Raw genomic sequence first — 72,089 nt, 5'->3', positions numbered from 1 at the left:
CCTCTCTTTCCTTCTCTTTTATTGCATCAGCTAGTTCAGGCGCTCCTTTTTTTGGCCTGATCTGTAGTTTTTCCGGTGTGCATAAGGGTGTTCTCACAGGAGATTCAGTGAAGTTCATGAACACCAAACATGGCACTGAACCCTACTGAAGTATATAGGAGGCAAATATAATTTTTTCTGATCATTTTGTAGTGCTACCCGTGTAGGAGCCGCTGGATAGAATGAGTCCTTGGCTTTGACCTTCCCATGAATCTCAGCCCCCCTGCCACACCAGGTTGAGTGTACAAATAGAAATTCAATTAAAGTAATACTTCGTACCGAATAGTAGTGCTATATCAAAGAAAACAGGCACCAAACCAGGTAGCAAGGGCAAACCTAAAAAATTGTCACCCAATATGGTTGGTAGCTAAGCAAGCATAGAATGGATTAACAATGGTAATAGGACAATATAGCATACAAAGTAATTAAAGGTAAGGACTAGGCAAAATATATTACATTTGGCATTCAGATCAGCATAAACAGCCGCAAGGGCACCTCAAGTGCTGCAGTGAGCAGTAGTATTGTGTAATCTACAGAGTGCTGGAACTATACTGCCAGAGCGCATTAATGGTGGCAGTGCTGAATCCTAGACACAGGTATGTATGCACTGTTCAAAAGAAAAGAAGAATGGTAGCAAAGTGAGTAGGGGAACAAAGGGGGCTTGCAGAGAAACTATTACGAGTGGGGCAGTCCTTAACGGTGTTCCTCTACCAGCTATCGCTGGGGCTCTTTAAGAGCGTCAGTGCACTTAACAGTCCCAGTTAACCTGCATGCAATAAAGGTACACTAATAGTATGGCATAGTCTTGGCACAGGTGCAAGGTAGATGTGGTTCAGATGTGGTATAGGCTTGGTATAGGTGCAGTGTATGTTTGCAATAAGTGCGTTATAGTGTGCGGTATGGATTGAACACACTTGGTGTCCTGCTCACAGTGGCTCAGTCCTTGCTAGCAGTAATAGATATGGACAAATAGCCCTTTCACCAGCCCTGGGATGCTGCGCTGACCTCTCACTGTAGAAGTGGTCCCACTTGGTCTCTTCCTGGAAGTTCCAAGGGATCAGCAATGGGAAGCAGAGGGTGAGTAGATGCTCCTGTCTCCCTGTGGCAGAAGTACAGGTGCTGTGATGTGGGTCATACTGCTCTTCCCCAGGCTGTCCTCACTCAAGTCTTAGGCTTGGGTCTCTCTCTGCTGGTATGGTCTCCTGTTGGCAGGAGAATATCCAGACAGAGGTGTCTTCTCTCTCTCGTTCCCTCGGTGCCAAAAGTAAGAATTTCCCCGGGCAGTTTAATGAAAATCCTCTCTCCACTCCTACCGCACAGTGCATATTAGGATCAGTAGTATAAGGAGTCTATTCATCCCATTATAAGGCTGCCATCTCAAACTACAACTCCCAGGATACTCAGCAATCTGTATAGAAGTCTATGGGCTTGCTTGGCTTTAAATCTCCCCCCGTTGACCAAAGGAGTATGGTGCAGCATAACATCAGTCTCTCAGTAGTGGGGGAGAAGAATAAAAAGCAAATTCTCCTCCATTTTGCTGTAGCCCAGCACTTGGCTACTATTTTTAAAGTGAATAGGAAAGCTATTGAAAAAAAAAAAGCATGGGCAGCTGGGCTCTGTCATATGGGCATGCAGAATGACATAAAATGTTCTAAAAAAAATACCGTTCAGGGTCTTTTCATGTGGCTTAAGGGCAACTTTCTGTACTAAATCCAGACATAAACGAAGTTTCAACATTGGGAAGGAAGGTTCCATGCAAAGCCTCCCCCCACCCCCTTGTAAGGCACCCTTGTCACAATTTTGAGGGGATAAGGGCTCCTTTTCCACCTCCAATGCCCCAAAAAAATGGGTGTATAATATATATAATAATATATATATATATTGCTACTTCGCATTTAACCACTTTACCGCTGCTCACTAGAGCTCTACTGCGGCAAAGTGGCTCGATAACGTCTGGCGACGTAGACCTATGTTGCCAGACATTCCCCTCTCTCGGCGGCGCATGCGCGCCGCCGGAGGCTTGCTCCTGCTGTATTCAGTCACAGCGGGAGTCGGGCCAGGGGAGGAGCGGCGGTGATCACCGCCGCTCTTCCCCGATCGTCTGGGAATCGAGTGTGGAGATCCGCCTGCTTGTGTAAACAAAGCGGGCGGATCTCCAAAGTGACAGACAGGGTCAGATTGCAGGGTTCAGCATAGCTGAACCTGCGATCTGTCCCTGTGTCACTCAGTCACCTTCCCCCACACATGTCAGTAAGCATCAGGCATACGTTAACCCCTCCCTCTCCAATAAAATTAACCCCTTCCCTGCCAGTGTCATTATAACAGTAACAGTGCATATTTATAGCACTGATTACTGTAGTAATGTCACTGGTACCCCCAAAAGTGTCAAAAATGTCAGTCAAGGGTCCGATCTGTCCGCCGCAATGTCGCAGTCCCACAAAAAAAATCGCAGATTGCCACCATTACTCGTTAAAAAAAAAAAAACACCATAAACGACATAAATCTTTCCCGTAGTTAGTAAACGCAATAACTTTTGCGCAGCTTGGAGATGAGAAGTTGACACCACCATAGAAACATAGAAACATAGAATGTGTCGGCAGATAAGAACCATTTGGCCCATCTAGTCTGCCCAATATATCTGAATCTGAATCCTATGAATAGTCCCTGGCCCTATCTTATATGAAGGATAGCCTTATGCCTATCCCATGCATGCTTAAACTCCTTCACTGTATTTGCAGCTACCACTTCTGCAGGAAGGTTATTCCATGCATCCACTACTCTCTCAGTAAAGTAATACTTCCTCATATTACTTTTAAACCTTTGCCCCTCTAATTTAAAACTGTGTCCTCTTGTGGTAGTTTTTCTTCTTTTAAATATGCTCTCCTCCTTTACCGAGTTGATTCCCTTTATGTATTTAAAAGTTTCTATCATATCCCCTCTGTCTCTTCTTTCTTCCAATCTATACATGTTAAGGTCCTTTTAACCTTTCCTAGTAAGTTTTTATACCACCAAAAAGAAAGCTCTGTTTGTGGGAAAAAAAGGACGCAAATTTCGTTTGGGTACGGCATCGCATGACCGCGCAATTGTCAGTTAAAGTCGGACAGTGCCGAATCGCAAAAAGTGGTCCAAACGTAAGACAGCAAAATCCTCCGGTGGTAAAGTGGTTAATGACAAAATTGTATTGGAGAATCTGTTTTATTCCTATAGTGCCACCACCTTTATCCTTTCATGTAAAGTAATAATAGGGGAAGTCCAAATTCTTTCAGGTTCTTTATATTACGGGGGGGGGGGGGGGGGGGAATTAAAGTGGAATCCATTATATTAACCCCTACCAGAGGAATAAGTACAGGGAACAATGATACCAATTACCCATACCCAAACAGTTAAATGTAAGTAAATTCACACACATTCAAATCTTTAATAGCATTACAAAAAATACATTTAAAAAGGGTAAAAATGTCCACTGGTGTAAATTAATCTCAGTCACCATGTCCAGTGGTGTAACTCCATTAATCACGGCATCCAGGGATGTAAACCCATTGTCAATCACCATGACCCAACACCGGCAGATGTGTACACATCACACTCCAATCGCTAATTGACAGATCCCGGGCACTATGGTAATGTAAACACAGTGCTGGGGATCCTGGTCAATGGCTTTTCCTTGGAATTACCGAATGTTTGTTTTCATCACAGCAGCCAGGGGTTTGGACGGGCAAATAACCACATTGGTTCTGCAGGTCTGTGAACTGCAACAGGCTGGGTTCGCCTCGAACCCATGTCTGACTCAAACCCACATCTCACCCCTACTATGACCATATAAATCCTCTTCATATAAGAATTTTTCTGGTTGGAGCAGTGAGGTCAGGAATTGTTGTTTATCATATGGAATTTCTTTCTATCTATACCTTTTCTGGAGACATCCCAAGTCTTGTTGACATTCAGTAGGGTCTGCAGACTGATAGCCTAGTCAGCAGACAATGTCACAGGAAAACGACCTTCTCCTGACTTTCCCCAGTCAGTGTTGGTATCTAATACCGTATGGTGGCCAATAGCTGCACTCTCTTTGGTGCAGGCCACACTGACCACTGTTAAACACAAGAAGGGTGAAGGTCAGAGGCTGAGATGCTGAAGTGAATGTTGAACACAACACCCCCTGCATTCCACCTCTGCCCCTCCGTCATGTATACATGAAAATGAGAGTAAACATTTCTCTACGTCTAGCCAAGACTAAACTTCACAACTTTCTGAGATGGGAGTGAGGGTTCTATTTCATTATAAGGCTAGGCTTTGCTGACTGCCAACTAAACTGCTTTAGCTCCCTAAGGTGCCTGCTCTAGCCTGCACCTTGTCCCTGCTTCCCTAATGTGCCTCTAGATTCTTACATATATCCTTTGCAAAGCCCAACCTTTTAAAGTCTATCCAAAGCCAAATGTTTTCTTTTTTTCTTTGTGGATAGGGTTGGGATTGGTTAGAACTCCTGCAAGTTTATTTTTACTTTTTATTTTTTCTGTGCTCCACTGGGGAAATGGATTTTACCTTCTGTCCTATATATTCGAAAAGAAGTGAAAGGAAAACTCTCCTCCATACCTAGTAGAAAAACCACTGCTAAATGTTTCACTTCATGCTGAAGCCGGAAATCCGGATTGCGTTAAAATAAACGTGCAAAAACACACGTTAAATACTGCAAAATGAAAAATTTAATCCTGCAATATTTAACATGCTTTTTCTCTTTTGTTCATTGACGGACACAGCTCTTGATCTTCTAAACCATTGGGTTATACTGCCCCAATGGGGCACTAGGACACTAGGCAGAGAAAAAGTCTGACTACGCCTTTGGGAAGTCCCAGAGGCTATACTCCCTCTCCCTGCTATAGGTACTCAGTTATTTTCTGCCCAGTGAGGAGTAAGGACCTAGTTCCTAGCAGGGATCTCTGGTCCTGGCAAATTTTTTCTTTTTAGATAGGTTTTTTTTTTCTCCTGTTTTTTTTTTTTTTTTATTCTGGGGGACGGGCTGGATAATCTAGATCCAGTGGTCACCAGCAAGCGCGCCCAGACCTCAGGTCCGCCTAGTTTAGCCGCAACATAGCCCCATCGGATGGGGGCTGGCATGCGAGTTAAATGCCTTGCGAGGTCACGTACAACCGGGTCTCAGCTTGGGTTGCAGCATTCCCTCCTGGCCGACAGCCCCCCTATTTCAATGGTGAGGGGTTCTGTCTGGAGCGGTGCCCGCCTGGTTCCTGGTATGGGTGAGTAGCTGCCCCCCTCTCCCCCTGGAGGGTTTTGGGGTGGACGTGTGCCCCTCCATGAAACGGTCGGACCCCCGGATTCCCCTCCTTCCCGTCAGGCACCCCCCTTCATCTGTCCCCCCATCCTACCCCCCTCCACTTATGCTGGGGCTGTGTGGGTGATCTGGTTCACCTCCTGGGGTGGAGGCAGGGCCCTATGCTGACGACAGGGGCGGGGGGTGCGCCGTCAGCGACCGGACGATCGGCTGTGTGGGGGGGGGGGGGCTGTACCTAGTGGGGGTTCCTGCCAGAGCCCCTGTCCTGCCTGGGCCTGTCCTTGAGGCCCAGGGATCTCTCCTGTGTCCCTGGGAGCCTAGTGGTGCCCCATGGGGCCGCCATTTTTCGTAGCCTTGTGCAGCAATTCATGCCAGCCACGTTTGTGTAGTCCGGTGGGCCATTTTGCAGTGGTCTGCTATAGAAAACAGTGGCAGCCACGTCTGTGAAGCCTTCTAGGTGGCGTTTTTGGAGGTGGGAACCCCTCCTCATCCCCTGGTACTGACTCCTGGATCCTTTTGTTTCCTGATCACCACTTATGCAGTGCAGATTCTCCTGGTGGCTGTAGTTCCTGGTTTCTGTGGGCTGGTAAGTCTGGTGGGGTCCTCTCCCTCTCTGCTGAGGATCAATTGGTGCTCTGTGACTGGCAACTGGGTGGTGCTGCCAGAGTGGTGGGGGTTGTCCCTCAGCAGTGTTTTACACTTTTTTATGGGGTCCCCCTGGTGACTTTCGGAGTCTTTGGAGCACATCTCCCCATCTGATCCCCTCTCTGGGGCTGCAGGGCCCTCCTGGTCCTATCTATCCATCGATGCACTGACAGCGGTCCTGGAGTCTTTTGTGTCCTGGTGGAGGTGGCTTTTGGGTGACGGGCTGGCATAAAGCGCCCCCCACCTTCCCCCTGTCTCATCTGTCTCATCAGATCCTGAATCTGATTTGGCCACAGCGGATGTGGGTCACCCTGCTGGGTCTGTAAACACGCTGGCACTGGTGGATGCACTGATTGTATCTGTGCTTGAGACTTAAAGTTGGAGGACGTAGCTGTGGCTGCAATGGAGGCGCAGGTTCCCTTTGGCACTCACAAGCCATCCAGAGCGGCAAAGATGTTCCCTTTCCCCTCCTATTTTGACAGAATTGTCACTCAAGAGTGGGGATGACCAAAGCATCCCCTTGGGGTCCCTAAGCGAGTTGCTAGGCGATACTTCTATGAGGAGTCCCTTTTAAGGAGTGGACTGCTCTACCGGTGGTGGACCCTCCGGTTTCCAGATTAAACAAAGCAACCAAGAATCTGGTTGAAGAATCGCCGACCTTTAAGGACCCAAGTGACAGGAAGGCGGATGGCCCGCAATTTGTACACCCTTGCTGGTTTGCCACTGAGGCCGATATTCGCCATTGCCCTTATGTCCCAGACTCTGAAAAAATGGGCAAAGCTTTTGCGCCGTGACTTGGAGGGGAAATAGATCCCCCCTGCCTTTGCTGAGCTGGTGGACCAGCTGGTCAAGGGGCTGCAGTTTATCTGTGATGCCTCTTTGGATGCGGCTTCCCTAGTGGCTTGGCTCTCTGCTTCAGCAGTGGTCTTTCGATGTGTCTTTGGCTCAAATGCTGGTCTGCGGACCAAACTTCTAAAAAGGCCTGACTGATCTTCCCTTTCAAGGAGATCACCTGTTTGGTGCTACCCTGGATGACCTCATTAAAGGTCTCACAGGGGGGACGAGTTCCTTTCATCCATAGGCTACTAAGGGCAAGGACCCTTGTTGTAGTCGTGAGTCCTCCTTCTCGGCTCATAAGACGTTTTTTCGTCCCTCAGGGTTGACTGACAAAGGATTGAAGACCTTTGGGGCCTCCTCTGGAGGATCCAAGTGAACTTGGTCTGGAAAAGTCAAGAACAGGCTTCTCCAGGAAGGTGCGCCCTCACCCGTATATGGGGTGGAGGGACGTCTTCCCTGGTTCCCGGACTCATGGACTTCCCTGGTACATGACAGGTGGGTCCACGAGGTCATGTGGTTCGGCTACAAGATCAAGTTTTGTTTTTTCTTCCATTGTGCAACTGTCCCCGGTCCACTTCCAGGCTCCGTTTGGGGAAGTGCAAGACCTTTTACTTCAAAGGGTGATTGTCCCGATTCTGACTTCGGAATGTTTTTCAGGGGTTTTTACTCAAACCTGTTTACAGTCCCCAGGAAGGAAGGCAAGGTGCATCGAATGCTAGACCTCAAGGTGCTGAACTGCTTTGTGTGGGTGCAGAAATCAGAATGGAGTCCAGTCGCATGGTGGTGGCTTCCCTGCATCAGGGGGATTTTCTTGACTCCATCTACATCAAGGACGCTTACCTTCACATTCCAATATGTGTCGGTCACCAGCACTTCCTCCGCTTTGCCGTGGGAAAGGAGCATTATCAGTTTGTGGCATTACCCTTTGGTCTCGCCTCAGCTCCTCGGGTCTTCACGAAAGTGTTGGTGTCAGGGTGCCAGGATACCAGACCACACGGGAATGCTGGTAAAATGAAGCAGTTTATTGGAGGAACAACAATAATAATAATCGCACAGCAAGAGTGAGGAGATGAGAGCAGGAACAAGCCGGGGTCAAGTCCAGGAGCGGGTAGTACTCCAAGCCGGGGTCGGATCCAGAAGTGGGTAGTCTGTCGAAGCCAGGCGAACTGCCGAAGCCGGGTCACCAGCCGATGCCAGGTCGAGAGCCAGGAGAGTAGTCAGCCAAGCCAGGTCATGCATGGAGGAACACAAGCAGCTAGCAGAGATGCACTTTGGAGCAAAAAACACCAGGGCAATGATTGCAACCCTGCAGGTGATAGATATAGTCAGATGTGTGACATCATCAATGTGTGATGCCCAGGCAGCAGGAAGTGATGATGCAATCAGTCTATAGGAGGCAGCAGTCTGCACATGTCCAAGATGGCTGCCAACAGGAGGGAAAGGTAAGACCTTGACAGTTGGCCCCAGTGCTAGCATTGTTACGCCAATGGGGGATCGCGGTACTGGGCTACTTAGACGACCTCCTTCTGCGAGCGGAGTCTCCTACTGCTGTGGTTGAAAACCTGGAAATCACCATATGAACTTTGAGGGAGTTTGGCTGGATTCTGAATTTTCAGAAGTCTGCTCTGGTTCTGTCCACAAAGCTGGACTATCTGGGTCTGACACTGGACTTGGCCTTAGCCATCAGGCATCAGTAACGCAGGTTTGGAAGGCAGCCACCTGGTCGTCGGTGCACACTTCCACAAAGTTCTATAAAGTGGATGTGTTGGCATCTGCAGATGCTTCCTTTGGCCGCAAGGTTTTTGCAGGCTGCTGTTTAGAGGACCTGATCCTCTTTGAGGGTGTATTGTTTTTTTCAGGTGAGCTCCAATTGTTCTGGTTGAGCTCCTGTTTACCTGGTTGGCTACTGTTTAGCCATGGCAATTTCTTTTTCGCTGTTTCCACCCATCATGTTTAACACTGCTTTGGGATGTCCCAATGGTTAAGAAGATCAGGAGCTGTGTCCGCCAATGAACGAAAGAGAAAATGGGATTTTTGATTTAACGTAAAATCCATTTCTCTTTTGATTTACTGTAAAATCCATTTCTCCCCTCTGTGGAGTTGTAATTCTTCTGACACTGCTTGCAACAAAACTGAGTACCTTTAGCAGAGAGAGGGCGTATACCTCCTGGGACTGCCCATAGGTGTAGTCAGACTTTTTTTTCTGCCTAGTGTCCTACTACTGTAGGGGGCAGGATAACCCAATGGTTAAGAAGATAAGGAACTGTGTGCGTCAATGAACATCAGAGAAATTGATTTTACGGTAAGCCAAAAATCCCAATTTTTTGGTGATTTGCATGTTCATGAGCTATTTTATTTCAAATATTCATGCATTGTTTAACTCTTTTGGAATTGACCCCTTTGCCAACCTAATGCTCATCCAAACTTCACAAGTAAATGGTAATTTGCAGACCAGTTAACCCCTTAATGCCACCTCCTAGTTACCCTTTAAGTGGGCTTTAATTCATTGAAGGCAATGCAACTTTTGTATGACCTCTGTAATTGGCTCCCACATTGGTCACATGATCAGGAGCTTGTTCTGCTGGCTTCCGATCAAAAGCAGTGGCCCTGTGACTGAGTGCTGTCAATGACAGCTCAGTCAGTGTGCTGGAGGCATCCAGTTCTTAATACACAACCTCAGGCTGCCATGAACCTATATCATACCTCCTAACCGTCCCTGATTCGCTGGGACAGTCCCGGAAAATGGTCTGTGTCCCGTGCTACAATTTCACTAACTTGCAGAAGAGGGAAGCATGGGGAAGAGGAGGGGGGGGGGGTGGATGGAGCTGGGTTGGGTGTTTGGGATGTATGGAACTGGACTGGGTGTTTGGGATAGATGGAGCTGGGGTGGGTGTTTGGGGTGGATGGAGCTGGGATGGGTGTTTGAGATGGATGGAACTGGGGTGGGTGTTTGGGGTGGATGGAGCTGGGATGGGTATGGGGGATGGATGGAGCTGGGATAGGTGTGGGGGATGGATGAAGCTGGGATGGGTGTGGGGGATGGATGGAGCTGGGATGTACATTACACACTCCTGTCCCCTGCATTCTGTACATTACACACTCCTGCACCCTGCATTCTATACATTACATTCTCCTGTCCCCTGCATTCTGTACATTACACACTCCTGTCCCCTGCATTCTATACATTACATACTCCTGCCCCCTGGATCCTGTACTTTACGCACGCCTGACCTCGGCATTCTATACATTAGACACTCCTGCCCCTGGCATTCTATACATTACACACTCCTGCCCCCTGCATTCTGTAAATGACATACTCCTGACCCCTGCATTCTGTAAATGACATACTCCTGACCCCTGCATTCTGTACATTACACACTCCTGTCCCCTGCATTCTGTACATTATATACTCCTGCACTATATACACAATACTGTACATTGTACACTTCTCACCAAAGTCTTTATTGTCTCATCAGTTACTGGTTGTTATGCAGTTCCTCACTATTTTAATGAAGTTCTACTTTAAGGTAGGCTCAGACAAAGCAATCAAAGCATATTTTATGGGTACAAGGAAACCTGGGTTTTGATTAACCACATCTCTTAAGGCCCTCCCACTGCTAAGTGATATGCCACGGCCACAATTTACTGCGGCGCACAATGCGGGCTGCAGGTCTTGTCCCTCTTCCAGTGTCCCTCATTCCAGAGTTTAAATATTGGGAGGTATGCCTATATGTACAGAGCTCAGGCATTAAAGCCCGCTTTTCTTGCTGTTGCATATGTGTTATATGGTCTGTTAAAATGTGCTTCAGAAAAACAAAGCCTATCTTTACTCTATACAATCCCTAACTGTGCACTTTGCCGTAGAGCGGTTGTAAACGCTTAAATTTACACAGTGAAGTGACAAGCCTCAGGTGATGCACAGAGATTAAACAAACCCTCCTACATAAATTGTATCTGTTTATCTGCAGTCTTGACTTCTCTCTATCTGTTTAAAGTGCAGAAATTATTAAACTTCTCCGAGCTATCAGAAAAAAAGGGGTGGGGAGCTGAAGTTATACTCTTCAGAGCTCAGTAAGGAGAGCCCTGAGAGCTCATTGGAGGAAAGGGACTCACCCCCTTCACACAGCACACAGGAACAGAGCTGAGGCTGTCAATCAGCTGGAAATCAGTCCCCTGTCACCATTTTTCTCTTGGTGTCAGGATAACTTGTTAGAAGTGACTTATGCTGATAGCAGAGGAACAAAGCAGCAGACAGAAATTACACTTAGCTCTGGATTGAGACAAGCACACACTATAGAGGGATATGCTTTATTCATATTTCATGTCCATGGTTTACAACTACCTTAAGTGAAGACTGCAGCTAATATGCACATGAGCTTTTTTCTTAAACAATTTTGTGTCTGTGTCTGCCCACACTGGAAAAGAATGGGAACCAAGCTGTGTCTATGCCCACATCCACTACGTTGCATTTCCAAGACAGGAAATGAAGGGGGAAAGTTTGCAGCAGGTCACAGACAGAAATATACAACTTAATAGAGGTTCTAATCTTCCCTACCCTATCCAAAAATAACAAAAAAAGTTTTGGCTTTACATACACTTTAATACTTGCATTTTTTAATTGTTATATATGTGTGGACTTTGAATTGAATTGACCTGATCTGAAGTTCTCCTATTACTCGATAGAATGGGTAGGGACAATATTTATGTCCCCTTTTTTTAGATGGCATTTTTATCCTCCCGCCTCACCACAATCATCAGTGTTGTAAAGAAAGGCATCGGAAAATGTCATTGTGTCAGCAAGGCTTTCCTCCCACGCTGACATATGGTCACCCTTTAAATACATGACACACGCACCTTGAAAATATCTATATATTGTGTGAATGAGGCATTCAGACTCCAGGACATTCATAGGTGATTACTAAAATAAACAGGGGCAAATGAGATGTAGCTTCACAGGGACAAGGATTGGGATATCTGTATATTACAGATTTACATATACACTGTATATACAGTATACACATACGTGTATATGTGTGTGTGTGTATATGTATATATACACAATATCTCACAAAAGTAAGTACACCCCTCACATTTATGTAAATATTTTAATATATCTTTTCATGTGACAACACTGAAGAAATGACACTTTGCTACAATGTAAAGTAGAGAGTGTACAGCTTGTGTAACAGTGTAAATTTGCTGTCCCCTCAAAATATCTCAACGTACAGCATTAATGTCTAAACCACTGGTAACATATGTGAGTAAACCCCTAAGTGGAAATGTCCAAATTGGGCCCAAAGTGTCAAAATTTTGTGTGGCCACAATTATTTTCCAGCACTGCCTTAACCCTCTTGGGCAGGGAGTTCCCCAGAGCTTCACAGGTTGCCACTGAAGTCCTCTTCCACTCCTCCATGATGACATCACAGAGCTGGTGGATGTTAGAGACCTTGCGCTCCTCCACCTTCCATTTGAGGATACCCCACAGATGCTCAATAGGGTCTTGGTGTGGAAACAAGCTTGGCCAGTCCATCACCTTTCCCCTCGGCTTCTTTAGCAGAGCAGTGGTCATCTTGGAGGTGTGTTTGGGCTCGTTATGTTGGAATACTGCCCTGCAGCCCAATCTCCGAAGAGAGGGGATCATGCTCAAATTCAGTATGTCACAGACTACATTTTGGCATTCATGGTTCCCTCAATGAACTGTAGCTCCCCAGTGCCGGTAGAACTCATACAGCTCCAGACCATGACACTCACACCACCATGCTTGACTGTAGGCAGGACACACTTGTCTTTGTACTCCTCACCTGGTTTCCGCCACACACGCTTGACACCATCTGAACCAAATAAGTTTATCTTGGTCTCATCAGACCACAGGACATGGTTCCAGTAATCCATGTCCTTAGTCTGCTTGTCTTCAGCAAACTGTTTGCAGGCTTTCTTGTGCATCATCTTTAGAAGAGGCTTCCTTCTGGGACGACAGCCATGCAGACCAATTTGTGCAGTGTGCAGCGTATGGCAGAGGCGTAACTAGAACCTTCAGGGCCCCGATGCAAGAAACCATGAAGGGCCCCCCAGACCCCTGGCCGGGGCCCTTCCCTTCAAGCCCGGGGCTCTTCCCACTAATCCTGGGGCTCTTTAATCTCATTGCATGGCCTTTTATTATGGTCCCGCATCAGGATCCTTTCACAAGTTCTGCAGTGGGCCCCCTTCCTGCAATCTTGGGGCCTCCCCACAGTGGTGAAATGCCAGGGCCCGGTCGCAAGTGTGACCTTTGAGATCCTAGAAGTTCACCCACTGGTTTGCTACTGGGCCCCCTGGAGCATGGGGCCCGGTAGCGATTGCAACCCCTGCAACCCCTGTAGTTACGCCCCTGGCGTATGGTCTGAGCACTGACAGGCTCACCCCCCACCCCTTCAACCTCTGCAGCAATGCTGACAGCACTTATACATCTATTTCCCAAAGACAGCCTCTGGATATGATGCTGAGCACATGCACTCAACCCCTTTGGTCGACCATGGCGAGGCTTATTCTGAGTGGAACCTGTCCTGTTACACCACTGTATGGTCTTCACCACCGGGCTGCAGCTCAGTTTCAGGGTCTTGGCAATCTTCTTATAGTTTAGGCCATGTTTATGTAGAGCAACAATTATTTTTTTCAGATCCTCTGAGAGTTTTTTGCTTTAAGGTGACATGTTGAACTTCCAGTGACCAGTATAAGAGAATGAGAGCGATAACACCAAGTGTAACACACCTGCTCCCCATTCACACCTGAGACCTTTTAACACTAACGAGTCACATGAGACCGGGGAGGGAAACTGGCTAATTGGACGCAATTTGGACATTTCCACTTTTGTGTACTCACTTTTGTTGCCAGTGGTTTACACATTAATGGCTGTGTGTTGAGTTATTTTGAGGAGACAGCAAATTTACACTGTTATACAAGCTGTACACTCACTACTTTACATTGTAGCAATGTGTAATTTCTTCAGCATTGACACATGAAAAGCTATAATAAAATATTTACAAAAATGTCAGGGGTGTACTCACTTTTGTGAGGTACTATGTGTGTGTATATATGTGTGTGTGTGTGTGTGTGTATATATATATATATATATATATATATATATATATATATATTGTGAGGGGTTAGCTCGGTAGCTGGGTTCGTTACACAGAGAGACAGCCGAGGAGTGGTTGAAAACAACAGTCTATGGTTTATTCTTCCAATTTTCTTCAAACAAGTACAAGCATCCAAAACAGCATAAATCAAAACAAACATAAAATAAACCCTGGCCACTTGGGGCATCTACCTTCACACACAGGAACCTACCTATGGTGTCTGTCCCAACCTACTGCTGGGCAGACACTGCTGGTCATACAGCAGAAAACCAATAGTCTTCGTTTTCTTTTCACACAGAAAAAATCCAACACTTCACCTTCAGAAGTCTTTCAGCTCACTGCTCTCCTTAACGCACACAGCTTCAGGAGGCATTCAGCTCACTGCTCTCCTTAACGCACACAGCTTCAGGAGGCATTCAGCTCACTGCTCTCCTTAACGCACACAGCTTCAGGAGGCTTTCAGCTCATTGCTCTCCTTAACGCACACAGCTTCAGGAGGCATTCAGCTCACTGCTCTCCTTAACGAACACAGCTTCAGGAGGCAGCGATCAGTAGTCATCCTCTGGATAACTTATAGAGGCCTTAATTGCCTCATCCTGAATAGCTGAAGCTTTTTCAACATCCTTACACCTTTCTGGCTACCTCTGCTGCCGACACCCTATAGTAATTGGTGAATTGTCTAAACAAGGCAGAAATGTATCTCCCGTGTGTGACAACACCCACAGATTTACCTGACTTCCTGTCAATATATATATATATACACATTGCTCAAAAAAATTAAAGGAAAACTTTAAAAACACATCAATGGTGAAAGAATCTCATGCTGGATATGTATACTGATATGGACTGGGTAATGTGATAGGAACAAAAGGATAGCACATCGTTTGCTGGAAATGAAAGGACGAAAATCAAAGTGAAAAAATGATGCAGCAGGCTAGTCCATTTTGCTAAAATTTCATTGCAGCAACTCAAAATGGCACTTAGTAGTTTGTATGGCTCCCATGTGCTTGTATGCATGCCTGACAACGTCGGGACATGCTCCTAATGAGACCTGGGTTATTTCCTCCCAGATCTGGAGCAGGGCATCACTGAGCTCCTGAACAGACTGAGGTGCAACCTGGCAGCATCGGATGGACCGAAACCTAATGCCGCAGGGGTGTTCTATTGGATTTTGGTCAGGCGAGCGTGGGGGCCATTCAATGGTATCAATTCCTTCATCCTCCAGGAATTGGCTGCATACTCTCGCCACATAAGGCAGGCATTTGCTGCAGATTTGTCGGCTGCAACATCCATGATGCCAATCTCCTATTCCACCACATCCCAAAGGTGTTTTATAGGATTGGGATCTGGTGGTTGTGGAGGCAATTGGAGTACAGTGACCTCATTATCCTGTTAAAGAAACCAGTGGTGAGATGATTTGAGCTTTGCAACATGGAGCATTATCCTGCTGGAAGTAGCCATCAGAAGATGGGTGCACTGTAGTCATAAAGGGATGGACATGGTCAGCAACAATGATCAGGTAGGCCATGGCATTTAACGATACTCAATTGGTACTAAGGGGCCCAAAGTTTGCCAAGAAATTATCCCCTACACCATTACACCACAAGCCTGATGTAGCCTGGTTGTTTGAGTTACTGTTGCCTTTCTGTCATCTTGAACCAGTCTGTCCATTCTCCTCTGACTTTTGACATCAACAAGACATTTTCCTCCACAAAACTGCCACTCACTGGACATTTTCTCTTTTTCTGACCATTCTCTGTAAACCCTATATATATATATATATATATATATATATATATATATATATATATAATACAGGTATGAGACAGGTATATAGTGCCAGGAACAGCTAGGCATCAATATACATGTATACAGTGCCAGGGGGTAGCAGAGTACAGGGAAAAAAATGCTCCACATGTTGTCCACACATGACACTTTTTTTTGGCACTCACCGCTCTTCTCCGAGTCCTGACCACCTCACCGACACCGCAGCAGGTAACTTGACTCTGGACTGAGACTGGAGAGGTGCTTCGGATGGTGGATCTGCTGTGCTGCTGCACCTGCGGAGTGTCTTGTCTTGAAATCTGGATTGCCGCCCGTTGCAGTTTAGCAGGCAAGGCCAGCCCTCTCTTCTGCATCGGCCCCACGTTGGAAGATGGATGGAGGGAGGAGCCGGAGGTGGGTGGGGCTGGGCAGCTGGGGCCAGTAATCGGCGTGGAGGACGAGGAAGATCCTCCTCCGCTGACCGCAGCGCTTTGCATGATGGGTCTTCCTCTCTGCCCTGGAGACCGTGATGTCACTGGTTGCTAGACGCTAAGAGGCTGGTGATCTAGCAACCAGGTCTCCAGGGCAGGGCAGTCGCCGGCCGCGGCCAGTAAGTGACAGTGTGAGTGCCTCCGATTTTCAATGCAATGCATACCGACTGACCCAAGAAACTGAGCGGCCTTTTCTGAGGGGGATCAGATCGTCCCGGGGGGAAATTGCCACCCTGCCCCCCGGCCCAGCCCGCCCCTGGACAGATGAGACCAAGATCAACTTGTACCAGAGTGATGGGAAGAGAAGAGTATGGAGAAGGAAAGGAACTGTTCATGATCCAAAGCATACCACCTCATCAGTGAAGCATGGTGGTGGTAGTGTCATGGTGTGGGCATGTATGGCTGCCAATGGAACTGGTTCTCTTGTATTTATTGATGATGTGACTGCTGACAAAAGAAGCAGGATGAATTCTGAAGTGTTTTGGGTAATATTATCTGCTCATATTCAGCCAAATGCTTCAGAACTCATTGGACGGCGCTTCACAGTGCAGATGGACAATGACCCGAAGCATACTGAGAAAGCAACCTAAGAGTTTTTTAAGGGAAAGAAGTGGAATGTTATGCAATGGCCAAGTCAATCGCCTGACCTGAATCCGACTGAGCATGCATTTCACTTGCTGAAGACAAAACTGAAGGGAAAATGCCCCAAGAACAAGCAGGAACTGAAGACAGTTGCAGTAGAGGCCTGGCAGAGCATCACCAGGGATGAAACCCAGCGTCTGGTGATGTCTATGCCTCCCAGACTTCAGGCTGTAATTGACTGCAAAGGATTTGCAACCAAGTACAGTGAAAGTAGCGCAGTGCCAAATAGCAAAAAATGGCCTGGTCATGAAGGGGTTAAAATCTTCCGGAGCTGAAGTGGTTAAAGAAGCTTTTTTGCAATCTGTAGCCTCAGCATACCCGACCACCTTCTTCCATCAGTACAAGATCCAGCTGAGGGTTGCATGGTGAGATATTACATCCTCCTATTTTATTTTCGTTGCCATAGAACGCATCTGTACTTCAACTTATCACATAAACAAACCTATTTCAAAAGCAAACAAAAAGACTTGTGGTTTCACGGGAAGCCATATTGCTCAGCGGAAAACATTTTATTGCTCAAGCTAGCAATGGGTTATTGTGATTGTAAAATTATGATGGATAGATCATTAAAACGAATTAGACTTCATTCCAATTCCAGGTTCCTTTCCTCGTAAACTCAGATCATGAAAACATTTCCCACACGTTAAAAAGTTTGTCCCAGAGATTGCTGAGTCAGTTGCTCGGCCAGCTGCAGGTACCTCCCAGTGGAGTGCGAGCCCACGGCAAACATATCACCTCTTTCTGAAATTCTGGGCATACCAAGCCATGGTTCTGACTGCCATTTCTCATGCTGGCTTGGAAGGCAGAGGTAGGCCAGCCCTAGACTTTGACATGCCTGCTTTCATAACAAACCAGCAACCGCTTAAGTTACACAATTTGCACAACACAATGGCATATGGGAGCTAGCAAGTGCTCCTCTTCCTTCCATAATCTCCAGTGTCTAAAGCAAAGATCTGACAACTTACATATATTTACCAAAAGCATTTTTATTGCCTTTAAAGTAAAGCTATTGTGTATTTTTGGTACTTCTAAGCCAGGGGTCCCCAAAATGTCTAAATAAAGGACCAGTTTACTGCCCTTCAGACTTTATGGGGGTCAGACTGTGGCAATTGAGAGTAGAAAAGGTTTGGACGTCAGCGGTTAAAAAAAAACAATGCCCCATCTTTGGTGTCAATGGGAGGAGTCGTGCCTCATCATTGGTGTCGGTGAGTGGAATTGTGCCTCATCATTGGTGTCAGTGAGAGAAATTGTGTCCTATCATTGGGGTTATTGGGCCAAATTATTGGCGTCATTGGGAAAAATTGTGCCCCATCATTACTGTCATTAGGAGGAACTGTGTTCCATCAATGGTGTCATTGGGTGCCATTGTTGGTGTCATTGGGAGGTATTCAGTCCCATCATTTGGCCCCATTGTTAGTGTTATTGGGAGGAATTGTGCCCTATTTATAATTGGTGTCCTTGACCCTAAATGCTGGTTTCATTGGGAGTAACACTGTCCCATCATTGGTGTCATTGGGCCAGCCATATTGTTAGTGTTATTGGGAGAAATTGTGCCCTATAATTGGTCTCATTATCCCTCATTGTTTGTTTCATTGGAAGGAATTGCGTCCCATTATTGGTGTCATTGGGCCTCATTGTTGGTGTAATTGGGTGGAAGTCTACCCCATCATTGGTGTAATTGGGAGGAATCGTGCCCCATCTGTGGTGTCAGTGGGAATTGTGCCCCATCTTTGGTGTCAGTGGGAGGAGTCGTGCCACATTTTTGGTGTTAGTGGGAGGAGTTGTGCCCCATCATTAGTGTCAGTGAGGGGAATTATGCCCCATTGTTGGTTTCAGTGCATTAATAGTGCCCCAAGGGCTGGATAAATACAAGCAAAGGGCCGCAGTTTGGAGACCAATGTTCTAAGCTATTGTAACATTTATTTTATATGCATTGTGTTTAATATTTCAACAGCCATGTGGCTTTATGTAAATCAGACAATCCATTTTACAACTCCAGTTTAAAATAGTAATAAACTCTCAGCATTTTTTAGCTCAGCACTTTTGAGCACAATGAAATAAACCAGGTAAACTATTTGTTAAAATTCTTACTCCACCACTTGCAATTTCCAACCTTCAATGCTGCTGGTTCCTGCTTTCCCAAATGTACTTCCCCAAATGTTGGGTCTTAACAGTGTACAGTGCAGTCTGGAGTCAGTTTGTTAGCTTAGAGAAGGGAGGGTAGAGGTGGAGGGAAGAGCAGGAGATTGCCTCGCAATAATAGTCTATGGGGCTCTATCGATACACATACTGTAAGATCCTGCATGCATGGGTGACTCCATAGGACACAGCAAGTAAAGAAGCCACCCTGAAACCCTAGGTATGATTAGCGACCTGCGTGCCCCCTCCGCTACAGCCTATCCGACAACTGCTTTAACCAATTAAACACCAGCCGCATTGTATTTACTGCGGCAAAGTGGTCCTATTGGGTGAAATGATGTACCTTTACATTGTTTCATTCAATAGCTACTAGATATTGCCATTGCGCCACGATTGGCTAATGGAGCTGTCAATCAATGTGTCTGGCTGACCTATCGGCTTTCCACCAATACAAAGAATCTAACAAGAAATATAAAAACAAAATCAGGACGGCTAAAAATAACTTTGAAAGACACATAGCAGAGGAGAGTTATAAAAAACCCTAAAAAATAATTTAAATAAGAAATTCTTTAAATTTATTAATAGCAAAAAAGTGAGATCAGAGCACGTTGCACACATAATTAACGATGATGGGAGGATGGTTACTGAGGACAAAGAGAAGGCAACTGTACTAAATACTTTCGTCTCCTTCGTTTTTACACACAGAAAGGAGGGGCATACTGACCATGACTGTATGGTTAGCAGCACATCACAGTACTTGCCACTGTGGCAAACAGAGGGTGAAATCAAGGAAAGACTTGATAACATTAACACCAATAAATCACCAGGACCGGATGGCTTGCACCCGAGAGTACTCAAAGAACTCAGTAGGGTTATAACTTATATTGAGACTGTTGATCCTAATTTTTGCAGACAGTATATTGACATGAACTGTACTAGGTGATTGGAGGAAAGCCAATGTGATACCAATATTCAAAAAGGGGCAGAGGCATATTCTGGGAAACTATAGGCCGGTCAGCCTGACATCAATAGTATGTAAATTATTGGGAGGGATGATAAGGGACTAAATCCCAGAACTTGCTAACGACAACAGTATCCTCAGCAGTAATCAGCACTGGTTTACAAAAGGACGTTCTTGCCAAACCAACCTGTTAACATTTCACGAGGAGGTGAGCTGTGAGCTAGATAGGGTGAGACCTGTGGATGTGGTGTATCTGGATTTTGCTAAGGCATTCGACACAGTTCCCCACAAACACTTAATCTACAAACTAAGGCAGTTATCGACCACAGGGTTTGTTCTTGGTTAGAAAACTGGTTACATGGGCGTGTCCAAAGGGTGGTGATAAATAACACAAACTCAGACTGGTTTGGAGTGGTAAGTGGGATTCCCCCAAGGCTCAGTTCTGGGACCAATTTTGTTCAATTTATTAATTAATAACATAGAGGACGGGATCATTAGCTCAATCTCAGTTTTCGTGGATGACACAAAAATAGGCAGGGTAATAACTTCTCATTAAGATATAGAAATCTTACAGAATGACCTGAACAAAATAACAGAGTGGGCAACTATATGGCATATCAGGTTTAATGTAGAGAAATGTAAGGTATTGCACAAACAAATGCAAAATATGCTCTAGGGGGGGGGGGACCTCTGGGAGAATCCAGGATGGAGAAAGATCTGGGGGTTCTAGTAGATAGATTAAGCAATAGCATTCAATGTCAAGGTGCAGCTGCAAAGCCGGCAGAATATTAGCATGCATAAGGAAGGGAATATATTCCAGATATAAGGCTATAATCCTGCCACTTTATAAAACCCTGGTCTGGCCACATCTGGAGTATTCTGTCCTGTTCTGGTCGCCAATCCTCAGAAGGGATGTGCTGGAACTGGAGAGAGTCCAAAGAAGAGCTACTAAACTCATAAAGGGATTGGAGGGCCTTAACCACTTAAGCCCCGGAGGATTTGGCTGCTAAAGGACCAGGGGTTTTTTTGCGATTTTTTACTGCGTGACTTTAACGGACAATTGCGCGGTCGTGCGACGCTGTACCTAAACGAATTTGACGTCCTTTTTTTCCCACAAACAGAGCTTTCTTTTGGTGGTATTTGATCACCTGTGCGATTTTTTGATCACGCGCTATAAACAAAATAAGAGCGTAAATTTTGCAAAAATAACAATATTTTTCACATTTTTTTTATATGAAATTCCCCAAAAAAAAAAGTAAAAATCAAAATTTTTTAACATTTTTCGGCCAATTTGTTTTATGCTACCTATGTTTGGTAAAAAAAAAAATCGCAAAAAGCGTATTTTGATTGGTTTGCGCAAAAGTTATCGCGTTTACTAACAAAGGGAAAGATTTTTGTCATTTTTGGTGTTTTTTTTAACGCGTAATGGCGGCGATCTGCGATTTTTTTTTCGGTACTGCGACATTGCGGCGGACAGATCGGACCCTTGACTGACATTTTTGACACTTTTGGGGGTACCAGTGACATTACTGCAGTAATCAGTGCTATACATATGCACTGTTACTGCAAAAATGACACTGGCAGGGAAGGGGTTAACTTTATTGGACAGGGAGGGGTTAAGTGTGTCCTAGGGGCGTGATTCTAACTGTGCAGGGACATTCCTATTGGTGTAAAAGCAAAGATCAACCGTTCTACATAGTAGAACGGACAGATCTTCACTTTTACACAGGGAGAACTGACAGGCAGCTTGTTTACACAAGCCGCTCTGTCTTTCTCCCTTCACAGGAGCGATCGCAGTGTGACTGGTGGACATCGAGTCCGCCGGTCACACGCACTGACTTGTCTGTGAACGAGCCGCGGCGGGCGCGCGCCTCGGCGGGCGCGCGCCCGCCCGCGATAGGCTCGCAAGTCAGTGACAGGCGAGTGACGTACCGATACGTCACTCTGCCTGGCCGGGGCTGACCGCCGCAGTATATAGTCGTGCGGCGGTCGGCAACCGGTTAATTATGAGGAGCGTTTGCAAGTGCTTAATTTATTCTCCCTGGTGAGGAGACGCCTGAGAGGGGACAAGATAGCGATTTACAAATACCGCAACGGTGATCCCAGCATAGGAAAAAACTATTTAGTCTCAAGGAGTGTAAGAGACCACATGGCCACACAATAAGATTAGAGGAGAGGCAGTTTAACCTTAACCTGCATAAGGGTTTTTTTTTTTTTTACTGTAAGGGCGGAAAAAAAAAAGACCAATGTATTTTTGGGTTCAGTGTTGCACGACCGTGCAATTGTCAGTTAAAGTAACACAGTGCCGTATCACAAAAAATGGCCTGGTCACCAAGGGGGTAAAACCTTCCGGTCCGGAAGTGGCTAAAGGAGACTGCTGATTCATAGCTGCAGTTTGTCTCGGCTGTGAACACTTTTGAGACCACCAACTGCAAGAAAAATGCAGGGGAAGGGGGTATGTGTCAGGCTCGCCATTCGTCTTGCTGTTGCTCGTCTCAGGGAAGCGTTCACAGAGACCAGCTACATCTAGGAATCAACCCTCTCCTTCAAAGTAGTTGTCAGATCAGTTGCGGCAGAAGGGGAGAGGAGCAGTTCTGTACCCATTACTATGGTTAGAAAAACTTAGAAACATAGGACAAAGTACTACATTTACTTTGTCCCATGGGGGACAGAACTGTAAATTCAAAAAGAAAATGATAAATATTTAACCACTTCAGCTCCGGAAGGTTTACCACCCCCCCCCCCCCTTCATGACCAGGCCATTTTTTGCGATACGGCACTGTGTTATTTAACTAAAAATTGCGCGCACGTGCAATGCTGTTCACAAAATTTATGTCCTTTTTTCCCCCACAAATATCGCTTTCTTTTGGTGATATTTGATCACCTCTGCAGTTTTTATTTGTTGCGCTATAAACATAAAAAAGCACCAACAGTTTAAAAAATATATACATTATACACACACAGTGCATATATTATATATATATATATATATATATATATATATATATATATATATATATATATATATATATATATATATATATATATATATATATATACACACACACACACACACACACACACACACAGAGTACATACATATATACACACATACATACTGTACATATACATACACACATATATATATATATATATATATATACATATACACATACATACACACACACTTTTTACTTTCTGCTATAAAACACAGTCCCCCCAGAAAACACTGGGGGACCAGTGACACTAATGCAGGGATCAATGCTTAAAAAAAAACGCACTGTCACTGTACTAATGACACTGACAGGGAAGGGGTTAACATCAGGGGCGATCAAAGGGTTAAACTTAAATGTGTCCTTAGGGAGTGCTTTCTAACTGTGTGTGGGATGCTTTAACTGTGGGAAGACAGAGATCAGTGTTCCTGCTTAGCAGAAACACAGGATCTCTATCTTCCCTTGTCACAGAACGGCGATCTGCCTTGTTTAGAGGCCTCTCTCTGGAACAATCGGCGGGTCCTGCTGGCTGGCTCCCACTGTGTCCAATCACAACGGGAGCTGGTCGCCGGCAGCACGCATGCGCGCCGCAGACCCAGGAAAGCGAAATCACGTACCTGTGCATGATTTCACGCAGAAGAGTCACTAGCCCGCAGTATATGTACATTGGGTGGTTGGCAATTAGTAGAACTATAGTGAAAACTTTTTTTTTTCTTCTTTTCATTTTGGATAACGGGAGGGTTATAACCCATCAGATCTTTTTTTCCCGCCATCTGTGTCCCATTGCCGAAATTTCCCTTCATTTCCTGTTCCATAGCCAAACAGGAAGTTAGGGGAAATCCCTGCAAATTAAGGGAATTTTTTTTTTTGGGACCCCAGGTCACCAAACTAGTGTCCCCATTGGAAGATTTTCACTCTATTATTTTCCTGGGGACAACCCAAAATTAGTTTCTTTAAAATTTCAATAATAATTGAGAAATAAAGAGTGGTAATCTCCTTAACGGGGACACAGACAGCAATAAAAAAAATGACAGTGGTTCTAATCCCTCTCCACTCTATCCAAAACCGAAAAAACATTTTTTTGCCTTTTATATATGCTTTAAGTCATGGTCCTATGAGTATGTAGCAGATAATGTCCTTCTAGATTGTAAGCTCTAACGAGCAGGGCCCTCTAGTTCCTCCTGTTTTGACATGTATTGTAACTGTATTGTCTTCCCTCACATTGTAAAGCGCTGTGCAAACTGTTGGCACTATATACAGTAAATCTTGTATAATAATAATGTCCACTGCAGTTTGAACTTTATCTGAATACTGTTTCTAGTACAGTGATCAAAGCCTCACTGCAAAAAAGAATACCCAATCACATGCAAGGGAAAAAAAAAAAAAAAAAGAATATTTTTTGCACATTGGATAATGAAATTTAGCAGAGCTCTCCATTATACAGTATATTGGTGAATAAAACGAATGAATTGTGCGCTAAATTTATGAATTGATAAAATTCAATAAACATAGAAATGAATAGTCTCTTGCACGTGTCAATGTATGTGCGAACTATAAGTGATCCTGTGAACAAGTCCGTGTTGATATAATAATCAATCCGACACACGTGAGAAAAAAAACACAAGTCTCTCAGAAAAAGTGAAACAAATGAAACTTCAAAACTTGAAAAAGATGTTCCGTGCCAAATGAACGTGCCACTGTGTACAGGTGGAGCTCCATTCCCAGTTGACGACTCCTTAAGTGGAAACACGTCGGAGGGAGCTAGTTGCGACATCCCATGTCACGGACCGTTCTGCAGGCGGCCGTGCATGTTTTATTTTTGAGCTTGTTTTGCAAATGTTTGGTTTTTATTCATGGAAGTAGCTGCCTTTTTTTTTTAATTAAAAAAGTATTGAAGGTAATACGCTATTAGTCCCCTTTTTTTATATTGGGTACCTGCTTCGTGGAATTTGCTCCTTACATTATTGGAACCTCATCATTGCAAAGCAGATCAGCTTCCAGGTTTCCTCGCGGGATTTCCTGTCTGACAGCAGTCCATGCTCATGTCTCCCTGATTTCTGGTAAGCATCCATCTTTACCATAAAATGTCATCATTTCAACACCGTAGAATGCCCACCATTTGAATGCCTTCCTAGAAGTTCTCTGCGGTAAGGGGCCACCTTGACAAAAAGAAGTATTTTATATGTGAAATACGATCACCTGTACACAGTGGCACGTTCATTTGGCACGGAACATCTTTTTCAAGCTTTGAAGTTTCATTCGTTTCACTTTTTCTGAGAGACTTGTGTTTTTTTTCTCACTTGTGTCGGATTGATTATTATATCAACACGGACTTGTTCACAGGATCACTTATAGTTCGCACATACATTGACATGTGCAAGAGACTATTCATTTCTATGTTTATTGAATTTTATCAATTCATAAAGTTAGCGCACTACTCATTCGATTTATTCACCATTATTTGTATTTCTCTAGTGCCGCTTTCCTTTTTTTCACTCATAATTTGCGCACCTTTCACTTTCACCGTTGTCTCCATTATATATGAAACTCCAGAGCAACTGCACTTGCAAAAGAGTACAGTCTATTTCCCTTTAGTAAATCAACCTCCATTGTGAGGAACAATCTTGTACCTCTGACTGTAAAACACTAGGTCCAGAGAGCTCTGTATTTTCTCAGACATTTTAAACTCAAAATTTAAGCGGAAATACTAAATTGGCTCTCAGTCAAAAAAAAACCCATGGTCACAAATGTGATAGGATTGCAGTGCATCATGGCCTTCCAAATAGTCACAAGAAACTTGTACAACCAGTGAAGCCTACAATACAGCAGAAGCATGCATCCTCTGGGATGGGTCTCCTTTCCGCATCGTGTTGTGGAATTTGATAATATTCTGAGAATGACAGGGGAGCGGAAGGCTCGTTTATAGACTATGTAGGGCTCAACATGCCACAACCTCACTTTGTGATGGAAAATGGATTTCTTTAGGAGGCGAATCTTTTGGCATATTTGCACTGTGATCCAGTGCATCAAAATCTAGCCACGTTTCTGTGCAGCAAAAATATTTCTGGTCTAATATGAACGAGGAGATACTTGCATGCGCACGGGAGCCCTCCATTTAGTCAAGGAGCTCTGAAGTTACAGCACGATACGCCAGACTTTCAGAGCGCATGCACTGCTGAGGTAAGCGACTGCATGCAGGTTTACGAAATATTCATTTTACCTACAGGCAAGCCTTAATTTAGGCTTAGCTGTGGGGAAAAAAAAAAAAAAAAAAAAAAATCACCAAGCGGAGTAAACAACTGCTTTACGCTAGAAAAGACATATTAAGCCTTTTATCAAAACTTAAAATTTAAGTGCGTACATCATTTTTTGTAATTTTTCATACAGCATGGTATGGTTAGTAGCCCTGTCAGACTTTGCTGTCTATGCCAGCCTTTCAACCAGGGTGCCTTGGCAAAATGTGTAAAAATTGATCCAAAATTGTATACAAGCCAATAGATTGTTGAAGCCTGCCTTTTAGTTACACAAAGCTACAGGTTCTCATTGTGCACCATTATGACCTTCCAGTTGCCAGCATCCTACCAACCAATGGCCCTCCCCGCCATCGCTGGGGGGGTCACATTAGCTAAGTGATGGAGGAAACTGAGGGAGAAGAGAAACCTTGGAACACTAGTCAGTACCAGTGTGCATAAGTATTGGATTTGGAAGAATAAACCCACCTCTAACCTTGGGTGTCTGACATGTGGATGTTGATGTATTATGTAAAACTATTAGAATCGTTTACATTTTAGAATGGGGTTCCTTGAAGCTGTCCATAATTTGAGGGTGCCTTGAGATTGTCCATAAATTTTAAAGGGTGCCTTGACTGAAAAAAAAAGGTTGGGAAACACTGGTCTATGGTATTGAAGTAGTTACCCCAAATAGTGTCCCTATTGGAAGATTCTCCCCCCCTTTTAGTTTTTTTTATTCCAAATAATTTCTTGTGATCATGGTCACCAGGGCCAGTAGTGAAAGTCCATCTTCCAGTTGGGACAGGTAGCTAAAGAAACCCGACAGAAGGTTCTATCCCAACTTCTCGCAACCTTTTGAAGGAACCCTTGAAATAAACTTTCAGATTTTAGGGAACCCTTGACAAAAAGGACCATAGCTTCAGCTTGCCGCTCACAATACATTAGCCTGGTGCTCAGTGTGAAGAATTCTCATTGGTGGTCAGTGAGATGAATGCGACCCTTACAGAACGCTAAAGAGACCATTGGTGTCACTGCTTACATATTCGAGAGGCAGCAATTGTCCATTGCTTAAATCAGCATTGCAACCTCTGGAGAAACCCTAGTTGGGAAAAAAAAAAAAAAAAAGCTAATCCAACCCTTTCGTGCTAAAATGTTTTAGAATTAAAAAAAAAAGGTAAAAAAAATAAATAAATAAAAAAAAAAACTCTTCACAAAAATTTTGTATAGCGTGTTGTAAATGGGAACCTGTGACCTGCATTTGTTCTGCCCTTTAAAACAAATTTTAAAATGCAAAAACTTTAGATTTTTCTGACAACACCTATCAAATCGATCAAGTAGCTCCTCCCCCTGGGACACAAGCCACGATTTAGAAAAAACAGCTTAGAGGATTGGTGGAGTGCAGTAAGGACCATTCATAACCCAGTATAGGCTGGTGCTACAGGCTCTACACTGGCGTCATCCCCTGCGTAAACATGGTTGCTTTGTAAATCACAAAAATGGCCGATCTGAGCCGCAAACCTGTAAAATCATTCCATTTGCATTTAGCCATTTTCCTGTAGTCCAGTCCTTCCCATGAAGTCAGATCACCAACAGAATGGATATGATACAACACACTTTGCGCTTTATTAGGACCCTATAAAGGCGGTGTCTTTAGAAATGATTCACAGAAACATAAAAATTAGAAATTTTTTTTTTTTTTTATTTCATTTTACATATAAAAGCTTGTAATACTGCTGAACATACAGGTTTAATGTATTAAAATCACAGTAAAAAAAGGCCTAAAAATAAAAAAAAAGGGATTGTATGTTTTCGTACAGCTGGTGCTAGCCCAGCACATCTGTCCTATCTATTAAGGTGTGCCTCATGCAGGCAAGCTCTTGAAAAAACAAAAATGTTATGCCCAACAAGGTACCAGATTTTCCTTTATATTTGATCATATTAAAATATGAAACAAAAAAGACTCCTACTGTGGACAGTTTTTTTTTTTTTTTTTTTTAATCCATCTAGGACACTTGGGCATAAGGCTCTCCTTGATTCAAACTTGGCCTAAAATGACCCATTTACCAGGGCACAACCACGTTGATGGCATCAGCCTTTATTAACTACTAGGACAGATTTTCCAAAACAGAACTATTTCAAGGAAGTGATCTTTCCACTACAGTTCCATAACATACTTGTATTGTGGTCTGCTTTTAAAATGGTATGTCCCCATCTTTACCAACAGCCCTGATTTTAGGAAAGGAGTAGAGGACTTGTAATGGGTACAGTTTTACACAGGTTTGGTCAAATCAATGTTGGGAAGGGGCAGAAGTCTTGTGTTTGTGGGGCTACAATCTATTGTCCGATTACACAGCTGCTATCATAAAATTATAGTCCATGCTTAATGGTATAGCAAGGGCTGCATTTACAATTTTTCGGCCAGTGCCTAAGGAACTATGCTGAGATAGCATCAATCCTCGGAATATACAAGAAAATATTTTTTTTTTGCCAATTTCTTGGTTCCGTCTACCTCTGGATATTCGGCGCAAGAACTATAAGGAATGTAGAGCAGTCTGAAGGCACTTTAAAATTAAAGAAAAAAAAAAAAATGTAAGAAGGTCTGTATATCTGAGAAGGTATCTGTGTATAAAGCATATGCCATGTTGCCTTATACAGCAGCATTAAAAAAAATAAAAAATAAAAAAAACACATGACCATCGATGGAGCTTGCTTAAATAGGAGGCACACAGATGTTAAAAAAAAAAAAAAAAAAAAAAAAAAGTAACTTTTTTTAAAAAATGGGATAGAGATGTGCCCAACTAACACTTGAGTACCGACACATAAAATCTCTTCACATATACAACACATTAGCCTATTTATCCTAGCACTTGAAAACGAGAACCTTCTGGCCTAAAGCAAGCAAACTTTCCCTTTTCTCCCATAGTGCACTGGGAAACTGATTGGATGCTGCAGGCAAAAAGCACATTTTTTCCTTCAGTTTGATAACAGGCTTTTTAAAAACCTTACAGAAATGCAAAAAACAAAAAAAAAAAATATGCAATCCATTACAAATCTTTTACACATTAAACACAGGAAAATAAAATCTAATAATAAAAGTACAAAAGAGTAGACAAAAATATTGCTTAGTGACATAACACAAATAGTGACAAACAAAGATTTAGATCTTTTTATAGTGTAGGACATAAATGATCAGCCACTATCCTGCTCCCATTTTATATAATGCATTTTTCCTGCAGACCCTCCAAGGTGACCATGACCATACAGAACAAAATACGCTTCCAACGTTCAACATTTGACATTTACCTGGAACTGGTCGTTTGTTCTGGTCTCATTTTAAGTTTGTACGACACCCCTTTCTAGAACAAGAAACAGGTTATTGTACCTTTTCAAAGTTCTATTGCTCCTCTGTGGTAAACCACTGCTGCACTTTCCTCCATTTGGTAGACCAAAAATGTTTGGACGCGTTTTCATGTTAAGGGGGGCTGCAACTTGGCAACAGCCCCTGAGCATTGACAGATCAATAAAAAAAACAAAGGAAGCAATGTGTAGGATCCTACACTTGAAAAAAGAGCGCACATGCCCATTGAGAGCCGTGCGCGAGCTCTGAAACGGGTCGTGTCATCCACAGTCTCCGGTGATGTCACGCAGCGTGCGCTGCGTTCCAGCGTGGTCCTCGGCATTCATCCTCGCCCGGAACCCGGAAGACGGAGGATTCTCAGCACAGCGTCCACCAGTAGGTGTTCCATCCTCCACGACCCCTGTGACTACTACCATTTCCTGACACACCACCGGAGCCTACAAGCCCTTCTAAATCTCCATCTAGTGAGTGGTTACTAATTTGTAATTTTAAGCTTTAATAAATGCTGCACTTAGAGGCACTCTGTCTTCTCCTTTTTTATTGACAGATCAATAACCAAGGAAGGCCAAAGCTTTTAGTAGGCACAGTATTGACTGACTTGGCCTATGCATGGAAAGACAGGTTTTCTTTTAATTCCAGCTCTGCTTATACTTTTCCTTCACTACACTTTGGCTCATTAGCAGGAGCAAAGAAGCCCAGGGATCAACTTTAAACCTACTCCGGGGTTGAGGACTCTCCCACCCCTATGTAACAGTAATGGGCATTTAAATAATCAATTAACCGATCCTCAGGCCTGCATTGTGGAAGGAAGATGAGCAAGTTGCACACTTCCCCATCCTTGAAGAACTGGGTAGGTCACTTCACTTTTTCCAGGGAAACAAGTAGCAAGAAATGAAAGGAAAGTAAGAAAAGAAGCAGCTATGGATCTCAGTGAAGGTGCTGGATTTAAAAAAAAAAAAAAAAAAAAAAAAGGGGAGTAGTTAAATCTGCCAATAGGTGGGGTTCCAAGGAAGATATACCAGCCGATAAGTACCTTGTTTGGGGGTGGGGGGGAAGCAAATGTAGGATTCCAACTTTGTCACAACCTATGCTCGACAGTGCTCATATGATAGAGAGAAGTTGGAGCATACAAGTTTGTGCTTTTTGGAGAGAGTCACCTTGAAGGGTCTGTGTGGGGATCCATTAAACAGTACGCATTTATAAAGGCACTTCATCAGGTTCACATATTCCAGCATACCAAAGAAGATATCCACCCCAAAATACAGAAGACACTCCATGAAAGTGCTGGGAGTACAAGCATTGTGAAAGCCATTTAAAAAAAAAAAAAAAAAAAAAAAAAAAAAAAAAAAAAAAAAGGTGGACCACCCCACTAGAAGCCACAAGTACCCTTTACCTGTCACAATAGGGGTTATTTACTAAAGCTAGAGGGCACAATTAGTCACAGTTCTGCCGGGAATCCAATCAGCTTCCAGGTTTTATTGCTAAAGTTAAATTAAACAAGCTGAGGTTAGAACTTGATTGGTTTCCCTGCAGAATTGTGACCAATTTTGCCCTCTCCAGCTTTGGTAAATAATCCCCCAATGTGCCATTTATGTTAAAAAAAAAAAAAAAAAAACGATAAGGGGGACAAAAAATGACAAATGAGGTTTCAGATTTTTTTTCTGATAAGCTGTAAGGTGGTCACTAGGCAACAATTTCATGGCTGCCCTGTGATCTACTTGGTATGCTCCATTGAGGTGGGAAAGACCTCTCTTTAGATAACCCAATAAAAAAAAAAAAAAAAAAAAGGAAAAAAAAAAATATTACTCCCTCGTTCCCAATTCAGTTTTAATTCTTAAAGTGCAACTTCACTTTTGTTGAATGACACCCCCCCCAAAAAAAACAAAAAAAAAACAAAAAAAAAAAAAAAACAACAACATTCCCTCCAGGTGATCAATGTACATTGCAGTAATTTTAACACATTTTGTTGCCGATGCCTACATTTTTCTGCTCTGAAGAAAAAGCTGTTTATGCCACTATGTCTTATGGACACCTATTCTGAATGGGAGTAACTAATTTCATTTTAATCAGCTGATGCACTCTGCTTGAATGCATTTATTTTGAAGTGATTACCCCCTTAAGAGGGGTCACCAAAAATTAGTTTGACATTTCTGGGAGCGTTTTCTACATGAACTGTATACGGAAAGTCTCCAGGTTGCCATATTGCATTGAATTTCAGTTTGAAAAGAAAAGGCAAATTTTAAATAAAATTAAACTACAATATGGCTTGGGTAGCAATTGTATATGTTTTATGAATTTCATAATCTGAAGTACAGTAAATAGATAATTGATCCTGTACTGGCCGTACTTTATAAAAGTAAATTCTAATTGGTTTAAGATTCTTTAATAATGCTGATTACTAGTTTGTTTTCTGCTACATTTGTGCAGTAGTCCTATTATGAAATAGTGGCCGCAAACTGATTAAAATTTTCTACTTCAATCTTACTTTAATTCTAAGGATTTTTTTTTTTTAATCTTGCAGATCTTTATTACTTAAGATCCTGTAGTCACTTATTTGAAGGGAAGTCAGATTCGTTTCAGCAAGGCTGACAACTACCACTGAGGTCAGTGGGGTAAATGAAAAATCTAAGGGTCTCTAATGCAGTAATTTAGGTTTTAAAGTGCTTTTGCAAGAAAAGAAAAAAGTGAATTTTAAAATTCCCTTGTTAAAAAAAGAAAAAAGGCAATGAGTGAGGTTGCCTCCACCAATCACAGCCCATTCTGAGTGCCAGCTAGGAGCCAAATTAACAGGAATGAACTTCTTAGCCCATCGTATAGGCCAAGAACCAAATTATTGGTAACTAACAACTTGTATCCGATAACAAATCTTTACCCTTGATCATGGTCTCTTCTAGTCTATTAAGACATCGTATTAACTAGATGACTACATAATGAGCATTTAATCCAGCAAACTAGACATAACATCAGCAATAGTCAACTTTCAGTTTCATAGTTTCTTCAAGATGATTTTTCTACAGTTGAGGTTCATATAAGGTTATCATATATCTGATTTGGGTCAGATTGTAAGGATTTGACTTTAGAAGGCCAAGAAGCCTTTGGTCTATTCTTTAGAGTCACACATTTTTACGGTGGTGGCGAGTGTCTTCACCACTACTCCTGGCCTCAGAAGATCATGAAGTCTACCAGTGACTGCATTAACCACACTATTTTGCTAGTCAATACTAAAACTAATTTAGGTACTCTGTTAGAACCTTAGTCATAAGGACTTTTTAGTAGATCCAAACATATAATGATCTACGCTGGTTTGAAGGGTAATTTATGACAAGTATCTTTATATTCTCCATTGATCACCACAACTCCAGGAAACAAGAACTGGTCAGCCCAGCACCAACTTGGTGGGACATCTCCAGCTTATTCTTCTGTAATACCGTTCTTACAACCTTACAGCAAAGGTATACTGAATTCTCCCGTAATTGTGAATCGTGTGCATTAACCCTAGATTTAAAATATCAATTCAAACAGCATCTTAACAACTATAAACAGCTGTGTTTTCTTCACCCATGTTGGAATAAGTCAGCAATGCTGCCTTGCTACCATGACTATGCCGAGGGTCATGCATCCCACGCTTCCACACTGGTGAGCTTATAAGAAGGTGAATGGAAAGTCACAGGTCTCAAGACCACGTTTGGGTGTAGACGCACCATTCCTGCTTCACCACCAAGTTCTTGGTGATTGGGCCCTGTAAGTTGGAAACGGTTGGAAAGTTGGGGAGCCATAGTTTATGGCCACCGCCCCATAAGTCCGAAGGGTATATAATGTCCCCAATCAGTCCGTGAACTTATGGATGTCATTGTGTAACCGATAATGGGGGTAAGACAGCTCACTGTGATAGGGGCAGTTTTGGTGACAGCGACACTTTTCCACCCACATCATACTTTTCTGAAAGGTGTCTCCATCATCACAGCGAAAGCGAACACGCATTGTTCGGGTCTTTGAGGGGGTGCAGCACCGTCCATCTGAGCAAGAGCCGCAGTATTGTGGCTTGTACCGTCGTACGCTGGTACAGCCGGCATAGGTGAAGTACACAGCTTGCTTGGCCTTCTTTATTCTGGTACATTTCTTGCCATTCTGGTTGAAGAAAAAAAAAAATCATAAAAATTATACAATCTATATTGCCATTTTAATTGAGACAGAGGAAAGGTTAAAGTGGTTCTAAAGGCAGAAGGTTTACCTTTATTCATTCTCTGCATTAAAAAGGTAAAAAAACCTTTTGTATCCACCTGCCCCTCCTTCTACTTACCTGAGCCCAATCCACTGCTGTGCCAAGAGCAGTGGCTCTCTCCCTCTCCTCACTGGACAGTGAAGCAGCAGCTGAAGCCATTGGCTCCTGCCACTGTCAATTTACAGCAAGTGAGAAGAGTGGATGGAGGTGGGGGCCAAGCCAGGCTCGGTGTGTCAATGGAGCCAGGAGCACTGGCAGATAACTAGAGAAAAAGGATCATACTGCTCTGTGCAAAGCCATGGCAGAGAACAGGCAAGTATAAACATGTTCGTCATTAAAAAACAAAAACCCAATAACTATATTTAGACTTACAATCACTTTAAAGTCTAAAATTCGATAACCATTTGCCACCAACTACTAGCTAAATTTATCATCAGACGCACATTTTAAAGAAAAAAAACACAACAGGAAAACTTCACAGCAGGTGCTGCCCCAGTGGTCTTACAATATAAATGACTAGTGGAAACACAATCAAGTTTAAGGAACTCACATACAGTATCTCACAAAAGTTAGTACACCCCTCTCAGTTTTGTAAATATTTTATATCTTTTCATGTGACAACACTGAGGAAATTATACTTTGCTAGAATGTAGTGAGTAGTAGTGAGTGTACAGCTTGTAGAACAGTGTAAATTTGTGGTCCTCTCAAAATAACACACAGCCATTAATGTCTAAACTGCTGGCAACAAGAGTGAGTACACCCCTAAGTGGAAATGGCAAAATTGGACATTGGAGTCCTCTTCTACTCCTCCATGACGACACCACAGAGCTGGTGGATGTTAGAGACCTCCTCCACCTTCCATTTGAGGATGCCCCACATATGCTCAATAGGGTTTAGGTCTGGAGACATGCTTGTCCAGTCCATCACCTTTACCCTTAGCTTCTTTAGCAAGGCAGTCATGTTGGAGGGGTTTCTGTAATAGTTATGTTGGAATACTGCCCTGCGGACCAGTCTCCGAAGGGAGGATATCATGCTCTGCTTTAGTATGTCACAGTACATGTTGGCATTAGTGTTTAACTCAATGAACTGTAACTCCAGTGCCGCACACTCATGCAGCCCCAGACCATGACACTCCCAGCACCATGCTTGACTGTAGGCAAGACATTTGTCTTTGTATTTACATACACTTGCCCCACATGCTTGACACCATCTGAACCAAATAAGTTTCTTGGTCTCAGACCACAGGACATGGTTCCAGTAATCCATGTCCTTAGTCTGCTTGTCTTCAGCAAACTGTTTGCGGGCTCTCTTGTGCATCATCTTTAGAAGATGACAGCCATACAGACCAATTTGATGCAGTGTGCGGCGTATGGTCTGAGCACTGACAGGCTGGATCCCCACCCCTTCAAAAGACAACCTCTTGATATAATGCTGAGCACGTACACTCAACTTCTTCGGTCGACCATGGCGAGGCCTGTTCTGAGTGGAACCTGTCCTGTTTAAACCGCTGTATGGCCTTGGCCACCATGCTGCAGCTCAGTTTCAGGGTCTTGGCAATCTTCTTATAGCCAAGGCCATCTTTATGTAGAGCAACAATTTTTTGCCTTGAGGTGCCATGTTGAACTTCCAGTGACCAGTATGAGAGAGTGAGAGCGATAACACCAAATTTAACACACCTGCTCCCCATTCACATTTGAGACCTTGTAACACTAACGAGTCACATGACACCAGGGAGAGAAAATGGCTAATAGGGCCCAATTTGGACATTTTCATTTAGGGATGTACTCACTTTTGTTGCTAGCAGTTTACACATTAATGGCTGGGTGTTGAGTTATTTTGAGGGGACAGCAAATTTACACTGTTATACAAGCTGTACACTCACAACTTTACATTGTAGCAAAGTGTAATTTCTTCAGTGTTGTCACTTGAAAAGATGTAATAAAATAATTACAAAAATGTCAGGGGTGTACTCACTTTTGTGAGATACTGCAGATATCATCCCCAGCGAGAATCCATTTTTGAGGAAGGGAGGAAACTTGTGCACCTGGATAAGCAGAATGATTTCCACCCTCACTTTGGGTTAAAATTTCTAGCAGATCATACATTGTTCTTCAATTTGCATATTTCCTCCAGGTGCTCTATTTGAAATCTATAAATTGCTACATTAATAGATCAGTATAAATAGGTAATTGGCCAATATAAATGCAGAGAGGAAAACCACTTTCCCTGAAGGAGAATAAAACACGGGATCCTAAGGCACAAGCATAAACTGATGTCTAAAAATAAAGTTCAGGATCCCATGTGTATCCATTTGTCTTCTTGGACTAAGGTGACTACATCATAGCACAAAGTTCATTTGAATAATTATTCAGATGATCAATTCATATGCCGACTAGAAAACAGTCCAATTTTTTGTCACAGCTGACTTGGGCGATACTTTACACCTTTATGATTAATTCAATAATGGTCTAAAAAAAAAAAAAAAAAAAAAAAAAATATATGTTTTAGAACAGCAATGCTTTCATTAGTAGAACAGCCCTACCTTGGGTTTTGTAGGTAAGGGGTCCTTACAGGGTCGAATTTGGCACAGTCGTGTTTCCTTCATTAGTTTGCATTGTGAGTTGTCATTGGTTATCCTGGTAGACATGCCCATGCCACAGGATTTTGAGCACTGGGACCATTCTGTGGTCTGAATGGCACAGCTAGAACGATCAGGTTGTGGATGGGGGCCAAGACCTGAAAAAAAACAAGAGGGGGGTAGACAATGAAAACCTAATAGGAAACAAAGAGGCAGCAATGTTGCCGCCATCCCCCCAAATGTGTGACATCCATTTATCTGTTTAAATGTTTACCTGGGTCGACCTTAAACCCATTGCGGACCAAAGTTATGAGCTCATTGCTAGAGACTGGCTCAACGTCTTCTTGCTCTACCATCTCTTCAGAGGACTTCAAGGAGTCTTCTACGTCTCCGTTAGTTTGGTCTCCTGAGTCTTCGGAGATGTGGTTGCTGTCACACATCCATTCCTCACAGCACTGGCCAGGGACCTTCACCAGCCTGGGATTGATGCAGTCTACACTAGGTAGGGCCATTTCCTGAGGACACAGGGGCATACAGCCGACCACTCCATCCATGCAGGTGCACTGGTGCTTGCAGTTGGGCTGGAAGTTCTCTCCATTTTGGTAGATCTGACCAAAAAATTCACAGGGTCGTCCTTCAGACTTTGCTGGAAAGAAAGTAGAAGATGCATTTGTGCTTTATTAAATACAGAAATGCCAAGCAAAGACATGCTCTACATTAACTGCATGAATGCAAACTGCCATTGTGCCGACTATGGAAGAAACATTTCTGGGAAGCATGTGGAATATCCCATATTTTGGGAGGCTAGTCCTAGAGATTTGGATAGAGTGGATTAAACCACTGTCAGTTTTTATTGCGGTCTTTTTACCCCTCAATTAGGGTGACGCACGCTTTCTCAAATTGCCATGATCACCAATAATGAAAGGGTAAGTCCTAAAATTATGAATTGCGACCAGAACAGCAATAATCTTCAAAATCAGAACACTTGTTCCCATGAAGACTGTAAAGAACTTATAACAACCCAAAACCATATAAACACAATGGTTGTAATCCTCACCTACTCTATTCAAAATGGGGTTAAAAAAAAAAAAAAAAAAAAAAAAAAAAAAAAAAAAAAAATTGCCTGTAGATATGCTATAACTTTTTACTTTAAGAAAACGCTGACTTGCAATGCTCACATAGGCTAACATTTATACACACTTAAAGCAATGTGGTGAATTTATCCCTTCCCCGCCTGATTTTTACAACTCCTATCTGTTCTATACGGCTGCTCTATATAGACTCACATTTATTCACAGAATCCAAAAAAGGGTAAAACACTTTACTTTCCTCTTTACAACTCTGTAGTTTTTGGGTGTACCATGTAGATGTTGGTTTGAACAAGGACAATTTTTCCATTTAGGAAAATTCTATTGTTAAGGCCTGCCCCGTAACAAGCCCCATGCAAGCAAACAGCCCTGGCTGGGCATCCACTGCACATGCACACTACGCAACCCATTTATTCTTATGTACAGACGTCTATAGAAATTGGCTAGAGAAAGTCATGTGTGTGCGCAGGCAGCAGATGTAAAACGTGGCCAGGACCATTTACATTGAATGCTGACACCAGGCATGCAGAGCTAATGGCAACAATATTCCACATTAGTATCTACACTAGGAGGCCTTTGCACTAAACACGAAGCAGTTAGAAGTAAATAGGTTGGCTTGTGAATTTCACTCCGATAACTAGGCTTTGTAAATATACTACACCAAAATATTTCTGCCGGATCAATAACCCCACTCCCTACTTGATAGAGGAGAGAAATAAAACGACTTGATAGTGCCAACAATTCAGTCATAAAAGTCTTGGGCAATTACACATTCAGCATGTTTACTGTTCCATGTTCCAGGATAAATGATCTCTAGACATGTAGATGGCTGCTATAACATCCCGCCAGGTGTGGTGTTGACTTGAATTATATCTACTCTAAAAAAACCCTCGCCAACGTTAGAAGTGGCGCCAAGTGCAGGCCTTTGCCCAACGGATATATCCAGCTCATCTTTCACTAATGACTTTTGATAGGTAGGAGAGAGGTGCAAGTCTAAATGTAATTACACTCAGATCTGGGTCACTGGCCATGCAGAGTAATTAAGCTTAATTATTCCTCTCCATTTGGTCTGTACATGGAGTGCTATTGCCAATTTTTTCTACCAAGAACAAACATCTACAAGATGGGATTTGTCTATTATCTGGTCAGACATCGAGTGGTATTGCTGGAATTTAGTTCATTAGCAGTAAGAAAAATGAAATGGGCAAATACTTAAAATGTGAACTGCCTCATCTCCTGAAGGATTTGCAACTTTGTCTAGCCACTTTTGTGAATTATATACCACTCTGTTAGAATAAAGGAATGGTGGTGTCAACTTCTCATCTCCAAGCTGCTGTTTGGACAAAGGAGCAACTACCTACTGATAAGTCATTTTTACCTCTTTCCTCTTCAGCACATGTACATGCAACAGAGCTCGATTGGCTCCTAGTAGGACCAATCCCTCTCCCAGCCTTAGTGCTGCTGTGCAGAGGATGACATATGTCTGCCCTCTCGAAAGCTGGTTCAGGCTTTCACTAAGGGCCCATTTTAAATCTGCTAGTGTTCAGGAGATGGAAGTTTGACATAGAGGAGAACTGGTATTTACATACAGCAGCGGAGAGGAAATTTTTCATACAATGCGTCAGTCTTTTTGAAAAAAAGTGGATGGATACTCTGTAGTGTTTACCTCGGCAGATGCCTGCAGTAGATGAGGGGTCAGCCCCAAAGTCGCAGTGCAGCCCCTTGATGTGATCACATGGTTGTCTCAGATTGCAGTCTTGGTTGTACTGGCGGGCACAAACCTTACAGCACCCACAGGAGTCTGTCACAAGGCTGATGCCAGGGGCACATGCTGGTGCTTCTTTGGGGCATACACAGTTTGCTGGGCAGGATTCCACCTGGAAAAAAGAACCAATTATACTCTTGCAACGTATACCTTCAAAACACAGAGCGGTTAAAGTGAAATTCCCAATTTATGAAAGAAGCTCAGTCTTCCCCATGCCAAAAACAAGTGCACAATTCCACTGTTACCAGCATCTGCTCCGCTGATACAGGGACAAGCAACCGAACCAACCTATTCAAAGTGCCATTGTCATGAATTCAAAACCGTATTCTTATGCGTTTTGCCTTTCATTTTCCCCCCACTAAAAGTTGTTTACCCAGTGTGGGTCTTCACTGGAAAAAAAACTGCTCAAAACTGTTTAAAGGGGAGAGTCACTTGCCAAATTACTGTGGTGTACCAGGTCATATTCCCCAAAGAGTTGGTAGCCCATCATTTACAAAGATTCTGTTAATGGTAAGGCAAAGTTTGCCATGGTCCCCCAAAGGACAGACAAAACATGCTGATCCAAACCAGCTGCCTAACGGTCTGTCTGCAAACCATATACACTTGGGGTATCAGAGCATACATGTTTATGTGAATGAAACTGGGAGCGACAAAATAAATTTTTTTCTAACTTTGGTGATCAAGCCTTACTTGAAAACCAAGTTATAGGTATAGATGACCAAAAAACTGACAGATGTATTCAGGAACAGAGCAGGGACATACAAACAGGAAAATGCATCACTGAGCGATTCCGATTATCAAAGTGCTTGCTGTCACCCCTAAGGGTGACCCAATCCTCATCCGAATGGCAAAACAGAAACTAGGTCTGGAAGTTTATGCCACATTTAGGCCTGAAATATTTTGAGATGGAGTTATGGCATGATGCAACTTGCACCTTGCAAGAGAAGATGAAGATTCTACACACACACCAGAACAAAGTCTGTCGTCATTAAAGCAGATTTGGCAAACCACTTGAAAATGGTTTAGCGAGCTTTTAAAATGCAAGCTGGTCTGCAGTAAAATGGGGCAACAGATTAGGTTTGTCTGGATGTTTGTAACAAAAGGGTTTAAAACCAACTCGGGCATCTGTTACTCTATTCCAGGAACCTCAAGATCCTACTGCTCCACATCTTAAGGCTTAAAATTAGACCTTCAAACTTCTTTACAAGTCTGCTTGAATAAATTCCTGACTTGTCACAATATATATCAACAGTCATTTTCAATAAAGTCTACATTTTACAATAAAAATAAGTTTAAGAGTTGAAAAATACCTGTGAGTATTTAGTATGTGTGTAGTTAAAAGAAAAGATATGCCTGATGCAGTGTCCGCTTTTAAGACTCCTTGCCACTTATAGGTGAAACGCTACAAAAAACCTTGCACATGGCAATTTTTGGGTCTGTTGTAAGGGTTTTTGTTAAGAAATCTGGAAAGCAGAAAATGGGTCCACAAGTCGATAAATTTCACATTCACAGCTCATGAAAAGCTACTATGCAAGAATCACGTAGAAGGCCATATTGCAACAGTTAAGAGTCTACTAAGACAGAGCCTGATCACATCTAGGGCCCATTATTTAAAAAAAGTTACAAAGCCACTGCAACAGAACAACCCAATACCTAAATGTCGAGTTTGCACAAGATGGTTGAAACCTTACTGAAAAGATCCACCACCATAATGAAGTAGGGGGGGGGGGGGGGGAAATTGAGCCTAAATTGGTTCCATGGACTAAAATGCCCTTATACTGCTGTTCCCTCACGTTTTAGTAAAGCATCTCTAAGAAACACACAATTGAGTTGTTATACCCAACCGAAGTTCTGCAACATTATGTACATGCCTCTCCAGCCCTAATGAGGAGACATACTCCCTAGAACTCTACAGACTTCCTTTTTGAAATTAGCCAACAGCAGACACTCAAATGTCAAGCTTGATTTCTGCTGGTTTGTCAAAGCCATATAAGATTTCAGGTAGCCAAACTGAAAAATAACCTTGTGATGTCCAAAGGAATTAGGAAACTAAATGGATCTTTTTAATATTGGGTTAAGAGTTCTTTAAGCAGTCAAGGAGGCAACACATACTGAAAGCCCAACACATCTTACAACAAATTGGTGCTACAGATGTCACAAGTCCGTCTGAAGTGACATTTGTAAACTATAAAAGCCTTACACATTAATCCCTGAACTACAGATAATTCCTGGACGTGCCGCCAAGAAATGGCATAAACAATGACCATGTGACCTGATGACTCATGCCATCTCCCACCTCCAAGCTGGCAGCACTTACACAAATTGGACAGGGCACAGACTGAACTCAAAGGAACAGAGCCCTGTTTCACTTTGCATGTTGTGATAACCAGTTCACGTCTGGAAAAAAAAAAAAAAAAAAAAATTACGACGCAAGAACGGAGAGGAAAATATATTTTCTTAAACCACATGGTTCTATTCATTTAAAAATAGAACACCTTGTGGTTTCCAGAAAATGCCAGAGTTATATATAAACATGCAGGTATGGAATCTTTTCAGTGGAATGCTCAGGACTGCCAGAACTAAAACCTCCAGTAAATTATTATAAAGTCAGGTTATGTGCACAGGGTGTCTTATCCAAATGTGCATTGTGGAAGCTCCTGCGGTGCAGGTTACAAATCACTTCCCATAACTCCTAAGCAAGATCCCAAAAGAAAGAAATAAAAAAAAAAAAAAGAAGATTGGCTGGGAGAGACCACTAATCACATTTAGCTGTAGTGCGCAATGGCTAGTGGATATCTAAAAGCAGTATTTTGTCTTGGAGTTCAATTCCCACCTAAACTTTTGAAACATTTTAAGGGGAACCTTTAACAAAGCATGTTAATGACATGACTGTTCATTTAGGAGTCCCAAAATGGGCCAGGGTGGACACGTGTGCAAATTTGCAAAGACAGACATTGCCTTCAAAATTAGAGCCACCTCAAGGACTTGGGCAGTGGTGCCTCCACATGCGCCTTATATAAAATTAAAACAATCTTCCAACCAAGTCACAAGTCCATTATTTGTTATTGCCAATACAAAATCATTACTGAATTCGGGGGGGGGGGGGGGGGAGGTGTGTTCACTCTTGAGCACTGATTCGGAATTCAAAAATGTATTTGTAATTGCCTATATACTGTAGAATCGTTACTGCATTTGGAAGGTGTTCACTCCAAATGTAAATTTGCCAAGGCCGGATCGACATATTGACTAGACGCAAACACTAGTAAAAAGTTTATTTTATCAGTTGATGGAAAGACAGTTGGCCAACTGGTCAGTTGAACAATTAGAGAGTGTACTGGGCTGGGATTTGGTGCAGGACAACCATCCAATTTCTGGTTGGGGCTCCTGTGGAGCTCTGGAAATCAGCTAAAGGCCTGAAAAGGAGCCATTAACCATAACACACCATAGGTACACCTTTAGGTGATAATGCTCTGAAAATTTTTACCAAATCCATTATATCAATGATAAATGCAGAAACCGATTTAGAAAATGCTTGATCATCAATTTAGGAAATACTCTAATGGGCCATACACACTAAGATTTTCTGAAGACTTTCCTTCAGACTTACCAAAACCATATAACATGAGGTCAAACCTAAACACTTTCAATTTGTATGCAATCTGGCAGGCCCTTGCACTACATAGAAAAGGTAAATCTGAAGGAAAAAGTCTTCAGAAAATCTTATAGTGTGTATGGCCCTTAAATGTCTCCCAGGAAACACTGCAATTGTGCCCTGTCAGATTCCATTTTTTAAATCTCAAGTGTATAATCCTTGACAGCCAGAGAATATATTGTCTTGCCTTTACCTGGCCCTTTTGGCACTATTTCATTCACTGACACCAACGAAGGGGCACAATTCCTCCCAATAATACCAAGGATGGGGCAAAATTCCTTCCAATGATGGGGCCCAGTTTCTCCCAATGACACTAACAATGGAGCCCAATGACAGGGCATCATTGTTCCCAGTGAAACCAATGGTGGGGCACAATTCCTTCCAATAATCCCAACGATGTGGTATTGTTTACTCCCACTAAAACTGGGACTTTCTCCTCCTGATGGCCACAGTCCAGCCCCCTTAAAGTCTAAAGGACAGTAAACTGGCCCTTTGTTTGGAAAGTTTGGGGGCCCCTGGTCTAAAGGGACAAAATAGAAGATATCTTTTTTCCAAAAATAATCCATACACATCCACTAGTTAAAGCGGTTGTAAACTGCTGGTTGCTTTTTTTTTTTTTTTTTTTTTTTTTTAGGACCTGCAAGGTAAAGGCATAATGGGCTAGTATGCATCGCAAACTAGCCCATTATGTGAAACTTAACTTAAAACGAAGCCCTCCAGCGTTGTGGTGTAGTCGATGGAGGCAGCATTTATTTTCTCCTGGTCTTCCTTCCAGGTTCGCAGACTCTGGCTGTATGACAGGCTGGAGCCACGATGATGTCATTCTCACGCATGCGAGCCGCCATTAACAGCACAGGTATCTGAAGGAATGGCACAGGTAGCTGTTCCTTCAGAGCACATTGGCTGATGACGACATCGGCTGCATGCAGTGTACAAATCTTCTAAACGGTACACGTTTAGGAGATATTATAGGCTTACCTATAGGTACTGTAAATAAGTAAGCCTCTTTAACGGCCCTGTAATCTATTTTTCATGAAATAGTTTGTGATTTTCTGCCTCCCTGTAAAATCCTAAATGACAGAAGCTACTTTTTGAGTTCAAAACACATACTTGAATATTTTTCTTCTTGGTAACCCAAAGTTTAAGGTAAATTTAAGTACACTTCCAAAACACAATCTTTCTATATTCTGGATTGCGATAGATCAGATGCCAGCACTTGCTAATCAAAGACTAAAAATATCCCATTCTATACTATAAGACAAGGCAACGTTGAGCTAAAAGCATTGAGGCTGCAAGTGTTATACAGAAATGTAGTCACTTCAGGCTCCTGTTTGAGTGGAAAGACATGCCTGGAAGAAGTCAGTTTCTATTTTTTGGAAAATTAAGGATGCCAGAAGTTTGAGGATTAGTAATATCTGATAAAACAGTATCGTCAGAAGCCGTTGCAGCTCTGAACTCCCACAGCGAACGCAGAGAGACACCCAATACTTTGACTAGAAGACTCCTGGACAAGAGCCAAGCAATGCCGGAATGGAGTACATAAGGTCACCGTGTCGCTCCCAGAGTACCCCTGAAAAAGTTTTGAAGTGTTAGAATTAAAGAAAAGCTCCATGCAAATGTGTTAACTCATTTTAATCTACCAAAATATTCCTTTGTCATTTATGCCAACTTTTTAGTCTCACAAGCATACTTACCTAAAAAGATCTTTCAGCTTAATCTGAGATTGGGTTTGCAGTGCCAGTGCCTGGGTGGGAAGGAAGGTACTTAAGTGGGTTTACAGGACCCAAGGAGCTCAGGTTGGAGGTCCTGAATGCAATGATGTTTGCCAATAAACCAAATGGTTAAGCAGGAAGTGAAGCCGTGATTGAAGTCCCCACAACAGCAGGTTTTGAAAGGTGGTGTCACCCTCCTTATGCTATGCAGTCATAAGCACAGCAGGAGTGTGGGCCAAAAAAGATTGCAAAGTCTCTGTGGATATAACCATTCCTACACATGTGCTTCAGCTGGCATCTTGGTTGGCGACACTACCAATTAGAAGTTCTGCCAGATCACATTATCACAGCAAAAATAGACACCCAGTGATAGCGCTGAACAGGGATGTGTGCCAATTCGCATCTACATAAGCACACAACAGTGAAAGATAAGCACTGAGCAGAAAAGTTTTAGAGCTCCAACTGGGCAGAACCACCAGCCGCTCATTTTTAGAATGTGGAGTCTGCATATTGGATGTGGCTCCCTCTGAACTGAGAGACCTAAAATCTAGAAGGAAGCAAAACCGGAGCCTTGAAATGTGATCCCAGCATGCAAGAGGACGCCAAACATAAACAGCTAGAGCCTAGAAGTGCGAGAGCGGCACACTGTTTACAACTTCCAGCAACACTTAAAGCAACATCTCGATTTTTGTACGTGGCCCCAAAATTGGAGTGCCTCAAAATTATCTGCATGGTGAGAGATTTTATTGGATGACCTGGCTCTATTTAGCCTTCATGCTGATCTATGGATGAGTAACAAAGACACCCCATTCATAGAGGATTCATGCATACTTAAACCCATCTCCAGCCAAAACATTTAGTTTTTAGCTGTATCAAGACGAAGAAGAGTATCTGTCAAACTTTCTGCCCTGTGACCACATTGGCAAGATGTGCTCTATTCTTCTACTGGTGGCAATGTCTCAAAGATCATTGAGATTTTAATGAGACTGCATTAAAAACCTGAACAAAGTTCTAAAACCAGCTCCCACACTACCTCACCGAACACTACACAAATATATATATTAAAGAACCTTGTGACTCCTTCCGACTGTCTTTCCCTGACCCCCCCCCCCCCTTAGGATCTGGTAAGGGTGGCTTTTATCCATTGGTGGTGGTGGTGGTGGTGGTGGTATCTGATCACTCTTCATGGTGGTGGAAGGAGTTGTCATCAACTGCGAACTATCACATTTATTGGACTTTTGACACCATTTATTGTGATTTATTTGAGCTGTTTGGCACGGATTAGCACAACTTGAGCGAGTATTTTTGCTTGTATAATGTGTAATAGCATTTCTAAACCTTTAGTAATGCACTTTTATTTATATTTGAGCATGCATTTAATAATGTCAGGGGCTGCAACAATTGGCCGAAGAAAGAACAGAAAATTGACAATATGCAATTACTAAAGGGTTTAAAAGAAAACTAGTAGAACAGGGTCTAGAAAGGAGTCCCAATGAGTACCAGGATGGACAGCAGTAGATTAAAAATGGATAGGTAAAGATGGAAGGGGGGGGGGGGGGGAAGGGAGACCTTAACTACCAAATTTTAACACAGATTTCCAATCAAATGGAAGATACAGAATCAATTAGAGGGTCATTAATTAGCAACCTAGTTTGATACCATTGATACCACTGGGTATATTGGAAACACTTAATTATAGACTGTTTTGTACGAACAGGTAGGGTTTAGATAAAGGGTACCCAAACGTCAAAATACTAAGTTGTTACTTGATTTCCAGGAATCTTCCAGGACGGTCTTAGAGTGGCTCCCCCTACCTAGCACAGTTAACAAATACAAATTAGTATAAAAAGACACACAAAATGCATGGTCCCTCAATTATAACAAATAAACCGAACCATTAGAAAAATCATAGGGTGGGAACAGTGCCATCCTGGAAGATTCCTGGAAATCAAGTTAACAGGTAATAACATAGTTTTCCCAAGTCCTCTTGCAGGATGGCCTTATGAGAGACACAGAAATAATACCTGTCAGGGAGGGACTACTGCCTGAAGCACTTTTTTTCCCAAAAGCCTGATTGATGACAGAAGGCCCAGACGGTAGTGTCTTACGAAAGTCTGGAAACTTGACAAGGTGGATGCTTTGCAGATCTAGATCAGGGTAGCTCCTGCTTTCTCTGCCCAAGAGGTGGCTAAGGCTCTAGTGGAATGTGCTCTAAGTTTAGCTGGAGCTGGCAGTCCTGCTATGGAATAGGCTTCCTCAATAGCAGATTTTATCCATCTCACAATAGTGGTTTTTGGAGGCCCCTAGTCCTTTCCTGGGACCTGAATACAGCACAAACAGATTGAAAAAAGGTACCCATTCTTTGGTTCTTCCAATGTAGCATAACAGGCATCTCCTGACGTCTAAGGTGTGAAAATTCTCCTTTTAAAATTGCTTGCTTGTCCGCAGAAAGATGAAATTTCAATGTTTTGTGACCTATGGAAATCAGTGGATACCTTAGGGAGGAATCCTGTGTCCAGGGACAGAATGACCTTCTCTGGAAAAAATGGAACAGTAAGGTTCCGCTATTGATAAAGCTTGCAATTCACTCTCTCCTGGCAGACACCAGGGCCACTAGGAGTACGGTTTTGCAAGTTAGGAGTTTTAAAGAGCTTTCGTCGAGAGGCTGAAACAGTTCCCTCATAAAATGTTGCAGTACTGCCGATAGGTCCCGGGAGGAGGTCTCCTTCTTGAAACAAACTTGATGAACCTCTTTAGAGTATGATCTGCTAATTTAAGGTCTATGAAACTGGATAATGCAGACACTTGCACTTTAAGGGTGTTTGGTGCAAGACCTAAATCTGTAGCATCCTGTAAAAAAAATCCAGTATGGCTGGAATAGATCCAAAAATCCTGCCTTTCCTTCCTCCAGCCGTAGAACTTTTTCCAAATTTTGGAGTAAATTAGGTTTGTGGACTTTTCCCTTACTTTCCAATATGGTGCCGATCACTTTCTCAGACAGACCTTTGCTTTTTAACAGCTCTTTCTCAGTAGCCAAGCTGTCAGAGAAAGACGGCCCACATGTGGGTGGTGCAATTTTCCTTGAACCAGTAAGTCCTCCCTTACTGGAAGCTTCCAAAGGGTCTGAGATCGAGAGGTTCTGGAGAGCAAGAAACTAGGTTCTCTTCAGCCAAAAACAGGGCTATTACTATGCCCTTTGCTTCTGTAGTTCGGATCTTTTTTAAGATTTGGAATGAGCCTGAAGGGAGGAAATGTGTATAAGAGCTTCCCTGTCCAGGGGTAGGCGAATGCATCCAACCCTAAACTGCTCGAATTCCTGTGTATGAGAAGAATTTCCTTACTTTTACATTTTTTGGAGGAAGCAAAAAAGTCTCTCTGGATAACCCCAGTTTGAGTAATCAGCGTGAACACTTCTTGCTTCAGACTCCCTTCTGTATGCGAGATCTGTTCAAAGGGAAAAGACATTCTCTTCCCCACAAAATATTATCCCGGCTAGTTCCTTGAGGATTGCTAAACGTGTGCCTCCTTGTTTGTTGATAGAAACCGCGGCAGATCGCTCTGTTCTCTCAAGTTGGAAGACTTCTTGGCCCAAGACTGATCCCCCATTTCCCTTGTGCTGCCTGGTGGCCCATGTGGGCTCCCCAACCCTACGCAGCTTGTGTGTTGTGATTCTTAATGGATCCACCTGTGTCCAGCAACATCCCAGAGACAGATTCCTTTCTAGCAGCTGCCACTAAGGATTCTTTTACTGGACTCGGCAGTGTCACAAGATTTAGTGGCGACTGTCCCATACTGATAACATGAACCTCTGAAGAGCTCTCATGTGATTCTGGGCCCAAGTTACTGCTGGAATTGCTGCTGTCATCAGTCCTAACAATCTCTATCTTTCTGATGGACGTTGTGGGGTTCAGTAGGAGCCCGGAGGCTTCTGACATCAGCGTTTCCCCTCTTACGGTAAGAAGATTTTTGCTTTTAGTTAATCCACTATATACCCCAGGAAAATAAACTCTGAGCAGGGAGAAAATGCGACTTTTCTGTGTTTAAAATCCAACCCAGACTCTGAAAGTGACTGTTATGTTCAAAGACCTTTCCAATTCCGTAGCCGTTTTTTGCGAAGGGCAGGTCATCTAGATACAGTATTATCAAGATCCCTTCTGTCCTCAAGGTCTGTAATGCTTCTGCTAACACTTTTGTGAAGATCCTTGGAGCAGATGCTAGCCCGAAAGGTAGAGCGTTGAATTGGAAATAGGATTGTCCGATTTGGATCTTTTAATGAAAAACCTGAGAATTCTTTTTTCTCTGATGAGAATATGTAAATAAGCATCCTTCAGGTCTATAGGTCTATTGTGACTATGAATGCCCCCTGAATCAGTAGTTCTTTGATGGTTTCCTTCTTGAATTTTTTGTATTGGACTTTTCTGTTGAACATTCAGGTTGAGGATCAGTCTGAGTTTTCCTGACTGTTTCTTTGTTAAAGCAGAGGGGGTTTACTCCATCTTTCTCCTTTGAGATAGGGAGGATATGACTCCTTGGTCCATCATTTCTTGGAGCAGATTTGTCATGGCAGCTGCCATGTTCACATCCTTCGGAAGTTGGGCTACTAAAAAAAAAACGTTCTGTGGGGGGGGGGGGGGGGGGGGGCAAAATAGGATTGATTTCTGATAACCTCTGGCGATTAGATCCAAGATGTATGCGTTGTTTCATGTGGCCTGCCACTGGGATAGGAAGGCCCCCAGTCCCCCTCCTACCCGGCAAGGGGAGTCATTGGCCTTTTTTCTTTAGGCTGCGGAAGATTAAACAGAAATCCCCTTTTTCCCTTTGGTTTTCTATATTGCCATGGCTTCTTTTGCCCTTTCTTGCTACCTTCTTTATGTCCCATTTTCTTGAAAGGATGAAACCCTCTCTTGTATTGCTGTTTTTTGGGGACCGGAAAACTTTGCTCCCTGTCTGATGAACATTCCAACACTGAATCTAGATCTTCAAAGACTAAATTTCCTTTGAATGGCAGAGAACATAACGGTCTTGGAAGAGGCATCCGCTGCCCAAGTTTTCAACCAAACAGCCCTTCTTGCTTGGTTGCTTAGAGCAGTGCACCTGATGGCTTCAGCCAAAGCGTCAGTGACCTAAGCAACCGCTTTAAGTACCAGGAGGGAAACCAGAAGCTCTTTTAGGAGTATAATTTTCCAGTAAAACTTTAATTGCCTCAACCCGAGATCAAGGGTCCTGACAACGCAGCAATGGCCAGTTGGAAGTTTGCCGCTCCTGCATCCCATGCCTTCTTTAGGTAGCCTTCCTGTCCATGGCATCTTTAAGTGAACCTGTGTGCTTTGCAACCCTGGCCAAAGCTGCATCTTCCTTTTTAAAGAGAAACCTTCTTTTAAAGCTTTTAGGGAGAAAAACCCTCTTCTTGGGCTCTTTCCATTCCTGCAAGATTGTGTCTTTCAATGCTGAATATACAGGGAAAGATGGAGTCTCTTTTGTATGTAACCCCGCATAAAGTTAGTCATGGATAGCTAGATCCTCTCTTCCTCCTCCTCTTCCAGCTCTAATGTATCAAATTCATTTTAGGAGCTCCTGTGTCCTATCAGAAGGAAAAAGGAATTTCTGAACTCGACTAACTTTCTCTTCCTTGAGTTCCCCCTCCTCAGGACTAGATTCCCTGTTGGATCCTTCTTCCATTCTCCAGCACCCCTGGATCCCCCTCTGCAGCCACAGGGGTGGGAATGGGAGTTGCTGAGCTAGAAATGGAAGTAATAGGAATAGCAGTATCCAGGGGTCCTGAATCTTAGAGAGTTTCTGAAGGATTCAAATTTTTTTAACCATATCAGTCTTCATGGTATCTAGCAACTTCTTGAACATAGAGCTACTTTCTTTCTTGGCTAAGGCATCTATGAATTCTTGGCATAACCTTTTCTTCCATGAGGATGACAACGTGTTTACGCGAGGCATGTGTTTTAAGGGACCTCGGCAGGCCCTGCTCCATTCTTATCTTTGCGGCTCTTCCCCTGGGGAGGCACAAACAAAAAAAAGGAGCCGATTCAGAGAGCTGCCAGGTGCAAGGAAGAAGGGGAGAAAAAAAAAACAGCAGTGTCGACTCCTTGACCTCTTCATAAAACAAGCAAATAAGTAACTAAAACACCCACTCAGTGCCCCCTCCACCGAGCAGCAGGAAAGGAGATGATGCACAGTCATCACTTTCCTACCTAAGGGCTTGGATCCTTCTGTGTCACCGGATCCTCTTCCTATGCAGCAGCCACCTCCACGATGCACATGCAGGGAACTGGAGATCAGCACAGGGTCTTTTAAATAAATAAACACCCAGCTCAGCCCATGTCCTCTGTGGATCCTGGCCTGGCATGTGTGGATCAGCATGCCCAGGCAGTGTGCATTCCCCCTCCATCCTGCTAGGACATCCTGGACTCCATTCCAGCTTCTGTTCCATCCAATATGGCCACCGGGCTTCCACGCCGCATCACTTCCGCCGGAAGTACATCACTAGCCCGGACCGGAAGTGACATCAGCACTCCGCCCCCAGCCTCCTAAACACCAGGAAGCCATGACTGACTTCACAGTAACACATGGGAGGAAGCTACAGGTAAGTGCACTGCACTAAATCCACAGAGGAGAGGGTTAGCCTCCTACAATGGCTGCCCTCAGGACCTACCAAAAAACAGGGGAGAGAGGGTCCAGTCTCCCCTGGGCAACCCCCCTTGGGGAGCCCAAGCTAATCCTTCCATCTACCCAGGAACACCACTCCAGGGGAAACAGATTAGCCCAGGAAGCCCCTGCCACCTAGCACAAAGGCCTGACAGATGAGAAACCAAATCCGTAATCCTGTCTGGCTGGAGGAAACAGAATAACCGAAGGACTATGCATAATATGTCTTTTTATACTAATGTGGATTTGTGTTTCCTGTGCTACGTGAGAGGAGCCACTCTCATAAGGCCGCGCTTTTAGATGACTTAGGGAAAAAAATTATGGAGGAGGACGGTTTTCCATGCTGCAAGGGATAGAATAGTGAGTGGTTTTGGGATCCTAGTACCCGAGATGTCAATTAGACCAAAAAGTGCCCATTCAGGGGTCAGAGGTAGGTTGTTTTACTAAATGCATAATGCACCCCTGAGTGCTAAAAAGGGTTTAACCCCCAGGGCACAACATGGAGCAAATCTGCATGTGGATGACCACACTTTGGGCATCAAGATGAAGATCTTAGGCCCATAAGGGGAGAGCGATGTGGAGATATGCAAGGATGGTGGAAGAGCCTAAAGTTATGGCAAAAAAATATGCAAAATCCCAAGGCACCCTAAACTAAAAAATAAAAAAAAAAAAAAATGTAACGTTGCTTGTCAATGAGCAACCTGAGCCTAGGATGATGCACACATCAGAGGTCCCCCGATCACAAAAGAGTCCTCCCCATACATGAGATGAATAAACCCATTTATCACATCAGAGAACCTCCATGACAGAGTCCCTCCATCCCATCAGAACCCTTCCCAGATTACAGAGCCTCTCTTCGCTGATTCAGGGCACACTGGGTTTCATGCTCACGGCACACTAAGGGGACCCAAAGGGCAGCCCGGTTGAGAAATTCTGAAGAATAAACACACACGCAAAAAACCCTCAGACGTTTAAAAAAGTAACTACACCACAAATCTAACACCGATCAATAAATATCTCCATACCCAGTCCAAAAGGAATGTTCTCATGAGAAAAGCAGAGCCTGCCATTAAAGAATTATTTTTCCAACATGCTACTTGCTGGCTGTCATGCTGATTGCTCTGGCTTCTAAACTTGAATTACGGACCAGAACAATGGAGAAAGACTTCTGATTTGCCTGATCTGCATACTTCAGCCATACTTTAATTAGTGTATTGGCCGGACAACTGGAAGTACGAGTACCTCAGTAATGGCTGCCCCTATGTTTTTTCCTCTGCTGGGTTTACTTTAAGGATTCTAGGACAATATCCCCCCGGACAACATCCCCGCTCTAACCCTAACCCTATGTCCCAGGGGATATTGCCCAGGGGATGTTGTCCCGTGGGATGTTTTCCGGGGGGATATTGTCCTGATACCTACTTTAAGAGTGTCCACGAAGAGCATCGCCAGCTACAGGCTTAATTAACTGACGGCTTTGCCGTCGCTGCACTAGACTTCTCTGCCAGCCTCTATTTGTCTTATGCCAAATTATACATCAAATTGTAAATCAGGCACAGGAAGCAGTAACGCTTATCAAGAGAATGACTGCGTGCACAGCAGCCTCGCCAAAAATTAGCTATTCAGGCTTTTTTTCCCTAGAGATTATGTTGGCTGCTATAGGTTGCTACACGTCCTCTAGCTTTAGTAAATAAACTCACATGGTCCACAGACGTGGAGTCAGAAACTGACATTCTGGCGGCTAATCAGTGGATCCTCCCCGCCAGTCACATGACCAAATACCCTAGATTGTGGCATTTTCAAATTCACATCTCCCAAATGCATGAGATAGTTGGTCCTCCAAGCTTAAAACCCAGTTGAGTGGCCACCACAGGACTTCAATTGCCAGCAAGACCCCCATAAGTCACGAGTATAAAACAGCATGCTTCAACTATGCCAGTTCACCACGACCATGGAGTGTCATCGGAAACAAATTTGTGACACCCCCACCCCCTTCTCACAAGTCCCCAGTCGTCTCTGGGCCCATACCAGCCACCAACGGCCAGACTTTGATCTCATCACAGCACAGGCATTGATTGATTAAAATGGAACAGTGGCAAACTTTTTTAATAGCGCTATAGAAGGAAACATTTTATCTGCTGCCAGACATGTGGGTGGCAATGGAGTGTGTAAGGGGGGGTCAACTACTCATCACCACCCAACTTATATCAAGGGGCAGCTTTCAGCAAAGCAAAAAATAGACCATTTCATTCAAAGCGTCTCATTGCATCACACCCCTCTTAATGTGCCTTACAATACTGGTTTGGATTTTTTTTTTCCCCCGGGCATACTAGTCCTACTTGGCACAACCTAGCACATTTGGGCTCCATGTAAAAAATACTAACCAGACCAATCATACATCATCTGCCATTGCTTGAACCACAGTAACCCAACAAAGGTTGGCTTTTGATTGGCTGCAGCAGAGCATGGTCTTCAGACTTGTAAAGCAAGGCAGAACAAAGGTCAATGGCAGCATGCAACGCACAATTTTCCATAGCAACCAATGACTTGGTTGCTATGGGTTATATAGAGCTTAAGCAGAGTTTTACAAATGTTATGCGATTTTTACACCATTTACGTGATGTGCCATGCAAGAGCTTCTTTGGGTTAGGATGGTGCATTTTCAGCCCCATAGATTTATGGAGCACCATATGTTGTTTCAGGTGCTCCTATTGAAGACAGTGGGGCCAAAAATGCCCAAATCTACCTGCAGAAGAAGCTCCTGAACATTTTTGCTTGGTGGGCATCTAGAATTCTTTAGTTGAGTGTTTTAGTAACTTCAAGCTGAATGGGGTCCGATTCTATTCTCCAATTTTGGCTAAAAAGACAAATGTGCTGTAACCCCCAGCAAACGCCAATCCTAATGGCCAAATCAGAAGTGAAAGGCTAAATCCACACATTTTTTCCCAATGGAAACCTTAAGATGGCAGATCTTCCAGAAAAGTGTGTAATAAAAATCTTAAACCAGCAATACATTATGCAATCTGATTGTATCTCCTGTAATGCAAGGGCCTGCCTGATTGGATTGAATGGATGATTTGGGCTCTGTTCACACCTGAGCATACTGGAATTGCGTGTTTCTGCCTGCGATTCCAAAATCGCGGCAAAACAGGAGATGCATTTGTGATGCTATTATTTCTTCATGGCACCCCAAATGTTAGATTGTTGAGCGACAAATCGTGGAAAAAAAAAAATAAATAAATAAAAAAAAAAAATCGCAACGCCAACGCTCCTGGCTCCGTGCCAAGATTTGGTACACGAGCGTTTTTGGAGTGGAGGGAGGCCCATTTAAATGAACAGCGCCGCTCCAAAAAACACATCGCAAAAAAAACTACGGTGCAGCAGCTGTTGCTGCACTTAGGTGTGAATGGAGTCTTAGGCTCCGTTTCCACTATTGCGACTTGTAGTGCGACTTGACGCATGTCAAGTCGCACAACAAGTCAAGACCCATTATTTTCAATTAGGCCCGTTCTAACTGCTGCGGCTTGAGTCGCAGCGACTTGTAAAAAGGTTTTTGCACTACTTTTGGGCCGACTTGTCCCTCATTATAGAAGGAAGTCGCACTGAAGTCCCCCAGAAGTAGCCGCAAACAAGTCACACTACAAAGTCGCGCGACTTTGTAGCCGCAATAGTGGAAACGTAGCCTTAAGGTTTGTCTTCCTGTTGTAGAATTTTGGTAAATCTATAGGCACACAGATTATACACTCTCTATCTTTAGATTTACCAATATTATGTAAAATCAAGAACAAACCTTAAACGACGCATTTAAATCATATCCAGTCAGGCAGGCCCTTACATTACAGATCTGATTGCATAGTGTATGGTCGGCTTTCAACAACAGATCTGATTGCATAGTGTATGGTCGGCTTTCAACAGATCTGAATGCATAGTGTATGGTCGGCTTTCAACAACAAATCTGATTGCATAGGGCATGGTCGGCTTTCAACAACAGATCTGATTGCATAGTGTATGGTCGGCTTTCAACAACAAATCTGATTGCATAGGGCATGGTCGGCTTTCAACAACAGATCTGATTGCATAGTGTATGGTCGGCTTTCAACAACAGATCTGAATGCATAGTGTATGGTCGGCTTTCAACAACAGATCTGAATGCATAGTGTATGGTCGGCTTTCAACAACAGATCTGAATGCATAGTGTATGGTCGGCTTTCAACAGATCTGAATGCATAGTGTATGGTCGGCTTTCAACAACAAATCGCCAAGACCTAGACTGCAAGTAAGGCTATAATTATGCGATGGCACCCCATTGCAACACCAATAAAGAACCCCCTTTCTTTTTGTTTCCTTCTCAATGGCAATCCCCCGAGGGATACCAATTATCAAAGGATCAAACTAAATTACACATTGGCTTTATCCAGAATTTATCTGCCAATTTTTTTTTCAACCGTACGCTATGTAACCAGAGAGTGCAGGACCCACTAGGATTATCTGGCAGGTGCATGGTCTGCCTTAGCTTGTTACACCCCTGATTGCAAGTTCTGCAGACAAGGACAGCCTCATCAACCCCAGTACTACTTCTGTAGGCAGAATGGCCAGCTTGGTGAGGACCCTGGACATCAAACCAGCCAATTGTTAGGAAGTAGACTGCAAATTCTAGGGTTAAATCTGAATGTCCAATAAGAGCTGTAAGCCTGATCTGCAGAATGGAGCCCCATGTCAAAGTCACTTAGCTAACAAAGTACTGGGTAGTTCACTTACCAGCTTCCCATGGCAGCCAGCAGCCAGGAGGGTGAGGAGAAGGAGTCCTGGGTACATGTCAGTGAACAGAGGTCCACAGTCAGTTAGCAGTGCTGTAGAGGAGGAGGAGGATGGGGCAGGCAGTGGAGCGGTATTGGGGTGCACAGGACCGGAGATCCTCAGTCACACTAAGATAAGTCAGCTCCACCGCTGCCTGCTCAGCCACCTGAGACTCTCAGCTGTCCATTGACAAGAACGAGCAGCTGCTCCACTACTTATACGAGCATGTCCCAGCCACACCTCCCCCTAGACAGGGGCCACGCCTCCCGCCGCTCTGATGTCGCTCAGCATCAATAGGCGAATGACCGGGCTATGTGGAGCTCTCGGCACCGCCCCCTGCAGGCCGCTCGTGGCGCTGCAGCTGCATTCCAGTGAGTCAGAATTTAGGAAAGTTCTTTCCCTGGATTTTTTTTTCCTTTCCTCTTTTGACTTGTACGGGATCTGATACTCTGAAGGTGGAAGAATAACTCAGGATGCTTTGTTCTGTGGTTAAGGGAATCTACATTTTTTTTTAAGATCCAATATGTTATATGTAGTGTTTGTGTCTTAAATTATTTAATACTATTTTCAGTTCAGAAATAAAAACACACAAAGAAAACCAAACCACTGGGATAACACAAAAATACTAAATATTATCTCAATCACCCCGCGCTTTAGGAGAAACAAAGAAACAAATGATATTATAAATATTAATCGCTTTTCCACCGGAGGATTTTGCTGTCTTACGTCCAGGCCACTTTTTGCGATTCGGCACTGTGCGACTTTAACTGGCAATTGCGCGGTCATGCAACGCCGTACCCAAAAGAAATTTACGTCCTTTTTTTTCCCACAAACAGAGCTTTCTTTTGGTGCTATTTGATCCCCTGTGCGATTTTTACTTTTTGCGCTATAAACAAAAAAAGAGCGTAAATTTTGAAAAAATAACAATATTTTTCAAATTATTTTATATGAAATTCCCCCCCCCCCCCCCCAAAAAAATGTAAAAATCAAAATTTTTTTAAATTTTTGGCCAATTTGTTTTATGCTACCTATGTTTGGTAAAAAAAAATCACAATAAGCGTATTTTGATTGGTTTGCGCAAAAGTTATTGCGTTTACTAACTAAGGGAAAGATTTCTGTCATTTTTGGTGTTTTTTTTTTTTAACGAGTAATGGCGGCGATCTGCGATTTTTTTTTTTTCTTTGCGGGACTGCGACATTGCGGCGGACAGATCGGACCCTTGACTGACATTTTTGAAACTTTTGGGGGTACCAGTGACATTACTACAGTAATCAGTGCTATACATATGCACTGTTACTGTAAAAATGACACTGGCAGGGAAGGGGTTAATTTTATTGGAGAGTGAGGGGTTAATGTATGCCTGGTGCTTAGTAACGTGTGTGGGGGGAGGGGACTGAGTGACAAAAGAACAGATCGCATGTTCAGCTATTCTGAACCCTGCAATCTGTCACTGTCTGTCACTTAGGAGATCTGCCCGCTTTGTTTACACAAGCGGGCGGATTTCCACACTCGATTCCACGACGATCGGGGAAGAGCAGCGGCGATCGCCGCTGCTCCTCCCCTGGCCCGACTCCCGCTGTGACTGAATACAGCGGGAGCGAGCCTCCGGCGGCGCGCGCGAGCCTCCGAGAAAGGGGAGTGTCTGGCGACGTAGGTCTACGTCGCCAGACGATAACGAACCGCTTTGCCGCAGTAGAGCTCTAGTGAGCAGTGGCAAAGTGGTTAAATATGAACACATATATAGCTGCTGCTCAATATATAGCGATAAATGAAAAAAATGTGTCAATCCCTTCAAAGTCCATGAGAGTGAAAAGTCCAACACATAAGCAGTGCTTGTAAAGAGAGTGACCCCGTAACGAATCAACAACGGTGAATCAGCGACCTCCTCAATAGTGAGAGGATCAATGGAGTGTAGACAAGATCAAAGGCTTCCACCACACCTCGTGACCCCCTAGGGCAGTGATGGCGAACCTTGGCACCCCAGATGTTTTGGAACTACATTTCCCATGATGCCCAACTACACTGCAGAGTGCATGAGCATCATGGGAAATATAGTTCCAAAACATCTGGGGTGCCAAGGTTCGCCATCACTGCCCTAGGGTAATGCTCACTCACCTGAGCCCTGACATGTTTCGTCATCACACTGTACATGGATTCTGTGCAATTCTTTTGATTCCGTTAGGGGAGACATTGGTGTCTAAGGAGTCTGGATTTGCCCATACCTGGTCCGGTCTGATGACAATGAGGAGATTAAAGGCTCTCTGAATATATATCTCTGGTGAGTGAGCATTACCCTAGGGGGTCACGAGGTGTGGTGGAAGCCTTTGATCTTGTCTACACTCCATTGATCCTCTCACTATTGAGGAGCTCGCTGATTCACCGTTGTTGATTCGTTAAGGAGTCACTCTCTTTACAAGCACTGCTTATGTGTTGGACTTTTCACTCTCATGGACTTTGAAGGGATTGACACATTTTTTTTATTTATATATACACACCCACGCACACACTATATTACCAAAAGTACTGCCTTTACACACACATGAACTTTAATGGCATCCCAGTCTTAGTCCGTAGGGTTCAATATTGAGTTGGCCCACACTTTGCAGCTATAACAGCTTCAACTCTTCTGGGAAGGCTGTCCACAAGGTTTAGGAGTGTGTCTATGGGAATGTTTGACCATTCTTCCAGAAGCGCATTAGTGAGGTCAGGCACGGATGTTGGAGAGAAGGCCTGGCTCGCAGTCTCCACTCTAATTCATCCCAAAGGTGTTCTACCAGGTTGAGGTCAGGACTCTGTGCAGGCCAGTCACGTTCCTCCACCCCAAACTCACTCATCCATGTCGCATACTAGCTCATTATGAAATACTTACCTTAGAACGAAGCCCCCGCTGTGCCGCCTGCTCACCGGTGACACGGCCGACTTGTTCCGCCGTCCTGCTTCCTGGTTCGTGTCCTCTGGCCATCTAATTGGCTGGAGGCGCGATGACATCACTCCCGCACATGCGCGCAGGAGCCACCATTCACGGCACAGGGCTCTGAAGGAACGGCACTGGTGGCCGTTCCTTTAGAGTGCATGCGCCAATGACGTCATCGGCTGCATGAAATGTAAATATCTCCTAAACTGTGCACGTGTAGGAAATATTTACATTACCTATAGGTAAGCCTTATTGAAGGCTTATCTATAGGTAAAAGTTAGAAAAGTGGCTTTACAACCACTTTAAGATAAAAAAAATATGTGTAGCATCCCCCTCCCCCAGCACCCCTAAGGCCCCTTTCACACATGCTGTCCGTTTGTCTATTTTTTATCCATCCATTGATAGACATCAATGCATCTCTACGGAAAAACAGATGTAAATGGATAATCATCCATTTACATCAGTTTACATCTGCATCTATCATCCATTTTTTTAAACTGATCTTACTTGTGCCCCCTCTCTGTCCAGTGATGTCCACGAGTCCCTTGGCAGTCCTGGGACACTCCCTTCTGATTGGCCGAGATACAGCCGCGGTGCCAATGATCAAACTCAGTAAGCCAATCAGGAGAGAGAGGGAGCGGGGCCGAATGGCAGCCCCAATGTTTGAATGGACACACAGAGCTGCAGCTTGGCTCGGGTGCCTCCATAGCAAGCTGCTTGCTGTGGGGGCACTTGATAGGAGGGAGGGGCCAGGAGCAGCAAGGAGGGACCCAAGAAGAGGAGGACCTGGGCTGCTCACTGCAAAACCAACTGCACAGAGGAGGTAAGTATAACATGTTTGTTATTTAAAAAAAAAATAAAAATATGAGACTTTACAATCACTTTAATGTGATATTAAAATCTTGTTTGAAAAAAAAAAAAAAAAACTTCATGCTTACCTGCTCTGTGCAGTGGTTTTGCACAAAGCAGCCCTGAAACTCCTCTTCTCAGGCCCCCTGCCTGCTATCCTTGCCCCTCCCTTCTGCCAAGGGAACCCAGGCAGGCTAGCTCCCGACCCATGGCTCTGCGTGCCCATTTACACACAGAGCGGCGGCTTGGCCCTGCCTCCCTCTTCTGATTGGCTCACTGCCTGTGATTGATGGCTCCCGCTGCTGCCTCAGCCAGTGAGAAGTGAGATAACCCAGAGAGCTGAGGCTGTCGTACATCGCTGGATCAAGATAGGGCTCAGGTAGGGGGGGTACTTCATATTGTTTTTACCTTCATATATATAGGACCTTAAGCCTTTACAACAAATTAAAGCAGTATTAAAACCAAAAGCAAGTATTTATTATATTGCAGCTTACCAATTCTTAGATGTGATGGCTGCATTCATTTTCTTTTTTAGGCTTGCTTTCTTCTATTTTCATCTGGTGATCCAGCCAGCATTTTTCAAAAAAGCACAAGCTCCCCAGCAGAATGTTTCAGTTTACATAGATGAGACAAACCATTTAACACTGGCAGGGCAGGGGTGTGCTTACAATGGTAACTGATAATAAAGTGTTAGCTAGAGTTTGGCTTCAATTTGTGTATCTATTTAAACCATTCCTGGTGACATTGGTGATCAGTACAATTTAACAGGTTGAATCTCCCTAATGGGGAAACAGACAGCAAGAAAAACCTGACAGGGGTTCTAATCCCTCTCCACTCTATCCAAATTAGAAAAGGAAGTTTTTTTCTTTAGTTACACTCTGGGCTGGTTTACACCACAATTTCTGCTTTCTGGATACATTTCTGCTTGTGCGTTTTTGATGTGTTCTAGTGTGTTTTTTTTTTTTTTTCTCATCTTAATTTTATCTCCGTTTCATCTCAATTGAGGACATGTGCATTTTGGTGCGTTTTCCCACGCTCCAGATGCGTTCTATACGGAAAAAACTTAATCGGTTCTACTTCTGTTGACTGCACTGGAACGCATTGCACTGGTGTGAACTAGGGCCATTGGAATCCATGGTAAATGCTGATGCAGAATAAAAACGCACTGGACTGCATCTGGTGTGAACCAGCCGTAAAGTTATCTTGTGCGTATGGCGTGTGCACTTCTTATCAGTGCCCTGTAATTGCATTTCCTTTCCAAAGAATCCATTGTCCTTTAGACACCATTATCATCACAATTATATTGCACTCTCAGACATAACTGTATCAGTTATTTACATAGAGATTGTGTGTTTGGAAAGCTGAGCTGCAGGCAAACAGCTAAATGCACAAGTGATATACAGATATGTAAGCTTTTTATTTGTCAAAGGATTTGTCTTTTTGTCCTCTCCAGGGGAGGACTGGGCCAGGGGGCAGGGGGGCAATTGCCCCCTGGGCTGCTCTGATGCCCCGTAAAAAGGCTGCACTGCTTCTGCCACAGACATGCCTGCTGGAGACCAGTGGCGGCTGGTGCTCAAAATTTTTGGGGGGGCACAAACAGAAAAATGAGTGACCAGCGTGCCCCCAATCAATGCAGAGTGCCATAGCATGCCCCCAATCAATGCAGAATGCCACAGCATTGCCCCCAATCAATGCAGAATGCCACAGCATTGCCCCCAATCAATGCAGAGTGCCACAGCATGCCCCCCAATCAATGCAGAGTGCCACAGCATGCCCCCCAATCAATGCAGAGTGCCACAGCGTGCCCCCAATCAATGCAGAGCGCCACAGCATGCCCCCAATCATTGCAGAGCGCCACAGCATTGTCCCCAATCATTGCAGAGCGCCACAGCATTGTTCCCAATCATTGCAGTGCGCCACAGCATTGTCCCCAATCATTGCAGTGCGCCACAGCGTGCCTCCCTCAATGCAGTGTGGGCTTCCCCCCCCCCCGAGACCAATGCACTTACCTGGCGGCGGCTTCCTCTTCAGTCCCGGCGGCGGCTTTTCCTCACTCTGTCCCCCGACGCGTCTCCACGAGTACTTCCGGTCCCGCCTCCTCCTCGGCCTATGGCAAGGGGTTTGCCTTGCGGCCAATCAGGAAGCGCGTATCGGACGCACTTCCTGATTGGCCAGGAGGAGGATCGGTGTGGCAATAGCGAATTTTCATTCGCTATTGTCACACAATGGGTGGAGTCGGGAAGCACTGCTCTGCGCCCCGGCTCCACCCTTTGCATCGCCCTATTAGAGCCTCTGGCTCTAATCAGGTGATGTTAAAAAACAAAAATCCCCATTAAGCTCCATGCGTCCGGCGCCCTGCATGCAGATTAGGGGGCCGGACGCATGGATGGGGGGGCGGCGCCCCTGCGCCCCATATACACCGGCCGCCACTGCTGGAGACTTATTGAGTGTGGGATGAAGACAAGGACAGAGCGCAGACCTCCCCCCAGCAGAGATGATGTAAACTGTGTCTGAGCAAAGGCTGGTTCCATCCCCCACTGGAGACTCTCCTCCAGCCATACCTGAGCTGTCCCAGCTCCCCCCAACAGCCCCCTGCTGGCCAGGTCGGGAACCTGGATTCAGCCGGTGAGTAGAAGTACTTGGAATGAGAGCTTCAGCCTGGAATGGGGTCGGGGGGGGGGGGCTGAATTGTTGCACCATGGGCCTCTGGTTTGTACCAGAAGTTGCCAGTCAGCCCCTGGTCCTCTCTCATACTGTACTTATTGTACTTCATAGACCTCTGCCAGACAGCACAGCCAGGATTCTCACGCCCTTTTCTCTACTACAATGAAAGGAATACAGTGATTTCACCTCCAGCCTTTGATTGGACAGTGAAGGAGAAGCAGTCTAGGGTCATCTCTCTGCTCTTTCCTCCTGTCAGAAGATTCCTGCCTCCACATGTGCATGCAGCAGAGCCATATTGGCTCCTGGTGCTTCCCTTCTTCCATCCTGCTAATTTAAAGTGGAAGAAAAGCCTAACTAACTTTCTTAAAATGTTTCCTCCCTTCTCATTCTACCTATCCTGAATATTTTTTAAGAATAATTATTGTTAGGCTTTTCTTCCCCTTTGAGTGCCGGTTCACACTTCAGCAATGTCAGACATTACATCTGATTAGCAGTGCACTGCTCTGCAAATCACATGCGATGTCTGTGTGATGCGAATTCAGCCATACAGATTGTATGGCTAAATTTGCATCGCATTCGGGCCAAAGTCGCACAGGACCCTTTTTTTGGTCCGCACCAGAATTGGATCACATGGGTGTTCACACCTATGCGATCCGATTCATGTCCAAACTGACAGTTCGCACTGCCATATGCGAACTGATCTGGGGGTGTCGTTAACTTTGTATTGACACTCACAGCAATTCGCATATGGCAGTGTGAACTACCTGGGAGTCAAGTGCGATGGGGGAACCCATTCGCAGGGTTCCAGCATCGCACCAATGTGAACCGGCACTAAGTGTGCTGTATACGAAATGCATTTAATTACATTAACCACTTCTGGACCAGAAGGATTTTCCCCCTTAATGACCAGGCCATTTTTTGCGATTCAGCACTGCGTTACTTTAACAGACAATTGCGCGGTCGTGAGACGCTGTACCTAAATAAAATTGGTGTCTTTTTTATCCCACAAATAGAGCTTTCTTTTGGTGGTATTTGATCACTTCTGCGATTTAAATTTTTTGTGCTATAAACAAAAAAAGAGCGACAATTCTGGGAAAAAAAAAAACAAAAAACAATATTATTCACTTTCTGCTATATATCCTCCCCCCCCCCCCAAAAAAAAAAAAAAAAATATCATTTTAGGCCAATTTTTGTATTCTGCTACATAGTTTTGGTAAAAAAAATCGCAATAGGCGTATTTTGATTGGTTTGTGCATAAGTTATCACATCTACAAACTAGGGGAAAAATTTATGTCATTTTTATTTATTTTTTACTAGTAATGGCGGCGATCTGCGATTTTTAGCAGTATTGTGACATTGTGGCGGACAGATCGGACCCCTAACTGTCATTTTTGACACTTTTGGGGGGAAGGAGTTAACCCAGGGGTGATCAAAGGGTTAAATGTGTGAGCCTAGGGGAGTGTTTTCTAACTGTATGGGGGAGGGATTTGAGAAATGATCATAGAGACCTGTGATCCTATATAGAAGTGTGATCATTTCAGAGCGAAGAATGGTCAGCTGTGTTTACAACAGCTGACCATCCTTCTCTCTCAGCGGGGAGCGATTGCAGGTGCCTGGCGGCAATGGCTAACGCCGGCCCCATGGATAGTCATCCCCGCTACCTAGTGGGGGCGGGCGCGTGCCGCCAGCGGTGTGCGCTCGCCCCAAGGAGCGCTCCCACGAACCGACGTACCCATACGGCGGTTCGCGCAGCCAGCCTGCCGCAGTATATCTGCGGCGGGTGGTGGGCAGGTAGTTAAAGAAGTAAACCGCAGCAATACATTGCTTTTTTTTTCGATATATACCTGGAGGTCAACTTTAACACTGTAGAGAAATGATTGCTTTATTACAAAGATTTAATAATCTTTGTGGGCAGTTCTCAGATGATAACGAGATTATACTTCTAGGGTTTACCTATAGCCATAGCAGTCTATGCAACTGCTATGGGGTTGGAAGCGCAGGGGACCCGGAGCTGTGTGACTAAACAATGATTTTAGCTCTCTGTTTAAATTCCCAAAAAGAGGAACTGCTCAATATCCCTTTGATCCTCTTCTGATTCGAGCAGACCAGGTGCTAATTCCAAAAGAGCCCATCTCCACTCCACTCCGTCCCAACGCCACTAATGTTAGGAAGTTTAATCGGCCAGAACAAATGCACAGAGTGTCCCCACCTACAGATTCCCTGCTAACGCGTTTCACACTTATGGGGTTAATAAATGAGATAAGGGTGAAATGCATTGTTTGGAGAAGCCTGTTAAATGGAGACACTCTATGTGTTTAGGCTGACTGAATAAATGTCTTCGCATGTGACATCATCCGTGTGACACTCAATATCTGGTTAAAGTGTTTGTTACCCCAAGTGGAAATTGTATGGGGGGAAAATGGCCTGATTTGATCCTTTATTATAATGGAACCTTCCCCTATAAGGTAAAAATTGAAAAAAGCGGTTCCAGATCTGCCGAGTAAGCAGACCTGGGAGAAGGGGATTTAAATGTGCCTCTCAAAAGTAATATAAAAAAAACAATATGTAAAAAACTAGCAAAATTTATTACATATATATCATAAAAATGTTACATCAGAAAAAGAAATTACATCAAATCTGTTACAGACACATATATATGAACATAACGATCACTGAAATATAGTAATCCCAAAGGGGCATTGTATAAATGAGTACATTGCTGGAACTACGCGTTTACTGTAGATGCTTCATCAGGGTCCAGCAATTTTTTAGTTCACAATAGATTTGTGTAAAGAGATCAGATCCTTAGTTCATAACTGCAACAGGACAAGAGGTATGTATGATGAGTAGCATATATTATTAGGTTAAAAGCAAGCAATAAAAATAGCCATAGATCCCCATATTGATGGGTCGAGGGGGAATTGATGTAATATTTAGAGACAGGGCCATTCTACACAATCTTACTAATAAATATCAGTAAGATCAAGAGATCTGTACAAGATAAAGGGGCCAACTGGGAAAGCACCGATGATGAGGTTATCCAGTATACATTAAAAATTCAAGTCAGCCTGGAGCAGAACCCACCATGAGGGCTAAACATAACAGGAAAGATAGTCTCTCAAAGATTGATAGATATTCTACAGAATTTCTTTGAGACGGCACATCAATATCCTGACAGGACCGCAAACTCGCACCCGTTCGTTAACCCAACATTTCATATTCCTGATCTATGTCTGCTGTCCCATGTACTTATATGATAAAGTATCCTGTTCTCTTTGTATTGCTCCCTTTGCATGGAATCCCTGGTGTTCCTGCCAGTCCTTCTGCTTTCCTAATAAAAACTGACCACATTAAGCAGGGAAGCACAGTGTGGGCAGTTCTCTAGCTGTGCTGGGAACTCTGCCTGCTCTCCTCCAATAATCAGTTTTGTCCTGACATGCGCAGGGTTCCAACCTGCACAGCCATTCACTGGAAAGATCAGTGTACTGTTGCTTCTCCTCCCCCCCAGCTCTTATGCAGCTCAGAACAGAGGGAATGTGATCACTTATAAAAAAAGGGAAAAAAAGGTATTTTTAATGTTTTTTTTATATCTATACAAAAATGTTTTACCTTTCATTTCTATTTTAAACTGCATGGGTTGCTTTACAAGGTGAGGGTTTACATAAACTTTAATGATTCAGACTCTGTTTTCTTTGCATTGATTTTTCCACAGACACTTCACTTGAGTACAACTCTTGTTATCTTTTCTTATTTTGTATGTTTGGGTTTGGATTCTGTACAGTTACAGTAGTATCTCTCATCTACATCTATATGCCTTATCCATCTGTATGCTGGGTATAATTCTTAGTAATCTGCTCTTATTCCATATGTATGGACATTGCACAATATCACTTCTCTTGCCCTGTATTCTAGGTGTGATTCTTGGCATATCTTCCTATTCTATGTCTATGGACATTGCACAGTAACACTTCTCTTCTTCTATATGTTGGGTGTGATTCTCAGTATCTGTTCTTATTTTATATCTATGGACAATTGCACAGTAACACTTCTCCCCATTTTTAATATGCATACTTCCTGACATTTTGAGATGGGAACGAGGGACACCTATAAGCAAAAGCATGTAGGCATAAGACACACCCCTGCCACACCCACTTACAGGACAATTATACCAAAAAAAAAAAAATAGGTAAACTCACAAGTGCTTTTTTTTTTTTTTACCACTAATATTCCTTTATATTGACTTTTGACATTTACAATTTAGAAATTGGATGAAAAATTTAGCACTGGGAATCACTTTTTGAAAACGAAAAAGTGTATTTTATATATAGATCAGACCACAATGCGGGACAAATGAGGAGGAAAGAGGGACAGAGGGACTTTGTTTCAAATCAGGGACAGTCCCTCGAAATCAGGGAGTTTGGAGCTATGCTATGTGTTCTTCTCAGTATCTGTTCCTATTCCATATCCCTGCGCATTGCACAGTATCACTTCTCTCCTTCTATAAGTTGGGTGTAATTCTCAGTATCGTTTCTGATTCTATATAAATGGAAATTGCACAGTATCACTTTTGTTATGTATGTTGGGTGTGATTCTCAGTATCTATTCTTATTCTGTACCTATGAACATTGCACAGTATCACTTCTCTCCTTCTATAAATTGGGTATAATTCTCAGTTTTTTTTCTTATTCTATATCAATGCACATTGCACAGTAGCACTTTTCTTCTATATGTTGGGTATGATTCTTAGTATCTGTTCTTATTCTATATCTTTCAACATTGCACAGTATCACTACTTTCCTTCTGTAAGTTGGGTGTGATTCTTAGTGTAGCACCCTACAGGTAGGTGTTAGGCAGACAAGGCCTACTATACTTTTACCTAACAGCAGGGCCATGTTTCCTTTTGTCAGGTAGGTTGTCATGACTCCCAAGTGTGTCTTCTGAGGAGGGGAGTCTCCCCACTGGCTCTAAAGGAGGCTTCTGATAGGGCAGTGGAGGAAACCCAATCAGAAATACATTCAGGCTTGTATCTACCCCAGGAGGCAGATTCTGCCACAGAGGATTCTGGGAGAGGATATAAGTCTGAAGGGGGCGCATGGCTCAGCGTCTTTGGCGGGAGCAGAATCCCAGGAGAACGGCCGTCTTTCCTCCTGTCTAAGGAAGTGGATGTCTCGGGGTGTTGCCTGAGAATCCAGAGAGTGCTGAGTTGAGCTGAGGGGGATCCGGTGTGCCGAGAACCAGCAGAGAGCGAGAGGGGTCCAGTCCTAGGAAAGCCTACACAGGTCATGAGTACTGAGGATTGCCCATGGGGTCTGCCTGAAGTGTTAGAGGAGACCACTCCGGAGGAGGTTCTGGGATCCAGTGCCAGCTAGCTGTAAAGGGGGTAAGGGGGTACCTAGGTTGAGGACCCTGAAGTAGCAGAAGGGATACCTAATCAGTGGACCCTGAAGAGCTAAAAATGTAAAGGGGGCGTCTGCAGTTTGGGCCCTGAATTGTACAGAGTACCAGTTGAGAGTTGCAGCCATACGGGAATTCACAACAAGCTACCTCTAGCCAGTGCCAGGCTGCAGGGAGTAGGCAGTGACTTTGCAGTGCAGCAGTGTCAGCAGTTCTCTGCTCCACAGTCTTGGGTCTTCTGGACTTAAAAGTCGAGGATTCAGCACTTCTTTCAAGTTACAGTGTGTTCTAAGCGTCAGTGAGCGTTGGCCAGCGTCGGCTGGCGTCAAGGCAGCGTTGAAAGACATATTCTGGATAAAGTCCCAAGTTGTACCTAGTTGAGCCTAAAGGAGTATCCCACTCATTCCCTTCTCCCATCCTCTTATCTACAATAAAAACAAAGATGCCGGAGTTGTCAATGTCTCAGTTCTCACACCCAGGGTCGCAGCTCACATGGTCTGGAGAAGTAACCGGTAACAACGGCAGACCCGCATCAGGCCACAGGCCTGGAAATCTTGCTGCATCCGTATCTGTTTTTATTATATATCTATGAACATTGCACAGTATCACTTCTCTCCTTCTATATGTTGGGTGTGATTATCAGTATCTGTTCTTATTGTATATCAATGGACATTGCACAGTATAATTTCTTCTCTTCTTTATGTGGGATGTGACTCTCAGTATCTGTTCCTATTCTATATCTATGGACATTGCACAGCATCACTTCTTCTCTATACGTTTGGTGTAATTCTCAGTATCTGTTTTATTCTATTTCTATGGACAGTGCACAGTATCATGTATCTCTTTCTATATGTTGGGTGAAATTCTCAGCATCTGTGATTATTCTATCACTATGGTCATTGCACAGTGTCATTTCTATCCTTCTGTATGTTGAGTTTGATTCTCAGTATCTGTTCTTATTCTATTTTTATGGACGTTGCACAGTATCACTTATCTCTTTCTATATGTTGGATGAAATTCTCAGCATCTGTGATTATTCTATATCTATGGTCATTGCACAGTATCACTTCTATCCTTCTGTATGTTGAGTGTGATTCTCAGTATCTGTTCTTATTCTATTTTTATGGACATTGCACAGTATAATTTATCTCTTTCTATATGTTTAGTGAAATTCTCAGCATCTGTGATTATTCTATATCTTTGGTCATTGCACAGTATCACTTCTATCCTTCTGTATGTTGGGTGTGATTCTCAGTATCTGTTCTTATTCTGTACCTATGGATATTGCACAGTAGCACTGGCCTATTGAATTTCCTTTTGCATTTGTTTGAGATATTTCAGTTAATTAGACCTGGTGTGCTATTGAAATATGTAAGCGGACCTATATCTGGCCCTTTCCTGAAAATGCTTGTGGCCTGGCAGTCTCACTCTTCACTCTTGAGACAGCAGTACAGCAATTAAACAGCCAGTGAAGTCAGAACTTCCAGTCCTAAAAAGTCAAAGATTCCGTATACATATTTTTTTCTAATTTGGATGATCCTGAATCCAAGTTGAGGGCCTGTGCTGGATGAAAGGCTTTGTGGGCCAGGTGAAGAAGCCAGCCTGGTGGACAGGAAAAGCAAACGCTTTAAATAAACAGCATGTGTGCTTGTCCCGTCTATTTCTGTGTCGTGCACTGTGATGGCACGGGTGGTCATTTGCTGAGTTAGTGCTATTTGTATCATGGATGGCAACAGACACAAACATTGGACGCTACGCTGCAATACAAATGCAGAGATGACATTTAAATGCTGTGGAAAGGAAATCCTGAATGTTCACAGCAGCACAGGGTAGGTCAGCATCAGGCACTGACCTGTATTCTGTGTGCGAGAGGACAGGGCCATGGTCTGAGGATGGGAATGGCAGTCAGCGGGGAACCACAGGACAACACACATCATATTTTAATTAGTTTTTATTTGAACCCAGTCAGGGCGCGCGGTTTGGGTCTGGAAACCCTCAGTTTTGATTGGCCACTTGTCCACGTTTCCTCGGTTACATGTTTTGCCTGATGTTTCCAGATAATCCTGAGGAAGTCACGTGACCCGCAAGCTCTCCAGTTTTATGAGACATCGTCAGCACTTGGTGAAAAATCAAAGGACTTACTTTACAGGATACCCAATGCAGGTCACCGGGGTGTTTAAAGACACAGCAGGCGGAGATCTTACTGGGGGTGAACGTGGAACAGCGCTGTGGTAAACAGTCCCAAATTGTAAATAACATTTTTGAGCTAACTGTCAATTTTTACCTCCTTAGAAATTGGCAAGATCTCCCTCATACAAACAGTAAACAAACAGACGAATGTGTCTCAGGCTGAAAGATTTACGTCAGACTATTAATAAGGTACAGTAGCTGCCTGTTTAATATCCAGTTACTCTGAGGTCTATTCCTGAATTGTGCAGGAATATCACGCTTTTCATAGGGAGCAAGAGAGACGCTGAGAAATGAGGAGAGATGAGAAAGACAAACTAAGAGAGAAAAGATGAGAGAAGACTAGAGACGAAAGAGAGAGAGAAATGAGGAGAGATGAGAAAGACAAACTAAGAGAGAAAAGAGGAGAGTAGAGACGAAAGAGAGAGAGAAATAAGGAGAGATGAGAAAGACAGACTAAGAGAGAAAAGAGGAGAGGAGACTAGAGACGAAAGAGAGAGAGAAATGAGGAGAGATGAGAAAGACAAACTAAGAGAGAAAAGAGGAGAGTAGAGACGAAAGAGAGAGAGAAATAAGGAGAGATGAGAAAGACAGACTAAGAGAGAAAAGAGGAGAGTAGAGACGAAAGAGAGAGAGAAATAAGGAGAGATGAGAAAGACAGACTAAGAGAGAAAAGAGGAGAGTAGAGACGAAAGAGAGAGAGAAATAAGGAGAGATGAGAAAGACAGACTAAGAGAGAAAAGAGGAGAGGAGAGTAGAGACGAAAGAGAGAGAGAAATGAGGAGAGATGAGAAAAACAGACTAAGAGAGAAAAGAGGAGAGTAGAGACGACAGAGAGAGAGAAATAAGGAGAGATGAGAAAGACAGACTAAGAGAGAAAAGAGGAGAGTAGAGACGAAAGAGAGAGAGAAATAAGGAGAGATGAGAAAGACAGACTAAGAGAGAAAAGAGGAGAGGAGAGTAGAGACGAAAGAGAGAGAGAAATGAGGAGAGATGAGAAAGACAGACTAAGAGAGAAAAGAGGAGAGTAGAGACGAAAGAGAGAGAGAAATAAGGAGAGATGAGAAAGACAGACTAAGAGAGAAAAGAGGAGAGGAGAGTAGAGACGAAAGAGAGAGAGAAATGAGGAGAGATGAGAAAGACAGACTAAGAGAGAAAAGAGGAGAGTAGAGACAAAAGAGAGAGAGAAATGAGGAGAGATGAGAAAGACAGGCTAAGAGAGAAAAGAGGAGAGTAGAGACGAAAGAGAGAGAGAAATGAGGAGAGATGAGAAAGACAGACTAAGAGAGAAAAGAGGAGAGTAGAGACAAAAGAGAGAGAGAAATGAGGAGAGATGAGAAAGACAGTCTAAGAGAGAAAAGAGGAGAGTAGAGACGAAAGAGAGAGAGAAATGAGGAGAGATGAGAAAGACAGACTAAGAGAGAAAAGAGGAGAGTAGAGACAAAAGAGAGAGAGAAATGAGGAGAGATGAGAAAGACAGTCTAAGAGAGAAAAGAGGAGAGTAGAGACGAAAGAGAGAGAGAAATGAGGAGAGATGAGAAAGACAGGCTAAGAGAGAAAAGAGGAGAGTAGAGACGAAAGAGAGAGAGAAATGAGGAGAGATGAGAAAGACAGACTAAGAGAGAAATGGGGAGAGTAGAGACAAATAAGAGAGAGAGCGATAAATGAGAAGAGGGGAGATGAAGAAGAGAAAGACAGAGAGAGAAAAAGGGAAAGTAGAGACAAAAAAGAGAGAGAGAAATGAGGAGAGATGAAGAAGAGAAAAGACAGAGAGACAGCAGAAATAGGGAGAGTAGGAGAGACAAAAGTGAGAGAGAAATGAGGAGCAGAGAGATAAGAGAGAGATGAAGAGAGAGCAATAAGGAGAGTATGAGAGGAGAGACGAGATAGAAATGAGGACAGACGAGCTTAAGAAGAGAAAGACAGACAGACAGAGAAATGAGGAGAATAGGAGAGACGGAAGTGAAAGAGAAAGGAGGAGAGTAGAGAGAAGAGATGAGAGAGAGAAATAGGAAGAGTAAGAGAGAAGAGACGTGAGAGAAATGAGGACATGAAAGAGAAGAGATGAAAAGGAGAGACAGAGAAATATGGAGAGTAAGAGAGAGTGGAGAGAGA

At 43.6% G+C, this 72,089-nt stretch overlaps 1 protein-coding gene across 1 annotated transcript; it reads right to left on the bottom strand.

Annotated features, from left to right (window-relative positions):
• Nucleotides 1–32,310: 32,310 nt before the first annotated feature.
• On the bottom strand, nt 32,311–56,140 carry LOC309559940 (CCN family member 1-like). Its single transcript, XM_082263416.1, has 5 exons — nt 55,928–56,140; nt 39,053–39,263; nt 36,573–36,944; nt 36,263–36,456; nt 32,311–33,626 (listed from the first exon to the last, which is right to left on the bottom strand). Exons 1-5 carry the CDS (start codon nt 55,982–55,984, stop codon nt 33,324–33,326), a joined length of 1,137 nt encoding a protein of 378 aa, XP_082119542.1. The 5' UTR covers nt 55,985–56,140; the 3' UTR covers nt 32,311–33,323.
• Nucleotides 56,141–72,089: the final 15,949 nt, after the last annotated feature.

Source organism: Pelophylax lessonae (assembly GCF_965119305.1).
Source record: "Pelophylax lessonae genome assembly, chromosome: 7".
In the NCBI taxonomy this organism is placed as follows: Eukaryota; Metazoa; Chordata; class Amphibia; order Anura; family Ranidae; genus Pelophylax; species Pelophylax lessonae.
This window is presented reverse-complemented; position numbering and strand designations above follow the sequence as displayed.

Coding starts and splice junctions, on each gene's coding strand:
- LOC309559940 (XM_082263416.1), bottom strand. CDS start 55,984: ATGTACCCAGGACTCCTTCTCCTCACCCTCCTGGCTGCTGGCTGCCAT. Junction 39,264..55,927: donor CTGGCTGCCATGGGAAGCTG/GTAAGTGAACTA, acceptor TCTTTTTTCCAG/GTGGAATCCTGCCCAGCAAA. Junction 33,627..36,262: donor CCTTACCTACAAAACCCAAG/GTAGGGCTGTTC, acceptor TTCTTCAACCAG/AATGGCAAGAAATGTACCAG.